The sequence below is a fragment of the Clytia hemisphaerica genome, unplaced genomic scaffold, assembly GCF_902728285.1.
Source record: "Clytia hemisphaerica strain Z4C2 unplaced genomic scaffold, Clytia hemisphaerica genome assembly, whole genome shotgun sequence".
Taxonomy (NCBI): Eukaryota; Metazoa; Cnidaria; class Hydrozoa; order Leptothecata; family Clytiidae; genus Clytia; species Clytia hemisphaerica.
This window is the reverse complement of record NW_027104529.1, coordinates 559417-630572: the sequence shown is the minus strand read 5'-3', so window position 1 is coordinate 630572 and position 71156 is coordinate 559417. Positions and strand designations below refer to the sequence as shown.

General features: G+C 36.3%; 6 protein-coding genes across 6 annotated transcripts in view; 3 read left to right on the top strand and 3 right to left on the bottom strand.

Annotated features, from left to right (window-relative positions):
- Positions 1–12212: 12212 nt before the first annotated feature.
- LOC136822203 (probable ATP-dependent RNA helicase DDX46) lies at positions 12213–28247 on the top strand. The gene is made up of 9 exons (XM_067078446.1): positions 12213–12394; positions 14886–16770; positions 17135–17318; positions 19277–19434; positions 20472–20678; positions 21111–21275; positions 21703–21901; positions 26037–26152; positions 26629–28247. Exons 1-9 carry the CDS (start codon positions 12237–12239, stop codon positions 28111–28113), a joined length of 4557 nt encoding a protein of 1518 aa, XP_066934547.1. The 5' UTR covers positions 12213–12236; the 3' UTR covers positions 28114–28247.
- Positions 28248–28718: 471 nt separating this feature from the next.
- On the top strand, positions 28719–33924 carry LOC136822246 (uncharacterized). The gene is made up of 5 exons (XM_067078490.1): positions 28719–28987; positions 29813–29998; positions 31164–31280; positions 31951–32316; positions 33683–33924. The coding sequence occupies exons 1-5, from the start codon at positions 28924–28926 to the stop codon at positions 33787–33789; spliced, it is 840 nt and encodes a 279-aa protein (XP_066934591.1). The 5' UTR covers positions 28719–28923; the 3' UTR covers positions 33790–33924.
- A 350-nt stretch (positions 33925–34274) lies between these two features.
- On the bottom strand, positions 34275–34805 carry LOC136822194 (uncharacterized). Its single transcript, XM_067078437.1, has one exon. The coding sequence runs from the start codon at positions 34803–34805 to the stop codon at positions 34275–34277; it is 531 nt and encodes a 176-aa protein (XP_066934538.1).
- A 508-nt stretch (positions 34806–35313) lies between these two features.
- Positions 35314–42258, top strand: LOC136822245 (cotranscriptional regulator ARB2A homolog). The gene is made up of 9 exons (XM_067078489.1): positions 35314–35436; positions 35753–35860; positions 36602–36702; positions 37349–37426; positions 38105–38350; positions 39659–39778; positions 40546–40644; positions 40978–41068; positions 41368–42258. The coding sequence occupies exons 1-9, from the start codon at positions 35397–35399 to the stop codon at positions 42114–42116; spliced, it is 1632 nt and encodes a 543-aa protein (XP_066934590.1). The 5' UTR covers positions 35314–35396; the 3' UTR covers positions 42117–42258.
- Positions 42259–44622: 2364 nt separating this feature from the next.
- LOC136822126 (serine/arginine repetitive matrix protein 1-like) lies at positions 44623–53641 on the bottom strand. The gene is made up of 9 exons (XM_067078358.1): positions 53467–53641; positions 51168–51293; positions 50453–50562; positions 49773–49904; positions 49208–49334; positions 48453–48628; positions 47827–47992; positions 47065–47259; positions 44623–46675 (listed from the first exon to the last, which is right to left on the bottom strand). Exons 3-9 carry the CDS (start codon positions 50456–50458, stop codon positions 45180–45182), a joined length of 2298 nt encoding a protein of 765 aa, XP_066934459.1. The 5' UTR covers positions 50459–50562; positions 51168–51293; positions 53467–53641; the 3' UTR covers positions 44623–45179.
- A 12488-nt stretch (positions 53642–66129) lies between these two features.
- LOC136822173 (uncharacterized) overlaps positions 66130–71156 on the bottom strand; it is a 15251-nt gene continuing 10224 nt past the window's right edge. The window contains exons 9-13 of the mRNA XM_067078414.1: positions 70119–70345; positions 69127–69238; positions 67881–67933; positions 67360–67590; positions 66130–66689 (exon numbers count right to left, since the gene is read on the bottom strand). Coding sequence (XP_066934515.1) covers positions 66634–66689; positions 67360–67590; positions 67881–67933; positions 69127–69238; positions 70119–70345 — 679 coding nt within the window. The 3' untranslated portion in view covers positions 66130–66633. The remainder of the gene's footprint in view (positions 66690–67359; positions 67591–67880; positions 67934–69126; positions 69239–70118; positions 70346–71156) is intronic.

The following is a 71156-nucleotide window of genomic DNA, read 5'->3' as shown; positions in this document are numbered from 1 at the left end:
TGTTAGGGTACACCGTTTTAAAACGGTATTTTTCGCAGTCCTAGCTACCAAACCGAGAAAGTTTTCGTGGCTTCAAAGCCAAACCATTCAAGGTCATTTTGATAAAATCATCGATTTGAAGATGTGATTTATATAGCAAATTTTATAGCAAATTTTCGCTTGGGATAGAAGTTTAAAGGTACGTGCACAATATAGCAAAACTGCTTCGCTCATAAATTCGCTTCGCAAAAAGGATTATTCCTCTCTGACCACTAAGCAAAAAAAAACAGTTTAAACCTTTCTATAAATTTCATTTCTTTAAGAAGTTAATATATACCTTGACAGGGGTGAAACTATACAGTTAATGGCAAATAAAAGTATTAAATGATTAGAGTCCCCTGCCCAGTTGGACGACCGGTCTAGTTGGCGACCGAACGTCTTTGAACCCAGAAAAGTCATACAAAAACAAACCTCTGGAGAATTTCTTTTAATCTGCCTTGACCTATTTCCCGTACTGTGTAAAAAAATTCTGGAAAAAAACAAGTAGAATCCGAAAGATCCAACTTTGCACGGAAGCACACGAAAAAGGACCCTGCCGACGCACCGGGCTGTCCGGTGTATTTGTCCGGTGGCAAAAAGTATCCTTTTGCTACACTGGACGCAATAAGTCCGGTGTCAGTCCAGTGTTGCATACAGGGAATTTTGGACGCCGGACATTTACTTACGAAACAAAAAATTAAGAAACACCGGACGCACCAGACTGGTCATGTCCGGTGGAAAAAAATATCCTTCTCCGACACCGGACATCCGACTTCCTTAAGTCCGGTGTAGAGATTGTCCGGTGGTAAAAAAAATTTTCTCATTTTGCACCGGACTTTCGCGTGTCCGGTGTTCGTTAAGTCCGGTGCGTCAGCAAGGTCCTCACAAAAAAGCCAGATTTTTCGAAAAAAATAAAAAATGGCTACCTGTGGACAAAAAAGCTTTGTAAGAAAAAACGCTTCAACTACCACTCCAAAAAATACTTGTCCAAAACTACGAGTATGTTAGAAAGCATTTCTGTAAAAATCAGCTCGATGGTTTCCTTTGTCTGAAATATTGATAAAAAAGTTGATGCAATCAGTTTCGAAATTAGACGTCCAGTCTGCGACCGACAAAATCGAAAGTAAGAAAAAGAAGACTCTACATTGCAATCAAAACATCAAGGGGTATGTTCGCGGTCTTTAACTTGACAACTCCAATGCGAAGTTTCTAGATCCGGATTGAAATAACAAAGGAAACCGGTATATCGAATCTCCGGGTAGACATAAAAAATTCCCGCGTTTTTATCAAATGAAGACTCTCCATAGACCGCCACTTTCAAAACAAAACAAAAACAAACTTTAGAAAAAATGGCGACTTGAAGAAAAATTCTAAAAAAAACATGCCGAAGGGAAATGTACTAGGCAGAAACCATGAGGAGTTTTACTCTCGAAACAAAGGAAGATATGACGTAGCCTAGTAAAGTATAAGCAATATCTAAAAATGACCTCTACCTCTTTGTACCTCTTTTTGGCTTCTGGTTGAACAGTGCATCCAATTTGTTGAGTCCGATGCTTCGACATTTCCTTGAGGCTGTTGGAGTCTGCTTGCCTAAGGTTGAAATAGTGGGCAAGCAAAGGTTCGTTCGGAACAGTTTTGAGGAAGGTGTCTAAGTGTTTTTTGAATACTTCTTTGGGGCAGTTTTTCAAATCTTTTATTGATCTGGGAAGGGTGTTGAATAATCTAGGGCCTTCTTGGGAAAAACTTCCCCTCCAGATATTTTTGTGTTTAATATTGACAGCTTTTAGATTACAAATTCTCCCCAATCTCTGATTTATATGGCAGGAAATGCCTCCTTTACTTTTGTCATAATCAAAATTCGGGACGTTGCCTTCAATGACGTTCCAGGTATAAATTATTTGATATCGCTCTCTCCGTCTTTCAAGGCTATACAGTTTTACTGATTTGAGTTTTTCCCAATAATTAAGATGTCTGAGGGATGGAATTCCATGTAAAAATTATTTCTGAACTTCTTCCAGTTGCTGGATAAGACCACGCTTCCAGGGAGACCAGAGTTGATGACAGTAGTCCAAATGAGGGATGGCTAGTGCTTTCCATAAAGTTAACATGGTTTCAATTTTCCTTGATTTGAATGTGCGATATATTCATGTACTTATATTTTTACTTTTTTAATTTCATGGCTTGGCAGCAGGTTTTAGGTGCCCCCTAAGAATTTAGGTAATTCAGGTAATTTAGGTAACCCCTGGTTGCCAAATATTTTAGGTGACCACTAAGCCAATGACACGTCAAATTTTTTCAAAAATCCTTTTCAAACAATCAAACAAATACAACAGTTAGTTTAGCTTAACCCTTTCCAGACGCACGGGCCACTGGGTGGCCCATGAATCGTGTTCCTATATGACGCACGGGCCACCGGGTGGCCCATAGCTTTGTAAAAGATTTTAACAGTTTTCGCGCCAAAATACAATAACATGGTTTTGAATAATGATTTTGAGATAAATTTCCCGTAACCTGCAAAAAACCTCTTTTCAATATCTTATTTACAACAAGAATTATAAATATTTAATGTTTGTTGCAAATTTACTCAGGCTAAATCTGTAAGGGAAAAATTGCTCAAAAATTTGGACAAAAAATCACTTTACTGAGATTCTTGGAAAGCTTTTGACATGAAATTTTTTTTACCCGGTCAGTAATTCAATTCTCTAAATCATATTCAAAGTTCAAGGAGTAAAGCAAATGCCTTTTACTCTATTTCTTTATTCAGATTTTAGCTAAGTACTGAAGGTTCATGCCAGATTATCAAGGTTTTGTAAGTCAGGGTGCAAATCCCTTGCCAGACAGATTTATCTAAGTAATGCAACAGGATTAAAGAATTTTTACAGACCATAGGAAACATTTTCATATTAGGGGGGGCTGAAGTTTAGTGACACCGCGAGGGCCAATCATGGTTTGGCCTAAGGGGGAAAATTTTAAAAATTTGAGCTCTAGATTGCTTGAAAATGCACTCAAAACATGCACTTATAAGACAATTATGACAAATTAAAAAAGAAAAACTTTGCATTTTGCAAAATAACCATTTTTGAAAAAATTATTGGGGGGCATAGCCCCCCTTGCCCCTCCCCAGTTGCTATGGCAGTGCAGATAATATATTAGATACCCAAATCGTCAATTTTTGAGCATTATTTAGATTAAAATATTAGATGAGAAAGTGCCAACCTATGGTCTGGTAAGCTGCTTATAATTCAATCACCAAACATAGTTCAGCCCCCAGAGTCCATCAGGTACCTATTGGTATGGTGCATATTGGTACCTGATTTTAGCCTGTGGCAACTGCTCGACCTTTTAGCCCCCCCCTCAGGCCAGGGGGGGTCCAGCAATGAATTTGTTCTTGGATATGTTTCTCATAAGTCAACTGAGTGTCTAGGGTGACTCCAAGGTCTTTAACTTCGTCCTTATTTTCGATCAACGTTGCTGTGTCAGAAAAATAGCAAGAACTTTGCGTCAGAGCGTCGTTTTTCCCGTAGACAAGGTGCTCAAATTTAAGACCATTCAGCTGCATGTTGTTGTCTTCTGTCCACTTATAGACAGTGTCTAGATCATTTTGCAGATGATAAACATCCTCCAGTTTGGATATTTCTTTCATCAAACAGGTGTCGTCAGCAAGCAATGCAAAAATAGAATGAAGGATGTTGTTATTGATATCTTGAATCATGATTAGGAACAATAGCGGTCCCAGCACAGATCCTTGTGGCACACCTGAAATAACACCTGTTTCTGAGGACAAAGTTGAGTTTACTGAAACTCTCTGTGTTCGATGAGTCAAAAAGGATCTGATCCATTCAAGGAGGTTACCGTTTATGCCATTTTTCTGAAGCTTGTGTAACAAAATGGTGTGGTCTACTCTATCAAAAGCTTTACTGAAGTCTAAATAGATAACGTCAATGTTGTTTCCAATCTCTAGGTAATGGATCAGTCTTTCGGTGTTTTGAAGCAATTGACTAAGACATGAGGGGCCTCTCCTAAAGCCATGTTGATTATTGTTATACAGATTGTTTTCTTCTAGATGATTCTGTATCTTGGCCCGTACAATCTTTTCAAAGACCCTTCCTTGTAAACTGGGGATATATTATGTCCAGTTTTTAAAAATTTTGGAGTGATTCCTTTGTTAATGTTAAGTATGTTTCTCCAGATGATTGAAAGTGGTAGAGCAATGTTATCTTTAGTTTTTAGTAGAAGAATACATGGTTTCAGCCCACTTTTCAGGTGCCCCTATTGAGCATGGCTGCTAATAAGCTTTGTTGTTATGCTATAAAGATGGCGGCTTTAAATCAAAACAACCACATTAGAAAAATATAGCAAAAGATGGCGTGATGGGAAACGAAAGAGAAATTGGATGGGAAACTAGGTGCTGGGGTAAAAAAATTCAATAATATTTTGAAATATTCGATTTGGAAAATATAACCAGCCCCAGGAGCCCCCATCAAGACAGCTAGGTACCCTTAATGAATAGGTAACCCCAAAGAATTGAAAGGCATTAGCCCCCCTCTACTAACCTGGCCTAGGTGCCCTTCAGATTTCTGGGGGGGCTGACACCATGGAATAGCTGGAAAACCATCAGGTCCAGGTGCTGAAGTTGGTGACAATATACCGATTTCTTTGACAAATTCCTCGATAGTCAGATTGATATCTTCATCAAGTGTCGTTACTTGTGACTCAAGCAGATGAAGGTTGTAGTTTTGAAGGGGTTGGGTGAAGACAGACTTGTATTGGTTTTGTAGGATACTGGCCATCAAAAGGAGATCATTAGTCAATTTGTTAGTGTCTGGATCGATTAAGGGTCCAACTTTTGGTTTAGATTTCCAGAAGCAATTAGCGTACAAGTAAAAGAATTTTGAGTTGGATTTGATTTTCTTGAGCTTCTTTCTGTTCCCTCTCTTGAGCAAAGGATTTTTGAAGTAGAACTTCAATTTCAACAAGTTTTTCTGTAGTTTTAGGATTTTGAAATCTTTTTCTCAGTCTCTTTCTTTTTCGCATTAAAATCCGCCTGTCTCTTGGCTTGCGCTTCTTCTTGGATGAAAATATTTTTGGAGGTACATTATTTGAAGATATAATGAATATGAATTGTTTGATAAAAGCATCATATTGGGCGTCAGGGTCTGAATCAAGTGGGTTCAAAATTTTGTGCCAGTCAGTGTCTTTGAAATTTTCATTGATGATAGCCCAATTAATTCGATCATATTACTGTTGTTTTCAGTCATAGAAAAGTTCAGATGGCTTGTAACATCGATGATAAAGTGATCTGAGAGAGCAGTTGGTGTGCATAGGTAGTTGAAGATTGAATCAGAGTTATTAGTCAGTAAGAAGTCTAATATATTGCCATTAGAATGAGTAGGTTTATGGATCATCTGGTTTAAGTTTAAAATTGAAGTAAAATTGTTTAAAAAATCTAGAAGTTGTTTGTTGCAACTAAGTGATGGTATGTAAGAGTCATTTTTTATGGTGTGGGGTATATTGAAATCAGCACATAGATAAATATCGGGGGTATTTCCTTCGATTGATTCGATGATGTCTTGCATTGCTGAGATAAGGTCCAAGAATTCCGGAGCTGCTGATTTGTGCAGAATGTTTGTTGGCAAATGACACCCATAATAAGGTTAAGGTTTTTTGAATGAAGTAGTAGAGCTTCATTGACACCATTTGAAAATTCAAGTATTAGCTCAAACATTGGAGATACGTCGCTTCAAAGATAAAATGCGACACTGCTATGTCTTCCATATTTGGATTTGATGCAACTTCTATCTTTACGAAAAAGCTCATATCCCTCAGTTTCAAGCTCTGCTTTCTTGTGCGAAGATGATAGCGATGTCTTGGTTAGGCCCATAAAAATGCGGTTCCCAGAATGAAGAATTGATGCCAGTAGAGGAACTGATGATTGAGTGGTCTGGGGACATAAACCCTGAATATTCATTAAAGAAAAAGCATTCATTGATGTAGTATCCTTTGTTCGTTGTGGTGAAAATTGCTTTGGTTGAGTGGATAGTTCTGAGGACAGGGGTGAAATTGGTGTGGGTATTTCTGATGTACAGTTTGAGACAGTTACTGAATATTTCATACATTCATATGGCGCGCCAAAAGGCTTTATAATACTAACTTTTTTTTATAATATCAACAACTTTTTTTAATACCAAACGTTCACTTTTATAATACCAACTTTACAATTTTAGAATACATTTTTTAATACCAAACTTTCATTTTTATAATATCAACTTTTTTTTATAATACCAACTTTCATTTTTATAATATCAGATTTTTTTTTAAATAGCAACTTTTTTTTACAATACCAACTTTTTTTTTATAACACTAACTTTCATTTTTATAATATCAATTTTTTTGGTCTCGCTTAGTCAATTTTCTTTTTTCACCATGTAGACGGACCTTTACAGTTCTTCACTGGAAAATCTAAGAATGTGGATGCACCACCACAGATATCTGTAAAGCCCGAAGGGCTAGATAGGCAACTTTAAGCTTTCTCCAGCAAAAAAAAGTGAAGCAAAAATTTGACTTTTTAAATTTCGTGCCGATGGATAGGATCTAGCCCTCCAGGCTAGGTGTAATCGCGCTAAGACTCCTTCTACATTTGATCGATTATACACGCATAGTAAGCGAGACAAAAATTGGTGTTATGAAAAAACTTCGAACTAAAAAAAAAGTTGGTACTATAAAAAAAAAGTTGGTATTATAATAAAAAAAGTTGGTATTAAAAAGCCTTTTGGCGCGCCATACATTCAGATTGGTAGTGATCATTGATATCATTTCTGTCCGAAAATTGTCTAAGATTTTCAGAAAATCCAATGATTGTTGTTTGTTTGTATGGTTTTTTAGTACTGGGTCCCTTTTAGTCCCCTTAACATCAGTAAAAGTGCAATTTGTGTTAAAACATTCACCTTTTCTGATCGATGAAGAACACATACGTGGATGTTGAAACATGTTGCATTTTGTGCCAGCATTACAGCCTTTTGGGATTTATTACCATGTCTCAGTAACTTGGTACAGATTTTTGGATGCTTGAATTGGCAATCTTTGCCTGTGATGCCATATTTACATTTGCCTTTCTTGTAAAAGTTACAAACTGGAGTTTCATCAGAGACTTTATCCTTGGTTGTAGTATTATCCGAAGATAAGGTTGCGTCGTTTTGTAAATCTCGTTGAAATTTAGATTTTAGGAAATTAGTTCTACCCAGGTATATTCCATCAACAATCTTATTCGAGGGTCTGTCGATAATAATATCTGGGGTGATTGAAATGTGAGGGAGTGTCCTTCTTGGAGTGGGTTGGGTTCCATTTAAGAAAGATTCAGTGACTTCAACATTTTCAGTGATCTGTGTAGGGGAATTCGTTATTTGAGCTTGTTGTACTTCATCTGTTTCATTTTTGTGAGTAAAATTTATGTTTTCGTCTTGAAGTATAGATAACAAAATCCAGGGATTTTAAAGATGAGATTACATAATTTCTCATGTTCATTCAAAAGATTCATGCTTATCAGAAGTTTAAGATAGCATGGCCGGTGCACGCCCACACTCACCACAGCTAATGAGTGGTTTGTCATTGAGTTTGCATGAATATGATTCTTGACAAATCTGGCATACATCTGGGAAAATTTTTTTGATCTTCAAACATAATAGGTGGATTGCATCATCCTTGTTAAGGTTGTTAGATGGCAATGATGATGAGGAGGTTGTGAGATAGTTAAGGGTTTCAATGATTGGAGATTTGCTTTGGTGTTGTCTCTGGTTATACACCCGGTTATACGTCAGTAGGAGCATTCTCCACAAGACCAGCAAGAGCTCTCTTCCAGGTTTCAATCACTTTTCTGAAACATCACTACTTGGTGCAGCGCCCAAACGTTGTTTCACTGACATGATGATGTACAAATCAGAGATTGAGAAAACTTAACTTGAGACGCTCGAATGTATCAAAGATTGGTTTCAAGTGGATCGTAAAGGAAAACAACAGGATAATAGATACCTGGTCAGCTGCACATGGGAACCCAAATTTGCTGTCATGTGCAGCTGCTCCTCAGGATTTAGCAAAATGCCTGGTTGACCAGCCACAGGACCCTTGGGATATATGGTAATGACTGAAACGTTGGCTTGATAGGGAAGTAATGAAATAATATCAAACCTCAATAGTCCAGGGCTAACCTGGTGTTTAAAAGCTTGTTGTGGTCTTCAGTCTTTGATAGCCAGAACTGAGGTTGATTTGTGTCATCCAGTAGTGAGAAGATGTTGATATCATCAGAGTTGACCAAACAAAAATTACAGCCACTAAATAAGTATTATTCTGTGGGTAGGGCTACATTAAAGCTTTCCGGGCATAGTAGCCTTTACCCGTTTTTGTATTATTTTTATTTTGTTTCCTCTTTCTTTCTGGTATTTTTTCTATTTTTACCTTGTATTATACTCAAAATCAGGAGTAATTGGTGTTTTTTTAATTTTAGATGGCATTCCAAAGAAACTAGTCGTATTGTATAAGGGTTGCGAAGCGATCCAGACTCCACCTCAATTCGTTTGCTAACAAAACATAAGAGAGAGTTAGATTTTTTAGGCTTTTAGGTTTAGCTACATGGAAAGTACCTGGACGTTTTAGGGCAAAAACCTTCTTTGTCGCCAAGCCATGGTTTGCAATATATAATATCACTGCATTAGAACTCAATTTTTCATACCAAAATGGTGATAAGGAAAAGTGTGTGCTTGGCAAGTCAAATTTTTGATTTTTCTTGACAAATAACCAGAAAAGTTTCAGAAGAGTAAAAAGCACATGTCAAACGAACCTGAATAAACACACTTCCTAGGGGAGAGGCACTTATACTAAGGGGTAATATTTAAGAAGATTTGTTAAAATCCCCTTTAACTTTAAGGAGCTTTTTTCAAGAATCATAAGTTATTTGCGTTTTTATGGTAAAAATGAAGGAATATGGGGGATTCCTTGAATTCATCATAATAATAATTAAGACCTTTTGTACTGTACCACATACCGTGAGTGGTCCTAAATCCGACAGCCCTGCCTAATTCCGACACCCCAAATAACTGTTATGAAAAAAATTTTATGTTTACAAACATTCCTTCTCCAAGTTGAACGATAAACTTTTGCAAGGACTTGAATTTTAAATGTCAAGATGTCAATTAATGTGATCAAAAAAGTGCGAGTTGTAAAAATAATTACCTCTACTATTATTCTGAATCTGTTGCTCGTGTTTAAAACGTTTAAACAATTTTGTAATAAAAAACTATGTTTTGTACAAGAAGCAATTATTTTTTTTTATTTATTTATTTATTCTTTGTTTAACGTTGGTCAAAATAAAAATAGTACAAAGACTAATTAACACCAACATGACGATCAAATATTTACTAAATAGTAAATAATCTTGTAAAAGTTAGAATTTTAAAAATCATTAAAAGATTGAACACAGTTTGCCAAGACCAATAAAATTTTTGTTTTCAAAATTTTGGTTTTGAAGCACTCAACTGAGTCTGATGTTTTGATCTCATTGGGCAATCTATTCCAAGCCTGTCCTGCCCGATAGTTGAAGGAATTCAAGCAAACTGCATTTTTTGGTAGCGGAAGTTTGATTTGAGCGACTCTTCTGGATGTTGGGGGATGTCGGGAATCCTCATCCTCAACATCACTCCCTGATTTACGCTGGATAATTTCAAACTGATCCCGCCTAGTTTTATTTCCGATTTTATTTACGCTCTTATAAAACTTCCACTAACATAAGTTGGAGATTTTGAGTGTGAATAGACGCACAATCTGCTTTGACCAGTAGCTCGTCATAATCAAGATGGACAAGATTTTCTTTTGCCCTAAGGGCCCTGCAATGAGCTTCGGTCAAAAGATTGTGAGCCATCTTACTACAGAACATCCATATTAAAGGGCAATATTTAAAATAAGATAAAATAAACTATTAAATATAAAGTCCGCTTGTTCTTGGCTCAGGTACGATCTAAACCTGAGTGTAGTTTTTGTTTTCTGTGAGGCCTTGTTACATAGATCCTGAATATGCGGATAAAAGGATAAGGCACTATCTATGGCTAAACCAAGAAGTTTAACACACTCTGAAGATTTTAGTGAAAAATTTCCTAAATCAAGAGCTATATTTGCATTCTTTGTACCTGGAAATAACATCTGAAACTTCTCCGGATTTGCTACGAGGGAATTATCTTCAAACCAGGATAGAATAATATGCATGTCTATATTCAAAGCTTCAATGACTTCCTCCAAGCAGGAAGCACATTTATGGAGAGTATTATCATCGGCAAAGTTACAGAGGTCATCTTCATTTACATAGTAAAACAAATCATTTATAATTAAACATTAAACAGAATTGGACCCAAAATGGATCCCTGAGGCACTCCAAATAGCAAAGGTAGCCAGTTACTGTAAGATGATCCCACCCTGACCCTGTGTTTCCTTTTTGAAAGATAGCTATGTATGAAGGCGAGACTTCTACAATCCAATCCATATGCATGAAGTTTGGCGATCAGAAGATCATGGGGTAAGCAATCAAAGGCCTTTGACAGATCCATTAGTATAGCTCCTATTTTACCCGAAGCAGAGAGAGTTCACTGCCATTTTCGCAACATGTTTAGTAAAGCACTTTGTGTGCTCTTTGCGAAAACCGCATAGTCTTGTGGAGAAAAAAGACTCAAAAAATATATTAAGCGGATTTGAGATAAGTTTTTCAAAGATTTTAGCTGAGGAGGAGAGCAAACTGACCGGTCTGTAATTGTCCTTGTCGTGCTTACTATTCTTTTTATGGACTGGGATTATATCAGCCTGCTTCAAGCTATCAGGAAAATTTTGAGATGTAAGGCTGTGGTTGAAACACGCTGTCAAAGTAGGAGCACATACAAACTTGGCTAACTTTATAATTTTGGTAGGAATATCACCACTGACTGATTTAGAATCGTTCAGGTTTTTTATTACCTTGAGTGTTTCGGAATTTGTTACCGGTGAAAGCTCAAATTTATCAACACCTTGCCTGTTTTCAAGAATTTTCAAAATACTCGGATGGTCAGAGAATTTTTCTATGGCCGTATTGATATCATCTGAGGTTTCACCATTAACAGCATTCCATCGAGGAACGTCTAATCGATCAGTAACAGTGTGATAGTGCTCATTGAAAGTTATTGTAATTTGGTTCAAATCAATGTGTATCAAATCTCTCAGTTTAGTTGACACTTTGGTATCTTTATTGCGTCACAGCGAAAGGTTTGTTTTTATTTTAGTTTGTATCTTTGAAAGACCCCATCGGATTTAGGCAGGGCTGTCGGATTTAGGACCACTCACGGTAAACTTTTGAGCTAGGAAAGTTGGAAATTTATTATAGTACATATATTTTGCTCAGTTTGAATAGCTCTTTATCATAGAATAGGGTTTTTTTTATTTTAAAGACCTCAGAAAAAGTTAATGGTGATTTTTTTAACATGAGAATTTTACCTGGAACCACAAAAAATTGCGAATCACGCAAAAACTGTGGGGTTTTCAATCTCGGTAAAAAAGAAACTGTCAAAGAAAGTGTGATGAAATTTGCGATATTCGCAAAATGTTAGCCCAATTCCTTATGAAATTACTTTACTTTTAATATTTTTTATTCAGATTTTTTGCTAAATTAATTTTTTTTAAATCAATCTGTTCTTATAAACTTTAATTTCTTGAAGTCGCTTGGAATAGATTTATGAAATATTTGAACAACCATTTAGGTCTTTACCAAGGCATTGTCTCTCCGTCTATCTTTATGACCTTCATGTGTACACCAAGCTAAGTACTTGCCTTTCATCGATGGAAGATAATTGGGGGTTGGGGTTTTTGTTTAAGAATGGCAAATTTAATGATACGTGGACTCCGTTACATCATTAAACTTACTACTTGATAAATTCGCTATTCTTTTGGTAACAGCATGAGAAAAATATACAATTTAATTTGCCTTCCCCTTGCTTTTTTTATGAACCCTCACCTCAATAGGGCATTGTTACTTTTGCTTTTTAAACAACAAAAAGTTAAATTTTACTAGAAAAAAAATTATATTTTGGATTGCGTTTCAAAAGCTCAATCTTGAGTATTTTTGCCGGTATACAGACATAAAAAAATGCTTAGAAAAATCTCTGAATAACCAACATGAATATTGAGAAATATTAATGGTTTTTTATTTTCAATAGATGAAATCTGAAAGTAAATCAAGACATAGAGATGATAAAAAGAAAAAGAAACGTCAGTATCGTTCAAAGAAGCATGCTCGAGATTCGAGTTCTGATCAAGACGAAGATGTAGATGTTGTAATGTCCAGTCAAAGCTCTGATGATTCCCCTGATGAGAGGTGAGTTGCAAACAATGTTTGGTTTACCTTATTGGAACTAATTTTCGCTGGAACTAATTTTCGCGGTCAAAAAAAAATATCTCAAAAATAGCATTTCGCGGGCTTTAATTTTCGCGGTTTTTTCCATTCTGGAATTTTCGCGGGTTTTAACTTTGGCGGTTTTGCCCTTTTTTGGACAAATTTCTTTCATTTTCCTAGGGATTTTTCAAATTTTCCGATAAAATTGGAAAAAATTGTATTTCGCGGGAATTAATTTTCGCGGTTTTTAACTCTCAAAATTTTTCGCGGGATCAAATTTTCGCGATTTTGACGAAAAACCGCGAAAACGCTAAAATTAAAACCCTTGAAAATTAGTTCCAATAAGGTAGGTTTTTGGTGCTTTGGAATTTTCAGCTGAGGCTTGTCCCCTCTTTTTCCCAGGTTTATTAAGTTCCACCTTTTGATCTCTAAATATATTCCAAAGGTTATAAAAAATGAAGAAGACAATAACATGAATCTGATAACATCGGAGAAGTTACTTTTTAATAGAAAAAATGGACGAAATATTTAATAATTTTTGAGAAAAAAACTTTTACAAATTACAGAATTCTCTAAGTCTCCCCTTAAATAATTCACCCCCCCCTCTTTTTGCCCAAGCCACCCATTTTATTTGAAATTTTCACAAACCCCCTCTTCTTTTAAATTCGGTAGAATTTTTCAAGGGGGCGTGCCCAATATGTCAGAAGTGTCAAATTTTGAGAATTTTCAAGCAAAATGAGGGGAACGTCAACTAAATTTGCTTTAAAGTTTCGAAAGTTAGGACTGTACCTATCATATTTTAGCCAGCTGTTCGTTAACATATTTCTGAGTGAATTTCGAAGACTTGAGTTCACCACTTTAGGCGTACAAAATTTCGCGAGTAGAAACTTATTTCGTGATATTCGAGACTTTTAGCCCTTTTTGCGAATATACAGTGATCAAAGTTCTATAGTGATTTTATTCTCTAGAATAATTCCATCAGAAAAAAATCTCATATTAAAACTGTGTTTATGGCATATCCTTGTATATACATAGTATGACGTTCATATATTTTTATTTTTCAACCTACTTTAGATAGATATGTATTTTCGCTGTATGATATGCGCTTTTTGAAGAACATTCTGAGTTGTTTTAATTAACAAACTTTAGTGCCTTTCTAGCCAATCTAGGGGGTAAAAAATCTGAAAATTTTCTGACCCTCGGCCCCAACCATGGTGGGGCCTGTGGGTGTCACTGTATACCAAAATATCTCTATCAATAAATTTTCCGTCTCACAGAAAAAAACTCCTTTTACAACTGAATAATTTACTTTGAAAATTTTTGAAAGTGTCATTTGCGAAAGCGAAAGTTGATGGTCGCAAAAATTCTTGACAAAATAGGAAATCTTTAAAACTGCTAACTTAAAATAAAATGTGATATTTATGGTACTTTTTAGCCTGTTCAAGCCTCGTTAGTCAAAAGAAAAAAGTTTCTTCAACCAAGGAATTATTATAGCCACTGGAAAAACAACTCGCTGATTTTTGCCAATTTCTCATGTACAAGCCTTGTCCGCAGTAATGACATTATTGTTCACCCTCCTTCCACCATTAAATGATTTTTCGTAGTATTTTTATTGTAGTTCCTCATCATGGAGCACTTATCTAATTCCCAAAAGAGACTTTAAGCTTTCCTCCGAGATTTAAACTCAGCTAGTTAATTGCAAATGATATGTCGTTATGACGTTTTATATCGCGATACATTCTATTTATAAGAAATTTAATATTGACACCAGAAATTTTTATGCTTCAACCTTAAAAAAACCACCGTGCCACCACGTGCCACCAAAAGATTTTCATACCACAGTGGAGCTATGAGACTCAAGTCTAACATATGTCAATCTCAGCTCTTATCGGAGAAATATTGGAAAGATATTCCCAATTCAAAATTTGTGTGTCATTATAAGCATTTTCTTTGATTTTACTCGTCTGATGATGTTTTTTACACACCAGATTTCATAAATGTATTCGCTTGGTATTTTAGCATTTATTTTCAAAATTTTAGCCAGCAAAAGTACGAATAGATAAAGTTAGAGAACATTTTAGAAAGAAGAGTATTAATCATTTTTCAAAATCAGAGTCCTTCGAGCCGCAATGACAGTTGTCCTTTGCGGACAAAGCATGTACATCGATTGTTTTTGGAAACAATGGAAAGACAATACTTCGCTCTCCACCGTTTCATTCGATGTTTATCCAGAGTCTCTATAATAAATCCATGCTTCAACCCAATTGAAGAAGAATTTGTGCCTCTAAGCCTTATTTTCGTGTGAAAATATTTTATGTCTTATATTTTTATGTCTTTAATCACGATTTTTTTATCTTGCGTAAGTCTTTGCTCGCGAGAACTTGTACGCCCAAAGTACTTTGTGATTTTTATGTCTGGTAAGTTTTTCAAAAAGGGATGGAAATCTAAATTAAATAATTTATTGTCATTACAGACCGAGATCAAAGAAGAACGGGCGTGGCCGATTGCCGGACGGTGATAGTTCACCTGAAGAGAAACAAAAGTCCTCTAGCAAGTCTAAACGGAAATCCCGTAAAGAATCTTTTTCCGAGAGCGAAGATGAAGAAGAAGATACAAGGAGAGGACGGCGTGCTGAGAAAAAGAAGAAAAAGTCACGAAAGACGAACCGTAAACGACGTCACGAATCGAGCGATAGCGAAGCGGAACAATCTGATGATTCATCCATTAGCCCGTCACCGCGCTCTAAAAAACGTGACCGCTCACCCGCTGCCCTCAAAGATAAAAAGAAGCTCAAGAGTCGAAGTCCGTCTCGTAAAAAACACATCGAGAGATCTGTCAGTCGTTCGCCTCCACGCAAATCGAAGAAATCAGCGAAAGTTCGAAGCGTATCCCCTGTTGAGAAGCGCAAGAAGAGCCGAAAAGAGAAGAGCGCGAGTCCTGTTGTCTTGCATAAGAAATCTAAACTGTTACGGGAAGAGAGTGAGAGCCCTCCACCTGTATCTAGTCGCAAAAAAAAGAAAGACGAATCACGTGACGTAAAACGAAGGAGAAGAGATTCGAACTCTCCTCCACGGAGACAACGAAAAGACAGTGAGGAGGAACGCATCGAGAAATTCCAAATCACCGAGAAGAAACTTTCAACAAAATCACCCTCCCCACCGCCTCCGCCGCCTAAAGTCAACATCAAAGTTGAACCGTTGAAACCAAAAATTAAATCACCACCCATTGAGAAAGCGCCCCTGCCGCCCAAAGATTCTGCGCCTCTTCCGACACTTCCTCCTAAACATCAAGAGCCACCTGCTCCTCCTAAACAACTACCAGCACTTTCGAAAGGTAAACCTCTCCCACCTAAAGAGACGCCCACTCTACCCATAGAGACGCCTACTCCACCCAAAGATACGCCCGAACCGCCCGCACCACAAAAAGAAGGACCGAAAGCACCAGCTCCACCTCCAGAACCAGACACAAAGCAAAGTCAAGAAGATGAGATCGAAAGATTGCTAGCCAAAGCGAAAGCGAAACGAGAAGAGCAGAGACAGAAAGAACGTGAAGTTGGCGCCCGATTAAAAGAGAGCATGAAGAAAGTGGATTCGGTTGATGAGAAAGAGAAAAAAACCTCAACAGAGATTGTTTTCAAGAAGAGCAAACGGAAAGAATCGGCGTCTTCTCTTTCCGCATCAAGCAATAAAGAGGAGAAAACTTCATCTTCGTCTAAAAGTTCTTCGTACCGTGAACATCAAAGTTCGTCTTCTTCGTCCTCGCGGAAATTCTCTTCTGATCACAGCAGCCGTGATAAAGACACGCGTGAGTCACGTGATAAAGACACGCGCGAGTCACGTGATAAAGACACGCGCGAGTCACGTGATAAAGACACGCGCGAGTTACGTGATAAAGACACGCGTGAGTCACGTGACCGTGGTAAAGACCGTGACTCTCGTGATTCTCGTGATCGGAGTCGAAAATTACACGAATCTTCTTCTTCTTCTTCTTCTTCTTCTTCCTTCTCTAAGAAACGTGACAGCGAGAAGAAAGATGATTCTAAGAGCAGATCGTCCGATACAAACTCGTCCAAGAAAGAATCAGCGTCCGCTAATATCCTTGATCCGGAAGAGGAAATGCGGAAACGGAAAGAACGCATTGAAGCTTGGCGGAACGCGCGGAAAGGTGGCGATGGAAAGAGCGCAACAACGGACGCAGCCGAACCGGAACCGCCAACGCCTAAAAAGAAAAGCTTAGGGAAATGGGATCAAAAACCGGTCGAGGAGGAGAAACCAAAACCGAAAGTGAAAGTGGTTGTAGCGACGAAGAAAAAGACGATTTGGAATTTAGAAGATGATGACGATGAACAAGCAGACAAGGTTAGTGCCAAATGGAAAGTTTTCTATACAGATGCCTCCTAATTTTGTCTGGATGAATGAGGCATGGTATGATTATGAAGATTTTCTTATTTTTGTTGGTGAAAAATGTTAATTTTGGTTTGAACGAAACTTTTCGTTAAATATTTTATGTTAGATTAGCCAGGCAGAATAGTAACGGGCTTTCGCAAGAAAAATGCCTACTGATGTAGACACATTCTAAATCTGCTGAACAGGATGATATGTTTTGAATTCTAAGTCTAATTTTAGCAAATTAGAACTATTTTTTTCTTTTTTGATGATTTTAAATAGTGATTGAAGAGTATTTATTTGAGATTGCTTTTCATCGAAAAACCTCTCTTTTCAGACCAAAACACAGAAGGGACGTAAACCACTTACATCAAGGATCACTGCCGAAAAGAAGAAATCTCCTGAAAAGCCGGCAGCCGAAGATGATGAGGAAATTGACCCTCTGGATGCCTTTATGATGACCATCGATAAAGAAGTCAACAAAAGCAAAGCTAAAGCTGTTATTAACCCTAATGCCGGGGGTAAGTTTTTTTCTCTCTCTTTCTCTCTCAGCAGATTTTGATTTTGATTTTGATTTTGACAAAATTTGGAATGTTAGGAAAATTGTTTAATCAGAATTTCATAAAGTTATATTTCAAAAATCACCATGTAAAATACTATAATTTGAATCATAATTTCATAAAGTTATATTTCAAAAATTACCATGTAAAATACTATAATTTGAATCAGAATTTCATAAAGTTATATTTCGAAAATCACCATGTAAAATACTATAATTTGAATCAGAATTTCATAAAGTTATATTTCGAAAATCACCATGTAAAATACTATAATTTGAATCAGAATTTCATAAAGTTATATTTCGAAAATCAACATGTAAAATCCTATAATTTGAATCACAATTTCAAAACATCGATGGATAGAACACCAGTCATTTAATGTTTCATGTTAAGACGATGTGCACGATTCGCTCTTCAAAGCGAAAAACGTTTACCTCACTGAGACACAGGCCTGCTTCACTTCATTAAGGGTGTTTTGCTAACGCCGATTGTAGGCTGGCTTTTTTAGTCCCCAAGCAAATTCAGACAAAATCCATGTGCCACTTCCCAAATTTTCAAAAATCTGTTAACTGTTTCAGAGTCCGATTTATATTTTGCAAAATTAGCTTTTTGGCCGATAAAATAAGAGTGCGAAAAGAGCAATTCGAAGCAATAAGACAAGGCTATAGTCGAGACCCTTACGTACGTTAAGCTACTTATTTCCTACAAAGGTTGAGCAGCCTAAAAACTGTAAAACGTGAAAACAAGTTCGATTCAAAAAAATATAAATTCAATCACAAATTTTAAGGCTTAATTTTTTTCTTGCTTGAGAAAGGTTGAAGGTTCGCCTCTAACCTTCGGCTTGAACTTGATAACTTGAACCCTTTTTCATCTCACCATCAGTGAAAACGGTGACCGTTGTATAGGTAGATATTATCCCAATTGTCATATTATCATATTACACCCATATTACTTTTTCATCATCTCTCACCATCAGTGAAAACGGTGACCGTTGTATAGGTAGATATTATCTCAATTGTCATATTATCATATTACACCCATATTACTTTTTCATCATCTCTCACCATCAGGGAAAACGGTGACCGTTGTATAGGTAAATATTATCCCAATTGTCATATTATCATATAACACCCATATTACTTTTTCACCATCATTTCACCATCAGGGAAAACGGTGACCGTTCTAAAGGTAGATATTATCCCAATTGTCATATTATCATATTACACCCATATTACTTTTTCATCATCTCTCACCATCAGGGAAAACGGTGACCGTTCTAAAGGTAGATATTATCCCAATTATCATATTATCATATTACACCCATATTACTTTTTCATCATCTCTCACCATCAGGGAAAACGGTGACCGTTGTATAGGTAAATATTATCCCAATTGTCATATTATCATATAACACCCATATTACTTTTTCACCATCATTTCACCATCAGGGAAAACGGTGACCGTTGTATAGGTAGATATTATCCCAATTGTCATATTATCATATAACACCCATATTACTTTTTCATCATCTCTCACCATCAGGGAAAACGGTGACCGTTGTATAGGTAGATATTATCCCAATTGTCATATTATCATATTACACCCATATTACTTTTTCATCATCTCTCACCATCAGGGAAAACGGTGACCGTTCTAAAGGTAGATATTATCCCAATTATCATATTATCATATTACACCCATATTACTTTTTCATCATCTCTCACCATCAGGGAAAACGGTGACCGTTGTATAGGTAGATATTATCCCAATTGTCATATTATCATATAACACCCATATTACTTTTTCACCATCATTTCACTATCAGGGAAAACGGTGACCGTTGTATAGGTAAATATTATCCCAATTGTCATATTATCATATTACACCCATATTACTTTTTCATCATCTCTCACCATCAGGGAAAACGGTGACCGTTGTAAAAACAGTTGTTAAGAAGGAGGAACCTGAGAAGTTGAACAAACCAGAAGTCATGGAACAAAATCAGGATGCATTGGAATATTCTTCCGAAGAAGAAACACCTGCTGACGTCACTGCTAGTGATTTCACTGAAGTCAAGGTAATTGCATGATATGCACCACTGCAATGACTTCACGAAATTATGCAACTTTTCTGTTCCACCCAATACGTCACTTTTTCTATTGTTTAAGTGACGTATTGAATGGAAATTTTTAAAAGTTCTCAGTAGACTCTCCAGTGGTGCATATCATGAATTTCATGATCTAATTTGATTAGACAATTTTTTTATACAGGCCTAGCCCAATTTTCTGCGCATGATTTTTGTTTCAATAACTTCCAGATCAGACGTTGTTGTTCCGTTCTGCTCCGAAACAAGTGTGAACGCCAAAATTCGAAACGTCAAAAAAGAAGACGTTACAAAGCAAAACAGATCGAAACGGTTTCGCTCCACTGTTTTCATCGGAACGGAACTGATCCGCTTTCTTGCTCCGGAGCGTTCCGAAACCAATACAGTATGAACACACCCGATCCGTAACGAAAATCATACCGGAGCGAAACGGAACAGTTTTCTGTGAATGATTTTTGTTTCAATAACTTTCAATAAAATGGCGATTGACCTTTAGCTATCTCGTCAGAATATCGACTGGAAGTGTACACCTCATACGCGTTTTTTGTTAGACTGTCTTACTCTGGGCTGAGCCTGGCTGAGGATGTGCTTTCTCACAATGTTCTTATAAACTTGGTTCTAATACAAAAACGTGTAAACGGTTTTGTTTCAATAACTCTAATGGAGGTCGACTTTTAACCATTTTGAATGAAATTGACAGTGTCATTGTCCCTTATGAGGGGTTTATCTAAAGAATCCTGCATTACTAAAAATAGACAAAAAGAACGACAAATTTCATAAAAAACGACATATTTCGCCGTACACAACCCCGACCGAAAGTGACTGTACCACTCCTACGGATTCATTCCCCTTCGTTTATCACGGGAATTAACTACACGTGGTCTAAAAGAACGACAAATTACGCATGCGTGTTACAATGCAGGATTCTTTAGAGGAACAGACTGTTATAGTGACAGCTTTTCTTCCCTTCATGTATTCTGTAAGAATTTGATTGATTGTTGTTCATTTAGCAAAAACAACGTAAAGAACTTACAGTCGATCACAGTAGAATTTATTACGCGGCTTTCCGGCGTAATTTTTACGTTGAAGTACCGGAACTGGCCCGTTTAACAGCGGACGAAGTTAAAATACACCGGGACTCCCTCGACATCCAAATCCGTGGAAAGAATGTTCCTAAACCAATCAGAACTTGGGCACAAGCGGGACTGAGCTCTAAGGTTAGTATTTAAATATTTCAACCCTTTAACTAAAATTTCTAACGCTCTATGTTTTTGTTTAACTATATTCCATTTATTTATCCGTCATGAATTTTGGGTATAAAAAGTATTAATTTGGAAATAAAGTTGACTCTCGTTAATTCGAGCTCCAACGGGAAATCTTATTTGTTTAAATAACATAGAGATTCGAATTATAGAGAATATTTTAAGTGAGTTTCTCCTTGACGAGGAACTAAGAATAAGTTCGAATTATAGAAAGATTCGAATTATAGAAAGTATTTTAAGTGAGTTTCTCTTTGACGAGGAACTAACAATAAGTTCGAATTATAGAAAGATTCGAATTATAGAAGTTCGAATAGGCGAGTCAACTGTAGTTGTGAAAAGCGACGGTTTTTAAAAAGATTTATTATTCGTCTGATGTGATTCTACTAGGTAATGACTGTTTTGAAGAAATGCAACTACGAAAAACCCACACACATTCAATCACAAGCTATTCCCGCCATTATGTCCGGTCGAGATATGATCGGGATTGCTAAAACTGGATCTGGAAAAACCTTGGCCTTCTTGCTACCAATGTTACGACACGTCCTCGATCAAGTAAGTCCTTTTCCTTTCCCTATGCTTGAAAATCTAAGATAAATCTTTTCATTTTTCTGTTAATAAAGTTCTTTTATTTCACTCTGGTGGAAAAGTTATAGGCCTCTCTAAGTGCTGAAAGAGTAAAATTGATTTTCCGTCAGAAGTGAAAATTACACTTTTAAAACTGCTTGAAATACCGTTTCCTAGATTCCCTGTTGATATCAGCTTATACCATATCGAATTTTCAAGCAAATTTTTCTTACTCATGGGCCCCGTCGAAAGGCAAGGGGTATTGTCCTGGTTGGTAAAATTATGTTCACATGTCCATAGTCCCTAATTCACCTCTATGGCATAGTCTAGCCCTTATGGTGCTTAGAAGGCGCAAAAAGTGAGAACATTTCTTCCGAAAGATTATGGCTAATGCTTACTCTCGTTGTTATTACAGCCACCTTTAGAAGAAGAAGATGGACCAATTGCTATCATAATGACACCAACACGTGAATTGGCTTTACAGATTTTCCGTGAAGGAAAGAAGTTCTGTAAACCGCTACAACTTTCGATTGCTTGTATATACGGTGGTAGTGGCATCAGTGAACAGATCGCTGAGTTGAAGAGAGGAGCAGAAATCATCGTCTGTACACCCGGTAATTATTTATACCCCCTTCTTCTTCGTCATCACCAAAGATATACGATTTTACGTCCGTTGCAAGGATAGTAATGGCTGTAAAATGCACAATCAAAAATAGAGTTTGTAATCGGTAATGTAGTTGAGACCAATAGTGAAAAAGTTGTGCAACTTAGGGTAAAAGGAGAATTTTTTTTCAGAGATCAAACTACATGATTTGGGCCCGGAACCCACTCGAATTTTTTGCCCATTTTTTTGGTCAATTTATGATGACCAAACTCGGTTAAACAAAAATTGGTCGTTCGCCAAATTTCATACTTTTAGCCAAATGTGCACAATGCCAACTAGACGATGTTATCGTCCGTTACAGTGATAATAAAGGCGGGAAAAATGGCGGTATGGCGTTATGGCGGTATACGGAAAAAAATCGGCGGGAGAGTTTCGAAGAAACGGACGATACCAATTTGGCGCATCTTCACTCAAACGATTTTGCCTGAATGACCTCTGAGAGAGGTCAGCGGGATTTCGAGATTTTCCGTTTGCGTTTTTTGTTCGAACTGAGTGCAAACAGTGCAAACAGCTAAACGTTTGAGAAAGATGGCTGATGAAATTTCACTCAGATTGTTTTTATGAGATTTATTTTCATGGTGGAGAACAATTATTTCTACTTTTATTAGTCTTTTTTATGCATGGATTTTTGTGTACAGTATATAAGTCTTTAGTGTGTCAGTAGGGATTAGATTCCTCAAGATTTGCTTTTGGAAAAATCTTTTTGAATTTGAACAACAACCTGACTGACTTTCCCCTCAAGATTCCATTTTAATCAGGTATGTTTTCCATTCTTTCCATTCCTTAAAATTTTCAGCTTGTGCTTTTATGTGGTTTATGAGCACGAGCAAGTAATTTTCACATATTCTCACTCTATTCTCAACTACTTTATACCTCAAACTACTTTTTGATTTTTGATTGAAAATACTTTCCTTCATGTATATTTTTTCATGTTTCTAATCTAGTATTTTATTTCCCCAAGTTTCTAGGAATAGAACCTTTTAGAACTGGTGTTACAAATTCTAATTCTTCTTATTTATTGAAGATTGCCACTTCAATGGACATGGACAGGCTTCTTTGAGATTTTTCTCGAAAAGTAAAAAGAAGGTGTTCTTAGGTTAGGTAGGGGCCACTGGGGTAGGGGCAATTAATTGAACCAGAACGTAGTTTATATTCAGTTAATTCCAGATGTAGGAGTACATGAAAAACAAAACGTTTAAAAGTCATCATAATTTTTTGGGAAATTCACGGTGTGAAAGGTTGAAATTTTTCATGAATTGCACCTATTCACTGCAAATTCATGATATGTGCCATTCCAAGGTCTTCTGACATTACATCACGTACCCAATAGGTGATTGGTTGTAAGTGACGTAAAATAAGTCAATACGTCACTTTCAACCAATCAGCTGTGGAAGACAATGGTGCATATCAAGAGTTAACCAAAAATGTTTTTGTGAAATCACCAAAACGGTTTTGGTAATAAGTTTCCCTACTGCTTATATACCTTTTTATAAAATTACGTGTTATTTTATGTAATTTGTGAAATTTGTGAAATTGAACCAGTAGAACGTGGTTGGAAAATTGTTCTTTACGTTATATGAAGAATAAAACCAGTCAAAACAATCAAAAATGGTACTGCCAAATGCAAGCTGTGAATACTCATGTTGCTACCCGTACATTGAACCTATTTATTTAATTTGTGAGAAATTTTTCTATATAAGTGACTAATTTGTTGTTTTCTACTTGTTGTGGTTAGGGTAAAATGTAAAAATTGTACTTACACATTCTCAAGCAATTGTTATTCCTTTACTATTCTATTACTCTCGGGTACCTAATAGCCGTCCCCCCCGCTAATTAATTTTTCGAAAATTTTCCACCCAGGACATTCTTATTCCAACCCCCCCCCCGCTTATTAATTTTTGGGAAAATGTTTTTGAAAGTTCCCTTTTTTGTCTTAATTCTGCTGTATTAGCCTCCTTTTCAAACATTTTCCACCCAGGACATTTTTATTCCCAACCCCCCCGCTTATTAGATTTTGAAATTTTTTCCAACCCCCCTGCTTATTCCAACCCCCCCCCCCCCCCCGGCTATTAGGAGTACAGGTCAAGACATTCAGCGACAAAATTTTTTAGCATAATCTTGGGTTGTGGGAATTAAAATATTTCATATATATAATTTTTTGACTTATATTTTTTTATAAATAACTTCAGATTGAATGAATATCTCAAACAAAATTTGGTGAATTGTGTGGCAAAGGAATGTCTATATCATGTAAAAAAATTCCAGAATTATGCCAATTTTAGCAATTTTTTAACAAGAAATTTGGCTGTTTGAAAAAAGAAACTTTCTGACTGTTGTCGCCCTTTGCTGAAAAAACAAGATTTTGTTTGGGGTATCTTTTGGGCATTTTTTATTTGCAAATTTCTTCCAGTCTGTACAGAGAGTTTACACACCAGATCTGAAGTCAATCTGAAGAGTGCTCTAGGATTTATGGTAATTTTAATGCTACATAACTTAATGTAAAATATGGCTTCGCAATAGCAGACAGTATAATGTTTATATAAAGAAGTTAGCAAAACAGAACTAAAACTAAAATTTTATCCTTATTTTTTAAAATTTATATAGGAAATCAGGAAAAAAACAAATTTTTAATTTAGAGATTACTTCAGGGATTTTAATTAGGGTGAGAATTTGTTCTGGCATTTTTTGGTTTAATTTCTCGAAACCCTGAAAAAGCTCAGTATTTACTCCAATCAGCCGATTAAAAGCAATTGAAAGGCCATTTGTAGAATATGTAGTATATATGATATGTCTGAGAAAATAAAATATTTTATCTTTTTTTAAATAATCATTTTTTCCAGCTAGGATTTGGATAAGACTTTCAAGTAGCATTGTATGGTAGCAATAACAGCATCTTGCTGTACCATGAACGTCTACAACTTCCACCTAAGGCCAGAATATAATTATCTTTAAATATAGAATATGGTGGAAAATATTGTAAACAAATTGTCTTCAATTGTCAAACTATCCTGTAAAGATTTTTTGTATCAGAATAAAACTCTTCTCTAGCTGCTTCAAATTGATACCATCTTCCAGACAAACAAAAATTAAAAACTTCAAAATGATTTCCTGTGGCTATAATTATACTTCTATACTACTGAACATGTCAAATATAAAAAATATAAAAGTTAAAGATTAGTAACTTGAGAATTTCTAACAAAACAAAAATAGGGAGTATTGAAAAGAAGGTAAAAAGCTGTTTTTATCAGAAGGGAAATGTGTAAAATGATACTAAATGTACAGCAAGTGTGGTGTATTTGAGTTAAATTACTGTAGTTAAAAAGAAGAAAAATGAAGGTTGGAAGTAAAAAATATTAACAACAAACCTGTTAGTCTTTGTGGTGATTATTTCTGAAGTCAAAGTATGTTAAACATGTGAAGCATGGCTCTTAAAATTTAAATACTTGTTGCAAATAAATTGCAAACTAACATTCTAAATTTGAGCTACAAAATAAACCCATAAAGAAAAGAATTTCATGCAAGAAATTCCTTCAGCCAGCAGTGTAGAACAGTAAAAGTTGATACTGCTGTGCGTTTTCGAATGTTTTGAAAATGGCCGAACCGAATCGTCAATAATACGCAAAGGCAAATCCACGGCTTTTTTCAGTTTTTTTGCTTTTGCGCCAAATTGGTATCGTCTACACTGTAAACATCTCCGCCACTGCTTACTCCACCCGAATTTATCACGCCTCTCCTAAACTATTCCCTTTTTAGTGATCTTGTGTAGACGATAGGATCGTCTAAATGCCAACTAATTTATGCACCATTGGCTCCTACTAATGGTAGTAGTTGGCGAGAAGAGTTGCTGCGTAAACTCGCTTTAAAAGAAAAACCTCTTAACGAATTTTGCTTCGGCTTGGATATTATTTCATTTCATAAATAGTGACGCAATCTTAGTCTACACAAAGTAAAACACAGAACAACAGTTCCATCTGGATAATGGCTTTTTACAAGCAATTCATTTTGAAAAATGGAAATGGACGGACTTTAAGAAAACTCGCTAGTGTTGGACGGTTAATATGATACATCATCCACTTTGTTTGCAGGGCGTATGATTGACATGTTGGCAGCGAATAACGGCAAAGTGACCAATTGTAGACGTTGCACATATCTGGTGATGGATGAAGCTGACAGAATGTTTGACATGGGTTTCGAACCACAGGTAACAATTGTTGCAACCATTCATCTGTACCAAACGTCGAATCTCAAAACAGTATTAGGAATTTTGCAAACACTAATTGCAGTGATTTTTTCTGTCATATGTCATTTCTTGATATTGGTTGATTTTACATTTTACCTTTTTTGGGTGATTTTATGGATACGACTAGTCCCTTAGGTTTTGAAATTACAAAATGTAAACTTAAACAGATATCCATAGAATTAGAAAAAATCAAACATAACACATTCTTTTATAACGATATTTCGACATGTTACTTGCCTTTTTCCATAGAATTAGAAATATGTTGAACGGTGAAAGAGAATGTGGCTATTAGAAAAATATGGAATAATAAATAGAAATTTCAAAATTGCATGTAATTGCTTGCTATTTTCCTTACTAATGCTACTTCCACTTCTTAAATTTTTAATGGGATATTATTCTTCACTCTGTTTATTTATGCTTTTCTTCCATCATGTCAGGTAATGCGCATCGTGGATAGTATACGGAAAGACCGACAAACTGTCCTCTTCTCCGCCACTTTCCCACGCCAAATGGAAGCCGTCGCTCGTAAAGTTCTTATCAAACCAGTCGAAATCCAAGTTGGAGGTCGGAGCATCGTCTGTTCGGACGTCGAACAACACGCCGTCGTTATAGACGCGGATAACCGTTTCTTTAAGTTGTTAGAGCTACTTGGTGTCTATCAAGAGCGTGGCAGTATTTTGGTTTTCGTCGAAAAGCAAGAAACGGCAGATTCCTTGTTCAAGGATTTGTTAAAGAAAGGCTATCCGTGTCTTTCCCTACACGGTGGCATGGATCAGTACGACCGTGACTCTACCATCGCCGACTTCAAGAACGGTGTTACCAAACTAATGGTATCCACGTCAGTTGCAGCTAGAGGCTTAGATGTAAAGAACTTGATTTTGGTTATTAATTACGATTGCCCGAATCACTACGAGGATTACGTGCATCGGTGCGGTCGTACGGGCCGCGCGGGTAATAAAGGGACCGCGTTTACGTTTTTGACGTACGAACAAGGCCGTAACGCGGGTGATATCATGAAAGCGTTTGAAGTGAGTAAAGTGGACGTGCCTGAAGACGTGAAAACCCTTTGGGAAGTTTTCAAAGCAGAGATGGAAGCACAGGGAAAGAAAATCAGAGCCAATTCTGGATTCTCTGGAAAAGGTTTCAAATTCAATGCTGAAGAGGACGCGCAAATCTCGGACGCTAAGAAAATGCAGAAATTCACCCTGGGTTTACAAGATTCGGATGACGAAGCCGAGGCGGCAGAAAACGCCATCGAAAAAATCGAAGCCGATCTTGATAAAGCTTTCTCTAATAAACCCAAAATCGCCCTGGCGCCCGAAGTCGCCGAACAACAGAAAGCGCAGAAGACTGCCACCGCTGATTCAAATGTTGATAAAGATAAATTGAAAGCCGCTGCGGACCGGGCGGCCATGTTGAATAAGAAACTTAACTCCGGACAGGTTATTGATCGGAACACGGCTGCTACCGCATCCATTTTACAAGGTCAAAAGATTACGAAATTACAGGGCGTTGGATTGGCGAAGCAGATGGCGGATAAGGTGAACGCCAAATTGAATTATAAACCTGTTGAGGCTGAACCGGCGGAACCGGTGGAAAGTGAGAAAAAGAAAGCGGTGCGTTATGAAGAAGAAATAGACATTAACGACTTCCCACAAACGGCAAGATGGCGTATCACATCTAAAGAAATTATCGAGCAAGTGAGGGAAGTCTCCGAAGCGGGTGTTACCGTACGTGGAATGTATATCCCGCCCAGCAAGAAGGGCGAAGACGAAAAACGCCTTCATTTGTATATTGAATCATTGAGTGAGCGAAGTATTCAAATTGCGAAAGCTGAAATTAAACGCTTACTAAAAGAGGAACTTATGAAGCACGAGTCTAGTTCGTATCGAGGAAATACTGGTCGATATAAAGTTGTCTGATTTTTATTATTTGGTTTTTTAGCAAGCATTTTGGTTGTTATGTTATTTTTATGTATAATGACTAGTCTAGGTTTTTATAATATCATTTTTAAGGTTTCATGAGTAAATAACAAATATTTTACGTTATAACGGTAGCTCTTAAGGTAAAAATTTTACTCTACGGTGAACGTACGAAACATCCACATAAGCACAGGGCCGGCGAATCAATTTTGAAAGTGGAGGGGCCAAATAGTGTCTAAGGAGGCGCCACCATGGTTGGTTGATTTTTTTTTTCTTAGCAAAGAAGTAGGGCTAGATTGGTGAACTAATCCTCGGAATGATAATTTAACTTTTGTTGTATTCTTGACCACTGTTCGTTACTAAGAAACACGCAAGTCAAAATCTGGCTTTTTTCAGGTGCTTTCGTAAATTTTTTGTCACATAGATTCACATGTGATACCAAATCTGCTTAACTTTCGATTTGTTTGCTTTTTAGATGGATCTATTTTCAAATACACCAAAAAATTATTCTTTAAGAACAATACTGAAGATGAGCCCATTGTTTCTTTTGTTCGCTAAACAAAGAAAATCTTATTGATAAAAACAAATAGTATGGAATTCAAAATGGTAGACTTGTTGCGACAACAGGAAAAGAAAGTTGTAAGGAGGTTGGAACGCTTTATCATAGTGTAAACAGCTTCTCAAATAACAAACAAACAATTTCTTACGAATGGACACTCATAAATATGATGATGCATGAAAAGATATCACTCATGGTTATATCTTTGTTGAGTGGAGAGTTTAACATATGAGAGGAAGGATCGATCAAAAATGAGATGCAAAATGAATTTTATGTTTTTGGTAACTTTCATTGTTGTTTCATTCAATAAGCATGGTAAGTCCGTTAAAGTTTTGATTATACACGTTTTTTTTAAGAACATAGGCTTCGATGGCCAAAATGTTAAGAACAAGTGAAAAACATTTTAAGGCTTTGCGGACTCTAGTGGGGTCGTTTAGCATAATTTACGGGAAAACAATAAGATCTAGCTGAAACTTTCTCCAGACCTTCTCTATAGGATGGTTATGCCTTAGGAAAAATTCCCCTAAAATCCCACTGGTGGAACATCCCTTTTTTGGGACATTTCTTTTTTCCCCAGGCAAAACCCTAAGGGCGAAATTTTTTCGCCCTTAGGATTTTGCCTAGGGAAAATAGAAATGACCCAAAATCATATAATTGGTTGTTTTTTCATTCAAAAAACATTATTAATAGCAATGCCCACCATCAAGCCATGTTTCAATTTTCAATAAAATTGATTTTTGAAGCTGGAACTACCGTATTTAAAAATCGCCGGAACAACCTATTTTCGCCGGAAAGACAGTATTTCAGTATGTCTCGAGCTGTACTTTATATATTTTTTATGAAATTCTGCACACTTTTTTTTATAAGAACATCCCAAATTTTTGAAGCCTTCGTTTGGATGTTCTTAACTTTTTGAGTTTTAAGCCTAAAAATGTTCCTAACATGTTCTTATTTTGACCATTTTGTGAGTAATTTTGTCCATTTTCCTAAGAAATTGGGTGTTTTTGAGTCCACAAAGCCTCAAAATGTCCTTAACTTGTTTTTAGCATTTTGGCCATTGAAGCCTTATGATCTTGAATAGTTTGTTCTTATAAAAAAACGTGTATTCTTATAAAAACACACATTTTCTTTACATTCTAGTTTGGTCGTTGAAAGTGAATGTCCATCCACGATTGGCATTTCCAGTCAATGGTTCATCCTTTGAAGTTTCATGTGAGGTTGACGGAAGCAAAGAACAGAAGCAACATGACATCAAATTTGTCAATACGAATAATCAAGAATACACAAATACATCTTCCAGATCCATCATTCGTGAAAAAATGCAAAGTAAATTACATGCTTTTTTTTATAAGTATAACGTTTATAAGCATATGAAGGCTAAGTTTTTGGTACCTAAACAATATTGCTCTATTTTGTCGGGGAGCAGAATCCAAAAATAGCATTTTTTTAACCCAAGAGAAGAATGGGGTTGTTATATATTGCTGGAACGGAAAGTTTTATGCTGATTATGGAAACCCAGGTCGTAAAAAGGCTTGAGTTTGCAATCCTCTGTGGTGTTTTTTCAATTTTACTTGTGTTAGAAAAATGCTGATTGTCAGCAAAGTAAAGGGTTTTAGAATTCCATTTTTTAAAGAATAGACGATATCAGCTTTCCGAATTCTCCCCGAATGATTACCCGCGATGCACTGCGCAAAAAAATTCACGGACGATATCGACTTTCCGTGAATTTTTTTGCGCAATGCATCATGGGTAATCATTCGGGGAGAATTCGGAAAGCTGATATCGTCTATTCTTTAAAAAATTTTTAACCAAATTTTAATTTATAAAGTATTCATTTGAGTTAGGCTCTACTAGGCTAAAGGATTTAAAAAATCAAAAATTGATCTCCTTCGTTAAGGTTTTTTGACCAAAACTCAGTCTTTTATTCGAAAAATATTTACAAAAGCAAAGGTTTTTATGAGTAAAATCACAAGTAAAAAAACCATTAAATGTTTTTAACTAAGAAATGTAGGTAAGAAAGTATAGCGTTTTCAGCGCTTTCAAGATTTTTTTATATTTATGTATTTAGAAATTTACCTTGGAATACAGATATTCAGTCGCAACTTACCATGATCGATCAGATTTATCCTAGTGACTGAATCAGGATCAAAATTCCATTCACTATATCAAGTGTGCACTGATTGAACAATGAGTAATTACAACATTGACAATATTTCTAAGTAGTACTAATTACTGCTATGAGGCAAATTTTGAAAATGAAAAATGAAAATGAATATTTCACATTACAACAAATATTTCAGAATCTTTAGAAACGTTAATAAATTGTTTATGTACCATTTTACTTTGAATTAAGCCCCCCGAATAAACGCCTTTCCTGAAATCCAAAAAATTCAATAAAGGTCTGGGCGTTTATATGAAGTGATCCGGGTAACACTGCAATAAATAACGATAATCAAAACTGATACTTATATACTTATGCTCTCTACTTCAGATGCTTTTGAGACGCGATCGAGGGTAGTTTGGAGTGAGATTGATACTACAAATGATGAGCATGGGAGCTGTGAAGTCGATGATACTCTCTACTCGTTCAATATTTTCGTCATCCCAAGTAAGTTCGAACTATCTTAACTTTTTTTGAAAAACAAACAGAAAAACTATGGCCAATTTTTATGTTTTTATTCTAGCTTCATGGGTTTTATATACCATTGTTTTGGTATTTTTATATAATTTCAAGTTTGCGATATCCTCTTTTCTACTTCACTGGGCTGAGCTCCATCAAAATCATCAGAAAGCAAAGTTCAGTTAGAAGTAGCTCTATCTACTTTAGGCGTACAAACTTTCGCGAGTAGAAACTTTCGTGAGGTCGAAGAATCGCGAAATCTACGACATTTACTTTCACGAATTTGACAAAAAAAAAAATTTCCGCCAGCATAAACTTTCGCGAATGAGGTAGATTTTTAGTCGAGAATTCAAGTTTTCGGTGCATAAAACCAGTGTTTTGATCACTCAAATGTATTCAAACCACAATTGATAGACTTTGGCATAATATCTATACTAAATTTTATCCTTGTTATCATCAAAGAGGAAAATTTGAGTAAATTTCCTTTTCAGATTTTTTTTCGCGAGCAGAAACTTTCGCGAATTACCCTCTCGAGAATTTTCAAAGACATTTACTCTCGCGAAAATCGCGAAAGTTTCTGCTCGCAAAAGTTTGTACGCCTGAAGTAGTCTACATTGTGTTCTACAAACTGATTTTATTTTTCAAACTTTAACAACAGAGGAAGGTAAACCTCGGATGTCAGTCAGTCCACGCAAACCAGTGCCTGGTGTTCAAGGCGGAGATATATCATTTGAATGCCATGCTGCTACTGACATATTTGAAAACATCAAAAACTTAACAATCTCCTGGAAGAAAGGAAATGCATCAAACATGGAAGACTTATCAGACAACCAAACAAAGATTGAGACACGTCAAGAGACTAGAGGCCGATCACTTCTCTTATCATCACGCTTAACCATACATGATTTACAAGTGGACAATGTTGGTTCGTATTTTTGTGTAGCTGATCTCCACGTTGCTACGAAACGAGGAAATAAAGTGAATTCAAGAAATATTTTTCATGAAGAAATAAAACTAATTAAAGGTATTATTCCTATGGCGCGTGGAAGCGCCAGTAAATACTATCTTGTTTGATTTTTTTTTTAATGAAAGTATCTCAGTTGAAGCAATGCGGAGGAGAGTGAAATTTGCCTCAGTTATCCAAAGAAACTAAAAAGGGGTGGGAGAAAGAAGCAACACAAAAATGCAGCGCAGGGTATCCTTACACAACAAATTGGCAGACCAGAAAGCAGGTCATGAGATAGACCATTTAAGATTATTAATGAAAGACAAGTTGCTGGTCATTGGTCTAAAATGGAGAGAAACTGCTAACTTTAGTCCTTGTGACCTACATTGATAGTTTTCTCGCTTTTCCGTGCAAGCATGTAACTAAACGCGTATGCGCATATGATAAAACTTGCTAGTAATCGAGACAATGTACTTTTTTCTTATAGTTGCATTTGAAATATGATAGTTTCTTTTTAAACAACATAAGCAGTTTGGTTTTAAACAAGATATCATTTATTGGCGCTTCCGCGCGCCATATATTTCAATGTTTACGCGCGCCATATATTTTAATGTTTATAAGTGAGAACCGTCTGATCCTTTGAAATTCTGCTTAACTTGCAAAAACGTTGGCTGCAGAAACCAAGAAATTCACTGACGGCCGGGGAAAATCCCAAATGAACATGTCTGTGATGAATTAACTGAAAGAATGAGTCATTTCTAGAGGAAGGTGTTTTGTCGTATCCCAAATAGGCTGGAAGGTCCGAGCAAGAAGGGAGGGGTGCAAATACTTTTTTATAAACGATAGTAATTTTATGAGACTTTTTGGCACTTTGAGCCTTAAGTTTTATTTTATCTTGTTTGTAGGGCAAGACAAGCATTTTAGGTTCAAGACCCTATTTTTGATACTTTTAATAACTATAATTTGGTTAAAATTCAGTCATTCCAGATTCAGTATTGTTCTTATTTTTAGCATTTTTTTGAGCCTCATTATTTAGATTTCTAGAGAGTTGAGATGAGAGTTCAACATTTTGAAAAAGTTAGTTGTACTTTTGTAAAATAGATTCTGTATTGGCGTTTTCTTCGTTTAGCACCTCGTATGCGAATTAATGTTTTGAAAATAAATTAGCATGTTTGGGGGTTTGATAGGAGCAAGGGTTTGGGTTTTTTTTTGTCAAATAGTTACTAGTTCGGAGCACTTATATGTCTAAATATCATTTTAAGAGTGGACCATGTAAATAAATCAGGATAAATCAAACATGTAAAAAGCAAAAGATTATGTGAACCAAAAATCACCGTTACGTTAAAGGTTTCATTTCAAAATTCTAGAAATATATCTAATCCGATGTCTCAAAATCCTTGATTTTCAACTAAATATTTCACTTCTACTTTCCTTGTTGTTACAGTTACGAGCAAGAAGAATGGAGGTGGGTCGAGCAACGCTCAAAGTAATGCACCAAGTTTCTACCTGTTTGTTTTGGTCCTCATCGTGAGGGTATTCTTACAGAGATAAATACTTATCATATTTTTTATAGACGATTTTTCATATTTTAATATATTTTTTGATTTTATAAATTTTGTAAATTTTACTTAATATACTTTTACTCTATAATATTTTACCATACAAAAATATAACTGAAAAGGACCATACGCAGCTACAGGTACAGATTATAGTTTGTAAATTCACTCACTGGTCGAGAATTTTATCTAACTTAAACTGCGCCAGGTCTGAATATTTACAGTGTTGATATTCCTTAGGAATAAAAAAAGTAAATGTTGAGCCTCTCTAAGATCTATGTTCGACGTTACTAGAAAAGGGAAGCAACGACACCCTTCCTAAGATTGCGTTTATACTAACTACGCGTTAAAAGAAAAACTCATTTTTTAAAGACTTTTTCACAGCCCCAGCATCAAAAATCGATAACTTTTAACTCAAACTTTTTCTTGAAAGGCTGTAGTATCTGATCTCTCAAATTAAAGAAATTGTTTTCAAACTATCTACACTTCTTTAACCAGGACAGCGATCGGTCGAATCATTCTGTCATTTTCTGTAACATAAACGTTTCTTCCATCATAATGAACTTTCGTTTTTGACATATCCAGTCTATTCATAAACATGGCTTTGATTCTTTTCCCATTATAATTAAATGTTTCTGCGAAACTTTCAGCTGTTTCCCAATTTGGTGATGAATAGATTCCTTCCCCATACTGTTGTCGTTCGCTACAACTGACGTCGTATCCCCCAGCAATGATCTTTTCAATCGTCTTATGATCTTTTGGACCATGGTATGAAATAGCCCATTCCCCAGGCAATGAACACTTCTCATTTACCCTTTCGCCTGGTCCAAACCAAACGTCGTTGACATATTTTCCTTTGATGTTCAGGGCGTATTTATTCCAACCATTTGGGCGGTTGAAGACATAACCACCTCTGGTGAATCCCGTTTCTTTGTCTTTGCCATATTGATGGTCGTACCTGGAGTCAGTAGCGCTTTCTGGAATGAAATCTAGACGTTCTAGATTAACCATTTTCACCTCTTCAAAATCTGTATTTTTTTTCGACCTGTGTATATAAACCTTCTTATCCAGATAAATCTCCAACAGCAAAAGGTCTTTGTGAAGCCAAATGAGGTTTAAATACCACCTAATTTTAAAGGGAATTTCTATATAGCCTGGTGATGTAATGTTACAAAGCAAGAGAAACAATTTGATTGGATTAAAATAACTTTCATAAACAAACACGAAAACAACCGTAAAAATTTGTTTGTTACAAATTACCCTCACAAGTATTGTACATTCAGTGAATACTGATTGGCTCTCACAAAACATTACGTCAGCGTAACTTCCCCTGAATTGGAAAGAGCCTTTTACATTTCTCAGAATTGTATTCATAAATATGCTGATGTTTACAATAACATTATGAAGTCCTTTTGGAAATTCCCCGAAGGGATTGAAGGGGAATTCCTTGTAGAATTCGATCGTCTTTTTTGAAAATAAAATCTACATAGTAATAAAGCTATCCAACTGTTTACGTTATTTTTCAGAGAAATTAGACTCGTGTAGAGTAAGGAAAGAGAACAGAAAGAGAAATTCAACCAAACTGCTTTTAAAAATCCAAGAATGTGGCAGAGAAGCATGGGTGTTGGTTTCAGTAGAAATGGTAAGTCTTTTCTCTTTTCTGACCCGGTGGACAATTTGTCAATTTGGGTCTTGCATACTTATCATTTCAACTCGGGAGGGGGCACTCGTATGGTCTGACCCACGGCATCTTTCGCCCTTAAGGGCAGTTTTTCGAGACCCTTGAAATGCACTGAAAGGGTGATACTTTTGATACCCCCATTCTGATTTGTTTTTCACATTGAGTCGACATCTCAAGCTCATTTTCTATCCCAATAGAAAACAAATTGGCAGATTTGAGGGCTCAAGCCACTTGGTTGCTTATAAAAAATGTGTACTGGATACTTTTATCTTTTCAGAGAGTCCAACTTCGATGTATGGAGGTAAGGGAGATTCAGGTCAAAGAAATGAAAACGAAGATTTGAGTGAAGCAAAAAGACTTCTCCGGGCAGCTGATCACCAATTTTGTAAGTTATACACCTAGTACCTATAGGTCCTCTAGCAAATGTGATGGTTTACATTTTCTACGGTATTATAGAATTTATGGCAATATCCTGTGTTGTTCATTGAGAAAAACAAATGCAACGAGTTTTCAACATTCGACGTCAATCCTTCCATGAACCTTTATGAACATATTTTACATACACGCTTTTTTTTATAAGAGTGGTGTAAATCCATTTCATCATAGATATTCTTAAATTTTTTGGGAAAATCATCCTAAAATATTTTTACAGCACACCTAGGTTAGGATCCTAATTCATACTAGATTTAACATTTAGTACATACGTCTCAAGCATAAAATGGCATTTTTGTAAAAGGAGTGAGCCTAACTTGGGGATAATTGATAATTTATAATTGAAAATGCTCTTAAAATGGCATTCTTAGCTTTAGTAGCAAAATTCCATGATGGTGATATTCTTAGCATATTCTTAGTTTTTTGGCCATTTTCATCATGGGCATTCTTATAAAGTGTATTCTTATAAAAAAAGCGTTTACGCTTTTAGTGGAGAACTCCTCTAACTTTTCTATTGAGCTGGATTTCATTGTGTATTAATTCTCATGGAGAAAACAAGTCCATATTCCAAAAATTGTATACATGAAATGGCATGGCTGGTTCAATGTACTTCAACTTAGAATTCGCTTTTATCTTCATTCTTTCAGTCGAATTCACAATAAACTGTACATAGCATTTCTCGAATTTTTTATAGGTAATGGGAAACTGTTTGACATTCATAGAAATTCAACTTTCGTTTTCAACCAATTTGCTCACCAAAGTCAAAACCAAAAACGATACGAACATTTAGGAAAGGTATATTCTTTTATCAAACCAAATTTGTTTGATTTTATCCTTTAATATGCTACACGTGTTTTTATAAGAACAAACTACATAAGAACATAAGGCTTCGATGGCTGAAATATTAAGAACAAGTTCAGAACATATTAAGGCTTTACAGACCTTAAAATACCCAATTTCTTAGGAAAGTGGACAACGAAACTCAAAAAATGGCGAAAATAAGAACATTTTAAGAACATTTTTAGGCTTAAAACTCAAAAATTTAAGAACATCCGAAGGCTTCAAAAAATTTGGATGTTCTTATAAAAAAACGTGTACCCCAAGAACGAAATAGGCCGTCAAGGTTGCTCAATCAATTTCAAACGTTCATTGATACCTTTGAGTTGTAGAAACTTCCACAAAAAAAAATTCGCGATTTTCGTGAATTTTGACAAATCCATGAAAGTTAATCTCGCGAAAATTTTTGACCAATTTTGCTCCACATCCGTGTCAATCCAATGTGAAAAAGCTTGTAAAATAAAACTGATGAGTAGGCAAACGATATCACTTATTTAAAAAAAAAACCTTTAAAGGGGCAAACATTCACCAGCTTATTTTTGTGTTATCGGGCAATGAAATCACACCGGGAACAGGTAAATATTGATTTCTGATTGTTTTTTAGATCATCGAGAAGTATGTTTATGGTTTACTGCAAGACAAATCGAACACTGGTCTGCAGTTGGTTAAAAGATATCTACCAGTATGAAGAGCTACATTGAATATTTCTTTACGGGAGGGTTTAAACTTTATTGAAAAAATTCATTATTTCCCTTCCTGGCTTTAGTTTGAAGCCAGTTAAAGCCAGCATATTATGTTATAAGTAAGTTAGCGATCGCAGTTGACGATGGCCCGAAGACATCGTAGCAAGACGGGTATATTCTATCCGATTTGTCGTTGGAGATATGGCCGGGTATAGCTGATTCTAGATTCTGAAGGCGCACCCCTGTGTTACAGACCCGCTGGGATCCAAGCTCCACTGGAAAATTTGACAAAAATTTAGTTCCCGGTAGGAGAATACCCTTTCAGCCCCAACTCGAAATTTAATGTTTACAAATTGCACTCCAAAACTATCCTACTGGATTTTTTTAACCTCGGAACAGTAGAATTTCTATCCCCATTGGGATTTCAAATTGGAATTTTTATCCCCACTGAGGAAAAAGGTTCCACCGGGGCTGTGAGACAGGGGTGTGAAAGTAGAATATCCACTGGATATAATTACCAGCTTCATTAGATTTTTATGTCTCCAGAGTAGAACTGATGTAAAAGATCTTTACCAATTTCTCGGTTTCTCCGATGGGGAAATTCAATTGTTCTAAAAATTGAATAAAATATTGTCAAACCAGACGAACCCTCAATATTTAATTCCTTTGGTTTTTAGCTTTCCAGTTCATTGGGTCTATCAAACGATTTCATTTTCCATACAAAAGACATTGAGAGATATGAAAAGATCTTGATTTTAATGCATGGTAGTGGTGTAGTCAGAGCTGGCCAATGGTCAAGAAAATTGATCATGAATGTATCTGTAGACGCAGGTTCAATGTTACCGTATGTTAGGAAAGCTCACCAATATGGTTACGGTGTTGTGGTGGTGAATATCAATCAACCATATGATCACCGTTCGTCGGTAATTACATTTTCTTTTGTATTGATTACATGAAACTTGCTCCTAAAACATCCCCTTCTCACAGACCCGATGGAACCCTTCCCATTGCAAAAATTGGCTAACGTCCCCAGTGGAAAATTAAACTCCCATTTTTGTCCCCACTGAAAATAATCTAATAAACCAATCCTCACTGCAAAATATTTTGCTATTTCTCCCGTCCCCACTGACTTTTGTGACTTGAAAGCAAAAGAATTAAAATGCCCAGCCATAAAAAATATGAAAATATCAATCCCCATCGAATTTCATTCCGTTATTCTTATCCCCACTGGCTGAAAAAATCCTACCCGGTCTGTGAGAAGTGGGTGTTCCTAAAGGTCTGGGCCACTTGAAACATATAGAGACATTTAAAAAGTATCTGGATATTAAAGATTATTATTATCAGATTATTTTCCAGCCGTTCTTCATCACGTCATCGTCAAAAATTTTACGGTGATACTATTACTTTTTCGAAAATTTCTTCCACAATCTTAGATCTGCCCCAATATTGATTAATTACTCCCTAGGAAAACCAAGCTTATACACAACGTTGTTTTAACGTCTATGTAGCGTTTCATACGTTTTATGGACGTTAAATGAACGCTGTTTGGACGTTACGTACCACCAGAGCTACAATCAAAAGCCCGGGGGGGGCACTCAAGGTAAATGACCTACCAGACGTTCGGCCCTTAAGGGTAGGTTTTTCATAGTTCAGCTAGTGCACTGTAAGGGTAGGAAATTACAAAACTGCACTGAACTGCACTGTAAGGGTAGGAAATTGTGATAAAAGGCCAATTTTTTGGTAAAATTGGCACAAAATTGGTCAATTTTGGAGAAAAAATTCCACATTTTCTTGGGAAATTGCAAAAATTTTCGCCCTTACGGGCGAGAAATTTTGAAAAAGTGCACTGTAAGGGTATGATTTTTCGTGGAAATTCACTGCACTGTAAGGGTCCGATTTTAGAAGCCAAATTTTGGGCCGAACGTATGGTCGTTTTCAGATCGAGTGCCCCCCCCCCCGGGATCAAAAGTCATAATATTTGAGAAAACAGGAAAATTCCCACGAAAGTAGTACCTTAGGATCTGAGGAATAGTCCAATAGGGCTCAGAATATAGCCTGTTAGTCTATTAAACCCCACCCGAATTGAAATATTCGATTAAATTTATCAATTTGCCCAAATGCGAATTTGCCCGAACTTTAAATTGCTGAAAACGAGGAAATCAAAAAAAGCGAGCTAAGGGACAGGGTTCGAGTCTGATTTACAATATTTTCTTTCTAATCCTTTCTTTCAGATGTTTCGTTCACCAGAAGATCACTTCAATTATATTTGGAAAAACCTGATCGAGAAAATTCCCCATGCACCGGTTGCTATAGTGACACACAGTTTTGGTGGATCTGTGGTTATGAATGCAGTATGTGTTTGCTTTATAACCAAAGATCAAATTCTTAAGATATAGTCATTTACATTTAAAGTGGCAAAAAGTGTCGTCTAAAACAGATATTCCAATAATGAAGACCATAATTCATTTTTCTTACTATAAGTTTCGCCCGGGGGGGTACTACCCTTGTCGACCGACGGGGGTGCTCCGCTGAGGTTCGAAAAATGGACCCTACGTGGGACTCGAAATTTGCGAAAAAAGTGACCCTGAATGGGGCTGAAATTCCAAAATTTTCTCAAATTTTCTACTTTTTCCCCAAATTTTCCAAAAAAAAGGCACCCTACGAGGGACTGATTTTTCTATTTTGGTGTTTTTGCGACCCTACCGGGGACTCGTGGAGGTTAGAAAAGGTACCCTGACCAGCGGAGCATCCCCGTAACCCATCTTGCCCTAGTACCCCCCCCCCCCCCCGGGAAGTTTCGAAAAAATTGAAAGTTTCGTCATTTTGTACTCGTGATGTTTTTCTCACTTTTCTTAGTGGTCCAGCCAGTAGTTATTCATCGGAGAGTAATTATCAATCAGTCTTCAAAGTGTGAGGAGACTAGGTTCGAGTTTACCAAGAAGGAATGACGTCAAAATGTGTGAAGACGTTGCATTGACATTCTTACAGACAACGAATGTTGACGTCATTTCCTTGTAAATCCATTAGCAATCCTTCAGAAGCCTACTGCGCAGCCAAGGTTTGATTAAGGGACAACATTATGTTATAAACATCACTTCTTTCTTTTTGTTGTTAACAGGCGAAGAATATTCCATCCTTCATGCGAAGAACGTTTGCAGTAGCGTTGACTGATTGTTGGGTTTCTGACTCACTTGTTCTTCGTGATTGGCTACAAACAGTACGTAGTATATTTCATACCACTTGACATGTCAGCGGCCGTAATACAATGGTAGAACATCCTGCTACGGTGCGTTATGTCGTGGGTTCAACCTCCAGCCTGGATCATACAAAATACTTCGTACTTAGTACTAAAATAGTACTTGATGCCTCTCTGCTTGATGCTCATCAATTATGCTCATCGATAGAGGGTTAGTGGAGCAATCCAGGGAGAAAGAGTGGCGTCCTCCCCTACCACAAAAAGGGATACAAGTGGCTCTTCGTGGTTAAGAGATTGCATTATTTAGGTGTGCAACGGACTTCCCGCATATTTCTATATTTCTCCTTTTTCTAGAAAGTATGCAATTGGGTGACAAGTCCTCTTCCTCTTGGTCAAAACTTTCAAAGATCACATCATGGTTCACACTGTAAAACAGTCTCCGGAGGTACGTGATAAAAAACCCTTTTTTTCCTCCAGCTCAGTTTAAATAAATGACGAGCTGTTTGAGCGAAGACCTAGATACGATCGATGGGAGTCTTTACATCTAGAAACCGTTTTGGTTTCGGTGGCTATAAAATTACCAATTATACATGTTCCCGATTTAGATTTCCGTTTTGGGTGTACCCCATATATACTCAATGATAAAAACAAGAGTCAGATACTATCAATGAGTCATTCCTGTCCTTCTTTCTTTACACGAAGGCCTATTACATAATCACCAATAAAATTGAATTTTTCTTAAAGGAACAACAGTTCATGAAGAAACACCTTGGAAAGCTTTCGAAGATGTTTGGAAGTTCATCCATCAAAAAGAGAAGGGGCCCTATCAACAGAACTCTTCCAAAGCATGGCCCAACGCGCACGACCATCGAGATGAAAGAGTTGGTAGGGTGCCCGATAGAAAGATGGCAAACAAAAGACCAGCAAGTCTTGACCGTAAGGGAGCAACGCAGAAGACAGAGCATAAACGTTCATCAAGTGTGAACAGAAGGAATGAAACTCAACGATCATCGAGTAAAGATAGAAATAAACTCAATCCAGCTCATTATTCCAATCAAGCACAGTCAGAGAAGAAACACAAAGAAGAAAGAGTAGGTAGAGCTACCAATCGCAACCAATTTAATGGAAAATCACACCTGAAGCATTCGACAAGTCTTGATAGCCTAAATATTGGTGCAGCTTACAATAGAAACCACTTAACATTTTTTGATGGGGAAAGCGCTCAACAAACAAACTCAACAAAACGATCTCCCAGCATCGAAAGAAAGACTTCTTCACAAGTGTCAACGAAGCTTAAACGATTCTCAAGTCATGAAAATCTTTCCTACTTGTCTGCAACAAACCAGACGTCGCTTCGAGCTTCAACAAAAAAGGGTTTTCCACCTACTTGGGGTCCATTGCAAATATTTAGTAGTGGAAAAAAACAAATTCAGAAAAAACAAGTAAAGCCAAAGAGACAACCTTTAAGACCACCATATGCAACAGATGTTTAAAACACTCTAGAAAAACTAGCTCGAATAAAACCTTGTAACCACGAGGATGGTTCAACCCAACCCAAGTTTAATTAGAGCCCGGAGGTTTAGGGAGGAATCTTAAACTCTTCTGAAGGAAGAAAAAAATGGAGACCTAAATTTAGCGCCGCACTCTTTGTTTTCCCATTGTAAATATAAATTGGCGTATTTTACTTTCAATCTTGCGTTTGTGTGAAAACCATGCGTTTTGGGTGAGAGAAATAAGTGGTTACTTTTCCTATCCAAGAGTTTCCACTCGAGCTCCTTCGAAGCTTTAAACTCAAGCTACAGTTATATAAACTATTGTCTTATTGTGAGCTGTTCCGTGGACAGTTGGTGAATACCTGACATAAAATGTAAATAGTTTGAAAGAAATTATATGTTACTTCTTGATTACCCAAGTAGTTCAGATTTGTGTTTTTACCGAAAGGTTTTTTGTCTTGAAATATTTTTTCAATTTTTTAAATATTTTTATCGCTTAAATTAAATAAGAAAGTAAAACAAAGATATAAATACTTGTAATGGGCTATTTCATAAAAATAACCTCCCTCTCCGTTTGAGGAGCTCATTTTTGAAATGTCAACCCCTGAGGCTGGACTTAAAATAATATTGGTGACCGTCATCCGAACGACCCTGCCTGGAAACCTGCCGACACTAAAGCTAAAGGTTTTATTGTCATTCAAAGAAGAATTTTTGTTCTTCAAATCAGAACCTTTTATGTTGTGTTCTTACCTTAAAGGAATAATCAGATGGTTTGGGATATTTAGATTACAGAAACCTTCTGTGGTCTACTTTAGGCGTACAAACTTTCGCGAGCAGAAACTTTCGGGAGGACGAAAAATCGCGAAATTCACGACATTTACTTTCGCAAATTTAACGGAAAAATATTTTTCGCGAGCATAAACTTTCGCGAAGCAAGACATAAAATTGAGAATTTTCACATGAAAAAATGGCTTAGAGAGACAAATACTTCTTGGAATTGGCTTGAAACATTTGTCCTTTGACTTATTAGTCTTTGAGCAGGCTAAAAAGTGCCATAAAAGTTACTTTTTATTATCAAAGTTTAAAGTTTTACAGATTTTCTATTTTGTCAAGAATTTTTCGCGAGTATAAACTCTCGCATATGGCCCTTCCTAGAATTTTTAAAGACATTTACTTTCGCGAAAAGGGCCAAAATTCGCGAAAATCGCGAAAGTTTCTGCTCGCAAAAGTTTGTACGCCTAACTAAATCGACATATCACAATTTTGAAATTTCTGAAAATGGGTTCTTACGTGGTTCTTACGTTGAAGTTCTATTGTTTTCATCCTAAAAGCCAAAAACTTGTAACTTAAATATCTCGACTTTGGAAAATAATTAGGCAAAAAATATTTTGAGATTTTGCTCAGGACAATAGAAAGATCCCACATGCCAAATATTCCAATGATTGGGCTTTTCCAGGAAAAATTTGGTTTTGGAGGGGTGGGAGGAACTAACAATTTTCAGTGATTAACCCCCCCGGACAACCCAAATTACCCCCGAACAGAGCAAATTTACCCCCGGACAAGGCAAATTTTGATGATTTTGTGCTACCCTCCGGACAATATATTCTCCGCCCTCCATGTACGGACATTTTCTGGAAGAGCCCATTATCGCTTTAAAAAATCGCGAGCCCTCTTCAAGCTCTTCCGTTTTCAACTCAAAATTACCCAAACTTCATAAATTACTCGGCTCATCCACCCATCTCCAAAATATAGGGTCGGTTTTAAGTCTAGCCGGTTTTAAGTCCTATCTAAATTTCATAACCTTCTTTTTGACCGGGGGGGGGGGCTAATTGCCGGGGGATTGTACTTCTGAAAACCCAAAAAATAATGTAAATATAGGCTAAAATCAGGCTTTTTGGAGCAAAATAAGGTGACTTCTTCTTGCTAACTGAAAATATTCTTAAAAATTAATAAACGTGGGGCGGGGGGGGGGGGGGGTGTGTCCTAATAAGGTCCGGGGGTTGGAAAATTTTCGAAAAATTAACAAGCGGGGGGCCCGTTTATTTGGCACATAAGAGTAAGCTTTCAAAAGAAGCTCCCGTTTCGAAAATATTGAAGAGAAAATATTACAACACTGGATTTGGATTCTTCTGAAATGATTTTTTGAAACCTTTTGCCCAGGATTAACGAAGGCCCAATTAGAATCTATTTTTATCAAAGTCATACGAGAATTTGACGAATTTGCCGAAATTTTACGTACTTTTAAAGAACTGCTCGAAAAAGAAAAAACAAAAAGTAGAGTCCTGAAAATTTCAAAAAATTTCGTATTTCAAATTAGTGTAGCAATTAAGAGTGTGTCCAAAAAATGTTCGAACAGTAATTTGCATTAGAGTGGAAATTTAACGAGGATTGGAGAATGTAAATATTTTCATTATTCACGAAAACTCAATTAGACTTGTATGTTTTCTTCTTATGCAAATTTCGCCCCGATTTTCTGGACACGCCCTGCATTTCGAAACAAAAGTAATACATTAGAAGATATCTACTAAATATTTCTACCAATTAAAAATTTTACATGACTATAATTACTAGATGTAACATCTTTAAGACCAAAAAATATAATACATTAAACATCTAATACTATGACGTGATAAAAATTTTCTCTAAAAAGCGTTTATTATTATAATACAGGTCTTGGATGTCTTGGACGAAAGTGTCTAGGTCCGTTATTAAAATTTCCGCCGCGTGGGCGAAAGTTTCTCCTCGGAGAGTTATTTTGAAACCTCGGTCTAAACGGAGGTCTGTTATCGTTAAATGGAGGTCTATTTTGATTTTGGTTAAATTGCTGAGGAGGCGCAAAATCATTTTCTGGCATGTTATCAAAGTTTTGCGGAGGTCTAAAGTTCATTCCATTGCCGGGTCCGTCCAGGCGAATAGGTGGAAAACTTTCCGGATTCATCCCGGGTGGCGGTGGCCGGAATTCCGGCCTCTGTGGAAAGCCACGAGGATTAAAATCTTGTGGCTGTTGCATAAACTGTGGCGGTACGGGCGGCGGGCCTGGAAATGAGGGCGCTTGATGGTCCTCTATGTTATTTGGAGGATTAAAAAATGTTTTTGTTGAGGATTGAAAGGAAGGTTGTTTTGTTCATTCGTAGGTAAGTTCATATCTGGTTGCATGGGCGGGACTGGTAACTGCTGTGGCGGCGCAAAGAAGGGTGGTGGAACAAAGGGTGGTGGTTGTGGCATGTTTTCTGTATCCTGCTGGAGAAGTTGTAATGGGTTTTGGACACGCACCAGGTTCATTGCCGCCTGTTGCATTGGCGTTGGCGGGAAATTCATTGGCGGCGGTTGCATGATAGGATTGAGTGTTGGAACCATATTTTCGAATGGATTAGGGAAGGGAAAGGGTTGAGTTGGTGCAAGTTGTATGGTTGGTGTTGGAGTTTGAGAATCGTCGTCCGATTGTTCCATGTTGTCGTCTGTTGATTGTTGTTGTTGGTTTGTAGCGTGAAATGTTGGCGCAACAGGAGTGTTGTTGGAAGGAACTAAGTTCTGCTGAGGAGGTTCTTCAACTTGTTGTAAGCGTTGTTGAATGGAAGGCGCTGGTTGTTGAGCAACATTTGGATCAACAGGTTGAAAAGACGAAATCATCATGGGCTTGGCGTTCGGTTGTGACTGTGGCTGATCATTCGGTATAGGCTGTTGTGGGGTCTGGTTTTGGTTTTGTTGTAGAAACTGTGGCGAAGTTGTTGCTGCAACAGGGTTGTTTGTTGCACTTGTCGTGTTAGATGTTGCATCCATTTCAGGGGTTGGCGAACGACGATTGTTATTATAGTAAGGTTTCTCTCGTTCCTCGGCTGACGAGTGTTTTCGTTTCTCGCCACGTTCACGACTTGAAGAACGACGACGACTTCCCTTACTACTTCGACGACGAGGGCTCGGGCTTCGCCGCGACGAGCGCCGTCTATCACCACGGTCCCTGTCCTTATCGCGCCTGTCGTCTCTTGAAGAGCGATGAGAAGAGCGACGCTGTGGGCTACGACTTGACGAACGACGGTGTCTGTTATCGTCACTGCGGTGCGAACGATGTCGATGTCGGCCGCTGGACGTCGATTTGCGATCGTCACGTTTACGTTCGACGTCCTCTTCATGTTTTTCCTTTTTCTCCATTTTCTCTTCGTCCACACTTTGCGCCCTCGATAAAGGCTGACAATTCGCGTCGAGTTCAGTAACACCTGCTGCAATATTTATCAATTCCGTTTGATGGTCCGATAACCCGTTCGGATTAGTGAGAGAAACCGGGGAAATGGCTTTACTAGGGTCGGCCATCGCTTCGTCTTGCTGTACCATATTGACGACATCGCCCAATGCGAAGGCCATGGCAGCGTTCACTGACGGTTTTTCATCGCCGACGTTTGTCTTTTCTTTGATGGTTTGCAAGCTTTTACTAAGTACAGGGAAAAGCGAGTCGATGAGTGTCTTAACTGCTGTGTTTTGTTGATCTTCGGAATCTTGTTGTTGTTGTTGTTGGAAAACATCAGGTTGGACAGCTTGTTGTTGGGTAGCAATCGCAGCAATATCTGCGAATGAAAAGGCAACATCGTAAAGAACATGACGATTAAGATACAGTCACTGTACAACGCAACAACGAAATCAAACCAATATAGGCTAATTTCTGAGCTATTTGGAACAAAGTTATCAAATTAACAAAACAAAAGACCTGACATATCAAATGATTGGTGACATTGTGTGTTTTCGCTTTAAAATGGATCACAAAAAGATTATTTTCACTAGGCAATTCCCTCGTTACAAATAAGCGAGGATTGCGTCATTTTCATGATATACGCTACTGCAATCGCTTCAAGCGATTATGATTTCTCTAGTCCTTAACTAAACATTTGTTGTAAATGTCATGCAATATAAACTGATATAAAAAGAAATTGACGTGAAAATAATCACCAATCCTTACCTGTTGACATCATCATGGGTTGTTGCTGGAGAAGAAGTTGCGCAGATGCGGACGAATCGAGAAAGCTGGTCATACCACCGTTAGTAGGGAGAAATGAAGGTGTGCTTCCTTGCTGTGCGAGGTCTTCGTGACTAGGAGCTGTTGAAGGGTTGTATGCTTGTGATGAAGGTACATCCTCCTCCTCAGATTCACTGTCTAAAAAAGATGGATAGAAAAACAGAACTTTATAAGGTAATTTCTATAGTAAGCGTTCTACCGTTGCTTCACAACTCCTCTAATTCACTGTTTGAAAAGTGGAAATAATGCACAGTGATGGTCAAAGCAAAAATTCACGCTTCAGAGGGGGAATAGACTTTCTACAACAAGCACTAAGTCTAGGTCCGAAAAGAATTTTGATTTGAGAATGACGTCAAATATTTAAAGCAACCCCTAACATGATAGCTAAACACCGTCTAATTGGAAGCCAACATCATTTAATTAGAAGCCGGCCTAGTAAAAAGAGGTTTGCGAGGAGTACAAAGAAGTAATTGAATAGTTAACTAAGATTCTTTCTGGTCAATTTACAAGTTAAAGCTCAATGAATATCGACTCAATGTAAAAAGGCCATTTCACGGTTGAAAAGAACTATGGGGAAAGGGACCACCGCGCTCTGATAACGACTTTCTAATGGTCTAAAATGTTGGTTTATTTCTGCTATGGGGACACAATCAGTCCTGATTACCAATGATTTGTTCCGACTGTGAAATGGCTTAAGTAACTTACCTAAGTCCATATCCTGAATACTTCCGCCGCTTGAAGATCTCATTTTGTGACCACGAGAATCCGTCTGTTCTTCAGGTGTTCGACTGGCGTCATCTTCTAGCTTTGAGATTTTGACATCAAGTTTTCTTTTCATCGAATTTAAACGATTGCCAAATGTTTTGTAAGCCTGAATAGAGAAATGGAGACATGAAATAACCGTGAATTGAACTCTCAAAGAATAGCGGGATCACTCACCCAACCTCAACCTGAAAAAGGTCACCACACACACACACAAAGGGTTATCCCATCTTGAACTTATGTGTCAAGAAAATACAAGGGATCTTGATCGAGCAATGCCAATACTATCCGTCTAGCTGAAATCAACTGGATGATTTGGTTGCAAATGAAACCAGCACTTTTGAAAGATCATCACTTCAAAAATACAACTACACACCACTATCAGGAAAACAAAGGAATGGTTCTAATGCTGACGAAAATGAAAGCAATCATGTGAATGGTAAAGACAATAGAGCTTTTTCATAATCTTTGATAAACAAGGGCAAGGGTTGGCTAGTTAAAGAGATCGGGATGATATGAAAACTTTTCCGTCTTGAATAAAAAATCTCAGACAATCAGTAGAATCTTACATTGACGATGACTTTGGCTTCATCTTGAGCTAGAGCATAAAATGCTTCACTGCTGTTCAGCAAAGGTAAGATCTTTTGTTTCTCTTGGACATTGTGACGTAATGTGTTGATGTAATCTTCAAGCATGATCTTCGAATCATCAAACTCTTTATGGAAATGCCCGACACTTGAACGATCTAAACACCAAATTAAAGTTAAAGCCAGATTGACATTATGTTTTCCGAGGTCTGAATCGCTGCTTCAAAAACGCTGAGCTTCATAGAGATTGCAGTTATTCAACCAATCATCAAACAAAAGATAGCGCGTGACGTAACTTAATTGTTCGATTCAACACTGCAATGTCTTCACTTTAATATAACATTTTAATAACCAGAGAGTTTACAATGTTTTGACTGCAAAGTGTCAAATAAGAATTGGAATGAATTGTCTGCGTTTTTAATGGAGCTGTGGAATATTTTTGCAGAATAAGCAAAATACTCATGAATAGATATACTGGCTTTAATTGAAACAATGATCTCCTCTCTCATGCAAGAACAAGAAAGTTGTTTCGAAAATTTATTGCCTCATATCAAAGGAGAAGTGCATTCATCAAATCGAGGTCAAAAACTGGCAAAATGGGACTGAAGATATTCGAACAGGTTTAAGCTGCTTTATGGATACCATTTCTATTTAATTTTTTTGTTGTTGTGAATTTTATATTAAATGAGAGGGACTTGAGATCAAAGCTATTACAGTTTTTTTCCAGTTTGGCTCACCTTTAACATTCTTAATGGAATCTACACTGGTGGCGTCTATTCTCATCCCTTCCAATTTCTTGGACTTTCTTTCTGCATCACTGTCAAGACTGACCGACTTCTTTATGGACATCAGTAGAGTTGATACCTAAAACAAACAAATTGTTCCAAAAATTAAGACCATGATCAAATGCTACGGTTCCCTTTCAAAAGAAGCCATTCAATTGGTAAAATTCACTTACGTCCCTTATAACAATATAGGCTTCATTTAGTTTCGGAGAGAATAGGAACATGAGCACGGAACATACGAGCATTGACATCAAAAGGCTAGTTTGAAAGTGTTGGCAATTGAACAAAAAATATATTTGAAAAAAGCAGATCTATTGAGATAGATTTGAGATTCGTTGATGTTTGCTAAATTTTGAAACGGAATTGTAACTGAGCTTAGAGAGAAAAAAATATTGAAGGATTACAGAGGAACATATTTTTCTTAAATTTCGCTTTTGAATAAATTTATTCTTTGGATAAAGCTTTAACTAAAATCACAAAATCATACAAGATCACACAAAATAAAATTGTCAGTTACCTTGAAATTAGGAGGAACACCTTTCTTTGTGCTACTTTGCACTACATTTGAATTAGATGAGACAGAACTTCTCTTTTGTTGCACTTTCAATGGAGATGTTTTGACAGGTGAGGTAGGTAGGTTGTGGTGCCACTATCAAAATAAAAAATAGTAAGTCAAATTCAAGTGGTATGTCGATTTCAGTAATTCCAATATCAATTGATAATACAGTAGTTGTTAAATACAATAGCTGTTTAGAAGAACAAAGGAAATTTTCGTTTTTTGCTCACTTTGGGCATGATGAGTGACGCCATCAAAAAGATTTTTTGTCAAAAGTTACCTTACATATTAGGGAACTTGTGTGTCAAATTTCATCCAAAAAGACCAACTAGATCAAAAGTTAAGGAAGGGTTGGTACAGGGAAAGCCCCCATCCCCTAGTTCTGAACCACCCCTAAAACCATAATAAGAATAAGGTTAAACACTGAAAATAACGTCGTTGTAACTCTAAGGGTACACTGATTGGGTATTTTTGAAGTGTAGCCACCTTCAAAAAAAGCCTGCAATTCCCAAACCAAAATGCTTCATGATGAACAAATTCCAATCAGAAATTGCAAGCGCTTTCGACCCTTAATCAGTTTGAACGTAAACTTAATTTGCAATTATCTTATTGCATTACATGTCATGTTATTTAAATTTTACCTCCATTGTTGAGTAGTTCTTTGAGCTTGTTCACGTAACCAGCTTCGTACACATTACGCTCAACCCAGATGCTAAGCACTCTTTCAACTTGACTCTTGTTTTTACTTTCCCTATAGAAACAATGAAGAACAATGAAAAATAGTAAAACAGTTGAGTCAGATTGATCAGATTGTAGGTTTTACATTTCAATTTAATTTTATAGCAAGTAAAAGCACTCTTATGATGTTTGTGAACTGAACATGGGATCACAGAAAGATGGGGGGAATCAACTTTTTCTCTGGAGGGGAAAGTGAATATTTTCACCTTGATGGGAGGACTAATCCAAATGGGGGATATTCACAAAATTTTATGGGAAGTGGGGGTAGAAAGTGCAAAGATTAGGTATAATATTTCAAATAGATAATTAAATGTGTCTATGTTTCCAGCATTTGAGCTTTCACTGCAGAAAATCGTTATTTTGTTAAGTTATTATGCAAAATATAGCGAATCGGTTGGTCACAAAATTATTCTTTCGATTGAAACCTTGGACAAAGGGTTGGTGGGGGGGGAGACCAAATGGGGGTTTTAGCCTACAGATGGGGGTCCTGAAAACCTGGAGGACACCATGCTGAACAATCATGAAGTGGCAGGGATACTAGCCAGGAAGAAGGGGTTTCTGATCCAAGATAATGAACTACCCTGGCAAGGTATGTAAATCATAAATTTGAAAACAAACCTGTAAAGATGTATGACATCCAGAAAAGCTTTACCAAATGCAGTGACCAAATCTTTGCTTTCTTGCGTCCATTTTGAATAACGTCATTTGCCAAATAGAACAAACTGATCCGCTTTTCAACCTTAGCTGGAAAAAAGAAATATAGTGCAAATACTTAACTCTCTACATCATCATAATATTTTAGAATTAACCTACTTCAGACAGATTTTGACAAAAGTAATACCTATGTAAAAAACAGTAAAAAGAGTATTTTTGGTATATCAAAAAGCTATGTCAATCGATGGTTTTAAAGATGTCGACAATTGAACTTTAAGACTTTTTAAGACTACTTCTACTGCCTTCATAATTTCTGATCAAAGTGTTTCAGATGGAAGATGTTTCTATGTATGCTAAAGCGTTCCGGTTTTTACTAAATGAAAGCCTGTGATCTTAGCTTTCCGCGATATATAACACTGTGGACATGGGCTAGACGGTAAATTGGTAAAATGCCGAACGTTTTGCAACATTTTGAAAATTGTTTGCCGACGGGAGAAAAAAAAATTGCAACTATCAATGAACAAATGTGTCTGGAAACGGAGGAAAATGTATTTGAAGGCTGAAACTTTGTATGTTTATCAGAAAAAGGGTGAGGAATTCAAAAATCACATTCGCTAATTTTAGTTCGTTCATTTTCATGTAGTTTTTTCACTTTTTTGCTTCTTTTGCATGGGAATGTCCCAAAAAAATGTTTTTATTTCTGCCGAAATGGATTTTCTTTTCATTTGGGGTTTCTACTTTCAGAAAAACTTATTCTTTACTCATAAGTTTTTTTGTTCTCCATTTCCATTTTCAAAAAAAATAAATATCTTTCGTTATTTTGATAAATAACTAAATATTTACAATATTTTTATATAATAATATTCTAACACCATCAAAGAATTCTCCCTCCAAATTTCAGGTCTCTAGCTACACTAGAAAAAAGAGATATGCAAAATTGAAGAAGCATGACTGGAAGATTTCTTTTTTTCTTTTTTGACAAATTTTTGGAATTTTTGACACTTGTTGACACATTTTTGGATTTTCACAGTTAGTCACACTAGGAATCTAGCTTTCAGAAAAAACAGTCATCTACATGATACATTCAACAAAAACTGAGTAGTTACCTGAATCAAGTTCGCAAAACAATTAAAAAAACTTGAAATGGAAACAAAATAAAACGCGCCAGCAGCCAAAAATCAACCAACCAAAATTTGTCATTAAATTCCCGAGACAGCGCTTCGATTTTTAAGGCCTTGTTTTATACGCTAAAGTAAAAACAATTACGCCACATGTAAATGGTCATTGTTTGAGATCCGGCAAAATTTCCGGGAGATAGCCTATCCGGCAGTGCGCGGATCTAGGTGGGTTCCGCCTCCTCCGTAGATCTTTTTCTTGGTAAGTTGATCTTCAAATTAGTTTTCAAGGTTGGCTTGGCTAAAAATTTTTCATCTATGGCTCAAATTTTAGGCAATTTCTCAAAGTTTTTGAAAATGTTAATTTCATTAAAAAGCGCCGGGTTATTTTTTCATGAATCCCTTTAGAAGTTTTGCGTTGCATTTTTTTGCTTGAGAGTCAAGTAAACGATATAGCGCTTTCGCAGCATTAATCTTTGATACGCATTTTGGCGGGACGCTAGTGTGGCTAACTGACTAGCATTTGAATATCCTTACAACCACTTATCCTCTGGAGGCCTATGACCCCTCATTTTCTTTCTTTTTCAAAGCTCTACAAGATAGGATAGGTTTTGAAAAATCTTCTGGAGTTGCTAGCAGTGGTTGGATTTAGTTGGAAAGTAAGCAAAACATATGCAAGTTTACACAAAGATTAAAAAGACAACAAAGCATCTCATAAATAAATATTAAAATCATTAGAATAATAAAAGATGGAATTTTTTAATCCAAAAAGAAATATTTATAGAATAACAAAAGCCTTTTAGAAATCAGTTCTTAAAGACATAGCACATTTGTTTTCATGATAAAATACAATCTAATCTAATCTAATCTAATCTAAAATACCCAATCTCACGGTACGTCGCGGACGACGCGGTGGGTAGAAAAACAATCACAATCTGATTTCAGGTTAATCTCATGTAAAACATGATAATTTGACTTTTGAATTAAAAATAGTATAGGTAGTTTGTAGTTAAACTGATTTACCTATATCAACCTCAGGAATTTTAGAGTTTTGTGATCCAAAATTATATATCAGATGACAGATGATAGATTGAATACCAATAGTGCGCTAAGCTTCTTGATCATTTAAAACAAGAATAAAGATATACCTTTTTTAACACGATCTACCCAAGCATTAGTTATTATCCCACTGTGATGTCTATGATGAATAATCCACAACGACAGCGTCTGAATTCCTGTCTGGCTTGGCTCCAAACTTTTGAGCTTTGTCTCCAGCGATTCTGCAAACGTCGCCATTTTGAATTTTAGCTTCCATCTGCACGTGCTGCGCAGGCGCAAAGATTTTGATTTACCCGGTTGGTTGTGTTTTTCTTTGTCGGTCACGTAAAAATTACCAATCCTCTGACCGATTCAAGATGGCTGACGCAAGGGGAGCTTTTTTCTGAACTCGGGAAGCAAACCTTTCACTTTGTAAGTATCGGGATGCGTGTAATCTGTAAGACAGCAAGATTGTACGTCGAGTAAACGTTTTTGTTAATTTGTTAGAATATCTTGAATCGTACCTTAAGGCTTTTTATTTAAGAAAAAGTTGATATTTATTTTAAAAAGGGAGGCTGGGGAATAGCCAGACGGTGTCAATCGAGCAACTTCGAACAAAAATTGCAATCGAACCAATCGAACCAATCGAACGTAATCAAACGCGATCGAATAATTGCGATTCGATTGTCGAACGTAATCGAATCTCAATCGAACGGCCGATTCCTGGGTAATATTCGATTGTGTTCGATTGCGTTTGAGTAAGGTTTAGATTGGTTCGATTGATAGTTGAACTATATTCGATTGTTGAATAATCTTCGATTTCGTGCGATTAGGTTTATGTTTGATGAGTTTGATTAAATTAAATTGGATCACTCCGTTAGGGCTTTTTAGCGGGCGGCCGAGTGCTTAAGTACCGTAACCAAAGCGAATAAAATCTAATATAATTGAATCAATCGAACGTAATCGAATACAATCGAACGTAATCGAATACAATCGAACGTAATCGAAGCAATCAAACAGCAAATCCTAGGTAATATTCGATTGCGATTCGATTGCGTTCGACAATCGAATTGAAATTATTTGATTGCGTTCAATAGACCCCTTTCATGTGATGTCATATCTTTTGGATTACCTTGCTTAGCCTAAATAAAATATATTACAAATTTGGATGATAGAGGCTATATGCCTCCAACTTTGCCTCCGAATTCTGTCTCTTTTATTCCAGATTTTGTTAAAAAAGACCATACAGAAAAGAAGACTAATCGAGACAATCAAAACATGCTGAAAAAATTATGAAAGGGGTCTATTGCGTTCAATTGATTCGGCGTTCGATTCGTTCGATTCGTTCGATTGACACCGTCTGGGAATAGTTTTGAATTTTTTTTATTAGTAGATACCGTGAGAGGTCCTAAAGCCGACAGCCCAGCCTAATTCCGACCCCCCAAATAACTGTTATGAAAAAAAATTCTATGTTTACAAACATTCCCTCTCCAAGTTGAACGATAAACTATTGCTAGAACTCTCGAAACAAAACATCTAACAAGATAGCTGTAATGTCAAGATGTCAATTAATGTAATTAAAAAGTTCGAGTTGTAAAAATAATTACCTTTTATTCTGGATCAGTTGCTCATGTTTAAAACGATAACAGTTTTGTAATAAAAGTGACTTGTGCGGGAAAAATACGAAACAACTTGGACTGGTTTCCATCAAGAAACAAACAGACTAAATTGTAAAAATGGCGCGAAGTTGAAAAAAGGGCGGATGCGGTAGCACTAATTTGAATAACAAACATCGAATCAATGAGGCGGCAACTATCAACGCCCTCTTTACCACTTATAAGTCAGGATGTTTATTTACGGAAGGCCCGCAATCGGACAGCTCTTCATTTAAGTGTACTCTTTGACGACATATATTATCTTTACTAGAATAGGAGCAAGGTGTCATGTAATACATAATAATTGTAATATACGTCATCTATTTGTATTCTTATCATGTAATATATAATATAATGTAATATACGTCGTCTATATGTATCCTTACACAAAGTCCTGGCCCCGCAATCAAGCCAAGTGCCCGTGTAAAGTAATAGAAACCAGGCTTGATTACGTAACGTTTCAAAATGAGCACGCTCGTACTTAGACCTCTTTTATATTCTCGTGTGCTTTGGAAAATCAAAACATCTCGTTACTTTTTATGATGCTTTTACTACTGTTGTCATTTATGAAGTTGTGCATATTGGAATAAAAAAATATGTTTTGTTATAAGAAGCAATCATTGTTATTTGGTTCAATTGGTTCAATGTATCAAATCTCTCAGTTTAGTTGACACTTTGGTATCTTCGTTGCGTCACAGCGAAAGGTTTGTTTTTATTTTAGTTTGTATCTTTGAAAGAACCCATCGGCTTTAGGCTGGGCTGTCGGCTTTAGGACCTCTCACGGTACTCCAGCCAGTTCTCTGCCTGGTCCAGTCTGGTGGGAATTTCAAAAAAAAATAATTCCATTTTGCTCTCTCATAAGCAGTGAGGCTGGAACTTCGATTTTTGAGGATTACGATTTTACCAGTTTTTTAGCGATTTTTGCCTGGCTAACCCAAATCTCGCAACCTCTTGATGGAAATTAGAGTTTTTCAGCGTTCCGAAAAAAACGCAGAGCAGAAATCTTTTCATCTTCACAGGATCGATTCTCAACAACAAAACACATCTTTTGGTCTTTGGGTTTGTCTCTGATGTTTTTCCTTCAAAGAATATTGATCACTTTCCTTTTATTAGTTTTCCCCTCTAGCGCGCAAGAAAAAAATGATTAGCTCGCGTTTTCGCGCAGGCGAATGAAGATGAGGCGGCAATCTTGCACTGAGGGTGCTACTTAGTTTGCGCCCACGATAGAATGGTCTAAACACGGGGGTATTTCAAATGATAAATTATGTCGTTCTGTAAGTGTTTATTTCCTAAGAGATATCACAAAAGCAAGTGACATTTACATGGTTGATCCTTATAAAGTTGATCTGACGGTTTGTTGTGAAAAAAATTGACCCCCGTGTTGGTTTTATAGCCTATCTTTTTGGATTTGTGAGAAGACAAATGTTATTGTAAAAAAAAGTCATTTGGAAGTAATCATACCCTTTCCAGGGACCAACATTTTTTAAGTCAGAATTCATTGCCAGTAATGCCGCAGCGTGGTTTGAAACCTTGCTGGTGGTTGTTGTAGGTCTGGTGGAAAATGTGATTTATTTCTGAATATAAACATTACTGCAGCTATAATATTTTCTTTATTTTGACAAACAAAAGGTTCAAGGTTTGTTTACTTTTTATTTTACTGCATTTCTCTGTCTTATTCTGCTGTAGTAGGCAATTGAAAACTCCTGATTTTTTGTTTTTGTCAGTGCTCGCTCGGCAGCCATTTTGAATTTTTTTTTTCAACGTCTGTACTCGGCAATTTCGTGACCTCTACAGAATCAACGATTTTGCCTGAGGGGAACAGCAGTGCCCAAGGCGTCGAGTATGCCCTTGGCACAGTGACAAGCTGTTACTAGCAACCCTGACCCTACCTAACTGTTAGTTAATCAATTCCAAACAACAAAACCCCCGGAAACACAGAATCCGCTAGGGCAGGATTTAGTCGCTTCTCGTTTTTCCTCCAAAGAATATCAATCACTTTCCTTTTCCCCTTGAGCGCGCGAGAAAAAAATGATTAGCTCGCGTTTTCGCGCGGGCGAGCATACATAAATTTAAATATATGGTTAAATAAAAAACAGATGATAACAGTTCTGTTTATTCCTTAAACCCCCAGGAAAAGTTTTTTGCTGACTTAGCTATTTTACAAATCTTGGAAAAAAACTCCCATAGGAATTCCGATACCTAACCCGATTGGTTAATTTCAGAACAGCTTCAAGAAAGTCATAATGGCAGATAATTTTAAAAGTTTCTGAAGAAATGTGTGTAATTTATCAATGTTGATTGATGGCTTGTTGATTCTTTAAAGAAAAAAGACAACAGGTATAGCTTTTTCTAATCCTGGAATATCGAGGTTCCAGCTACACTTAGTTTGCGACCAAATGTTTTTGAACCCAGAAAAGTCGTACAAAAAGAAACCTCTGGAGACTTTCTTTTAATAGTTATCTTCCTTGACCTATTTGCCAAAAAGAATCTGAACGATTTAAGCTTGCAGTCGTGCAGAAGCTCAAAAACAACCCCATTTTTTACTGAAAAAGTCGCTAAAAAGACAAGACATTGACCTTAAATCTTTTTGCAGTGATAGTATTTTGAGAAAAAGTTATTTATGATGTCAGATTAAATCCATTGCTCGCTTATTTTGATTCTCTTCTCCTGTAATCTTCCTCCCTACTTGATTTGAATTGAATATGCTACAACGTACACACCAGGAAATCAAGGTATTAGAAAAAACAACAGTCATCAAAATGTAGGGAGTAGATGCTGCAAATTAATTTGTACCTTTCACTAATTTATACTTTATAAAATTTCTTTTTTTAAAGATCAATCAAATTATTCAATATTTCATTTTTAATTAACTAAAAAATTATGTGAAAAAAAACTGCTTCTGTTAGTTTTTTGGATAATAGTGAGAAATTTAACATTTGTAGAACACAGTCATTTCATTTTATTTCCTAACCTTACCAAGGTAATCTAAAAATTCAGGTCTTTGGTTGTATTTGGATTTTATCTTAACTAGGATGTTGATCGCTATTTTATTTTTTTGCTACTTACTTTGTATCCTTCTCAGGATTTGGCGTTTTAGGGGAGGTTACCATAACGTATCCTTATTTTAAAATAATCCCTCGGACTGGCAGTCAATAAACCTTTTGTTTTTAAGGAATGCTTTATTACAAGAGTTGTTCTCTTTCATTCATTCCTTTTCAAGTCTTATCTTCTCCTAGTTTCTTATCTTTATCAACCCAAGACTCCTTAGGGTTTCGATCAGTTTGCAACTTTTGTTGTTTTTCTATTAATTTGCTACAGTCTCTAGAAAACGATTTAGATTTTCAACCTTCTATCTTATCTGTAACACCTTAATTTTCTTGAAGTGCAAAAATCTAAAAATGTACTATGTATCCTGGTTCGAATTCCAGCACTATCCATAATCCACCAATGGGTTATAACACTCGCCCTTCTGAATACGATGACCAGATATTTGAAGAGCACTCAAGATATCAGGTTCAATCTTCGAGAACAAACCCTACAAATAATGTCAATACTGGACCTCATCAATCATATTATGATCACTTATACCCAACCACAAATCCCATGAGGCGGACTGTTAGTGAATATGATCATTTTTCGTCATATAATCATCATTCACAACAACAACAACAACAACAACAACTTCAATCATCTTTATCGTATGATTCTTATGTTGCTGAGCAACTTTACAAACAACAGAACTGTATCAAATATTTAAACCAAGCTATAAAATCCTCAAAGGAATACTTAGCAGAAATTGAGCATCAAATGCTTATTAAGGAAGATGAACTTTCACAGTTGAATCGAATTCAAAAGAATCCATCAGAACAGGATATTGTGGATATAAAAGCTGAAATAAAAAACCTTAGGTACTCCGTCCAAAATCTTTTTTGTGATGAGATGGGTGGACCAGAACCACAGCCAACAACACCAACAAGTCCTACAAACCAAAGGCTACCGTCATCTTCCGCCCAATACAGTACAGCAAGGACATATGATAATTATGGAAATTTTACTGGTGCGAGATTCCAATCAATACCTTTGGAAAGCCCTACCTCAAGACTATTGAGGAATCCTATCGATGATTCTCTTGTTTCTTCACATCAGCAATAAGTTTGTTTTTCATTGTTCGGTTATGTTTATGATAATTTTTGGTTTTGGTGGTCAATTTTGAATTACCTTAAGTGAAGAAATTTTTGCGGAATTTAATTTCGCAGTTTTTTGACAAACCCACAAAATTAAATTCTGTGAAACATAAATTTTTTCAAGATTTGAAAAAGCATCTTTAAAATTGGTCATTTTAGGCCAAAATAGGCCATATTATGAACAAAAAATTCTCTCAACTTCAATATTGAATTCTGTGAAACTTCCAAATTTTGAGCTGTGAACTGCAAGATTAAATTCCGCGGAAAATTTCTTCCCTTAAGGTATTATTTAAGTTTTGGTGAATGTTTTATGATGAGGTCTGAATAAGACAAAGCTCAAATTTCTTTTGTGGGATCATTTATTTATTGCAGAACCAGAAATATGCCAACATTAAAGTCTCAACCTGAATTTACCGTTTCACACTTAAAATTTTGGGATGAATATTTTCCATAGGATCATTTTGATTGGTATAAGGTATAATTTTAGAGTAGTTTTTACTTTGTAGATTATTCGCACTTTCATACTTATACTTATAATCTGTTATAATTAACATTTTAGAATTGCTTCAATGAAGCTGTTATTAAAAGAATTGGCATTGCTTACATTTTAACAATGCTCACTCATGTGAATATACTTTATAAATTTAAATTGAATATATTTTATACCTTATTTTTAGATTAACATTTTTTATTTCGTAAAACTTTTGTTTATTTAGTGTCGTGATTTTTTATTATTTTCATTTTCTTTTATTCAAATACATTGTAGATTTTGTTTTGTTTTTCTTTGCCTTTTCTTCGCCTTCTTATCCTGGTTTTGTTGCCATTTTTGATTTTCTAAGATTTACAGTATTTATTTTACAGTATTTTCTCAAATAACTTTCTTTACATATTCGTTTATTTATTTACAGATGAAATAATAAGAAGTACGAAAGAATAATAACAACAAAGTCTAAACAATGGCTGATGCTGAGTATGACCAGGCAAGGATGCATGGGAATCGTTCTCCAACAAGACAACACGTGTATGAGAATGTACACAGTTTTCAACGCCCACTTCCGCCAACAATACCAAACAGGACAGGTTCACGAGTTGATAACATTTCATCTCCAGAACATACTTCTTATTTCACAAACATTCAACAACAACAACTTAATCAATCACACGATGGGCTTCGTACACGTCATGATGGCTGGTCTGAGCAACCACCTTCCTATCAAGAAGTAGTCCCGTCACCTAACCAACGTAAATCGTTAGATGAAAGTTTGAATCGTCATGTACAAGCTAACGTCAATAATACTACTAGTAATGCTTCAAATTTTGTACGCCAACACAGGCGTGGACGTAGTGACGAGGTAGCACGTTGTTTTGAAGGAACACCTAGTGTTCCACGGACTTCTCGATTTGGCTCACCACCATTAATGCGAGCTAACCATATGATGCATTCACAAAGCACTACGTCTTTGGATCAACAACACCCACACCACCACGCGCACTCATTACACCATAGTGCATCCATTGATAATGCAGCTGTACAATCGATACTAAATGAAAAACTTTACCAACAGAATACTGTTTATGTTAACTTAACAACTGGGATTACTTTATCCCAACGAAAATTGAAAGAACTAGAAAATGAAGTAGAGCAACGTGAAAAAGAGCTCAATAAATTGTTATCAGTCCAAATGAACCCCACTGAGAAAGATTATAGACATTTGAAAGGAGAGGTCGCCATTTTACACCAAGAAATTGCGCAAATGTATAATGAATGTGATAAAATGAACATTTCAATTGATCCAACAAATAGTCATTTCGCTCCACCACAACGCCAGTATCCGCAAATGCCGCCTCAACCACCTGTACCCAACATTCACACACCATCTCCGCGCAACAATATGTCTGGCAATGTGTTATTTCCAAATTCACAATTAACAGGCAACCATACGTTACCAACGAATTACCATAAAACCATCAGCGACCCATCACCAGACCATTCAGGGTCTTTTCAACAAACACCTGAACTTTTTCGAAGTCAATCAACAATACCAAGGCGGCCACCGCCCTCTTCACCTAATCCACGCCCTGTGACGTTGATTCAATCGCCTACGCCAATTTCTCATCCGTTGGGAAGTCCAACCAAAACTTCTGCTCAGGAAGAAGTTAATGAAAATGAACATTGGCTTTGCCCAACATGTACTTTTAAAAATTTGTTAGTTCCTGAATGTGAAGTGTGTTGCACTCGTAGGCCACCTGTGGTAGGATTAAATGACTCTTTGACTGGTGGTAGTCAAGGTGCTATGCCAATGCAAAGACTATGAATGAAGTATTTTTTATCCAATTTGAAAAAAAGGAGACATATGAATTTTGTTTTTGAAACACTCCACTTTTAAAAGGATTTGTTATTTAAAACTGAAAAATGAGATACTGTGAGTTCTAATTGATTGATTCCTGGCACATTTTTATAAGCAAAATGTTAAAGAATGGTGTTTCTTTAGTCCTATTAAATTCCAATGTTGATTTTTTGCTCGAGTAATGCTTATAAAGATTGTGTCCAGTTATCAATATACTTTTTCTTCAAATACATCAACTTTTGCTGTACAAAAAGGGCTTTTTTCTAAACTTTCCCATTGTCATATGACGTCAAATGTCATTACATACACAATCCTAAGAGAATCAAACATTTTGACGTCATTCAACTCGAACCCAAACCCCTAGATGATGCTAGGGTCGATAGGTGTTTAGCCTGAGGAGTATTTTCATTTTGGAGCTTCAAAATAGGTTCAAGGTTGCACCACCAACAGATTCCCATAAATATACAATTTTTTGAAGAAATTAAATTTTTCGACTTTTCATTTCATGCAGTCTAGGTTCATTAAGTCTTTTTAAAAGATTTTTGATAAAGCTTCAATATCAATGCTTCTGTGTCTAAAATTTTAAGTCTTGATCAAAAGCAAATAGAATTTATTAATCACAATCAAACTGAGGAGACGCTTGTTGGTAGTGCATACCTCAATAAAGTTTTTCTCATGAAATGAAACCCAAATTCTAATGGTTATGTATTTTTAGCAGTATTCGAACAATCTGCATTGAAAGCAAGAGACTGTTTTAATAGAATTTTGAATTAGATTGCTATTTCTGCTCTTTGAAAAAATCTAAGAACCATTAACTTTTTCAGATTAGATCAAAATTATCATCCAGTCAAACACAAAAATCAGCAAAACAACTCTGATATGATACTTTCATTTCCAATTGTTGTTATCTTTTAATTTGATAACAATCCACTTATAAATATATTTTCAACAAGCACAAGAAATCAATCTAATTCGAATTCAACTAATACAGTCTTTTTGTTTCCACTACAGATTAGTTTGAGAGAGAATTAAGTTTAAATATTCTAGCGGTCATTTTAATATTTTTCTGAGGATACATAGAAGTGTTTTTCAAAAATTATTTACATTTTGAAGACATTTTAATATTTTTATATATACCTCAAAATGTTATAAGGAAAACCTTTTTTTCGAGCTTGACCTCTAGTTTTTATTAAAATTTATCAAACTTCTGAGCCGAATATATATCTCTGATACCGGTAATACACATACTAAAGTCTGTTTTCAAAAGTATGTGGGCACTTCACTTTTTAAAAGATTCTTCCAGTGTCCATCTAGATGATATATTAAAAAGTCGTACACCGTTGAAAAGATATTTCTGAGGAAAATAATGCTAAAGATTAAAGAAAACTTGAAAATTTGAGGAATGAATATAAAAAAAGAAGGTTGTTCTTCTTCGTTGGAAAATTATGATATGACACTTCAGAATGTCTGTTCCTTGCTTATTTCAAATCTATGTACAGATTTTTCAGCCCAGTGCAGTAGGATTTAAACAGCCAAAAAACTTACCTCGAAAGGCTTTTATCCGAGAAATCTCGATGCAAGGTTAAGTGTCGTCTCATGAATTTTCTAACCAGTATGAAAAATCTTCATTTTTCTATTTTTTCAAAAATCTTTGATAGAAGAAAAATATCTTTTCAACTGTACACAATTTTTTTAATATAGCATAGGGGCGTCCAGAAATTATTCAAAAAGCAAAGTATCCACAACCTTTTGAGACAGACTTTTTAGAAAATATTCTACTTTTTTGGTGAGATAATGGCTCTTTGCAACATTTTTGAAGAAAAACAATTTTGCTATTTTAGCCTCTTGTAAATATAATCTAATAACAATCTCTCGTGCGCTATCTTTTCAAAATTTCCGATCGTAGTTTCGATGTTCACAAAATTTGCTGCCAAACCTTTATACTCACAACCTTTAATGATACAGAGTTAACGTAGTCGTTGTGGTTATAAATAAGGAGCCAGGAATATCTCCATAAATAAGAGCTAATTCCTGGACAAGTTTAGCTTTGCTTCTATAAACAGCGAAAGGGTTATGTTGTTATTCGGCTGGGAAGATTTTCAGAGCGGAAATTGACTTTCTGAAGACAAATTTTGGATGAAAAATTGAAAGTCAAACATCAGATTCATTATATTTCTTATCTTTGAACTGGGCAAGGATCATAATTTTAGCCCGGGTTTTTCAAATGAAATTTGTGTTCTGAAAACATGAGAATTTAGGAATAAAAATAAAGTGTTCTTCTTTATTCCTTTGTGTATAAATTGATATTTTGAATTACTTTTCTAAATAAACCATTGTCCTGTACAATTTATATTATATCTTGGTGCAAACAAATCACTTCACCCCTCCCCGCCACCCCCCCCCCCACCTTTCATACAAAGTCGACGCTAAAGCATTTCCTTCGATACACCTTTTCGACCGTAGTCGCGCGTTCAGGCGCCTGCCACTTTATTATTTAATTATCCCCCTAAACTCGATCCAATCCTTTTTTGACACATTTTTCTAATGTCTATAGGTGCGAAAAAAGGACTGGGACGGTTTTAGTGGGATAAAGTCGATGATTTCGGGTGTTCATAACAGATCTTATGCGTAAAAATGTTATTTTCTGTGTTTGTCTTTTTTTACACGAAATAGTTTAAGAACATGTTGAGGCTTTAAACCCAAAAAGTTAAGGTCATTTCAAAACGTTTGACTTGTTTATAGAAAGTGATGTGTAAATACTTTTCGAAACAGAAATACCCCTATTTTCGTGAATTATCCCAGTCTAACTTCAAAATTAAAAAACAAGATTTTCTTGTTGTCATCATCTTACGGAGGTCCCAAATTACGAAAAAGTTTCTTCTTTTCTATTGGTGGGTCTTGTATATGTAAAAGGGTGCGGTGCTGATTCTCCCGTGAAACCCCTATTCAAATTACAAAATTAATTATATAATATGATAAAGATATATAATAAATGTCTAGGACAATTGCTCCACGGACAAAAACCCTCTAGCACAATCACCCCCCTCCTCCCTCCAGAAAAAGAAATTAAGAATTAAATAAGCCCAACCCTAACTTCAGAAAAAAATTCGGTCCTTCGTTCTTCGCTTTTCTCGGGATTAAAACATTAGTTTCTTCTGTTTTTTTTTTTTTTGCGATATTAAAGGTACCCAAACAGTGACGGAGTTAGATTTTCGAGAAAAGAAACTATTTTGGACAAATTTGGGTCAAAAAGTGCCTAAAATGGTGTTTTATCGACCTTGTTTGAACTTTTTAGTATTTTAATTTTCTTACTTTTGCTGTCATTTTTTTCTGCTTTCTTACATCCATTCTTAAAGGTATTTCCATTCAGTATGTAGCTTGTTGATTTTATTAAACCCTGTATAATCAAATTCTTTGATAAAATACAAAACTCAAATTTTCTCTTGGTAGAAAATTAAAAAATTTACCCCCCCCCCCCCGGATATTCATAAATAATCCCTAATCAGAGCAAGTTTGCCCCTAAATCAAGGTAAATTTTGCAGATTTTTCATTCACTACCCCCCCCCCCAGAAAAAATATCCAATATATCATCCACCCCCATGTGCAAAAAACTTTCTGGAGGAGCCCATTATTTGGTAGGTTGAATCGGTTGCCCTAGGGGGGGGGTGATTCTCCAAGTGGAAATTGTCCAGGGGTAATTGTCCTGTTACGATCATTTATGTCCAAAGCATCACCGAATTCTCCAACATTCTTTTATAACTTATTATAAGGAGAAAATTCCCAATAAAGAGAAATTAGTTTTTCATAATAAGGTGTACCAGCCCTCAGCTAGATATTATTGGGCTCGAGGATTTCTTGTTGCCGTTATAAAGACGTTGATATTTTTTTAAAGACGCTCTCAACCTTGTTTTTCAGGCCCGGCGGAACAACGGTAAAAGTGGGGAGACTGAAGGCTCAAAATGAGATAAGATTCACTAGGAGTTCAAGAAATAGTCCAGGGAAAGTGTGCATCAATTGTGCGTTTTTGACTAGAAAGCATGAAATTTGGTACAGTGGTACTTTAGGGGGGAAGAAACATTTTAAGCCTCTGACCCACTTCCGGAACACCTGTTTGTGTATTTTACAGACCAGAACGGCACCCGGGCATACGAAAAATATTTTTATCTCCAAAACATAGCATATCATATACCGTTGGAAAGGTATTTTTACACTGATTCTAAAAAACATCACAACATGCATCTGAAAATGGACTGGGTCCGAGTTATAGGCCATGGGAGTATTTTACAGACCAGAATGGCTCCTGGCCCATAACTCGGACCCAGTCCATTTTCAGATATATGTTGTGATGTTTTTTAGAATCAGTGTGAAAAAACCTTTCCAACGATATATCATATGACATGTTTTCTGAACAAAACTTTTTTTCTTGGGTGGGAGGCATTCTGGTCTGTAAAATACACAAACAGGTGTTTCGGAAGTGGGTCAGAGGCTTTAAATGTTTCTTACCCCCTAAGGTACCACTGTACCAAATTTTATGCTTTCTAGTCAAAAATGCACAATTGTATTCATTTTTAGCACACTTTCCCTGGACTAAAAAAGGCTTAATTTGCTCAAAAGTTGGGAGGCTGAATTATCCCCAGTCTCCCCGTTTTCGCCGGTCCTGCTTTTCTGATTTTACCAAAATCTATCCTATCTTGTTTTCTTGTTCTTTGATAAGTTGAACTGGAGAGCATCTCGTCTTATCTCGTCTTCCTTTATGCAATCTTTCCAATTTCAATGCGAACCCACTTAATATCCGACACTGAGTTTGACATCTACCATGAAGAAGATGGCCGAGCTCGAACCTAGTCCCTTAGAAAACTTTTTCTATGATTCTAATAACGCTCACGATTGTGTTACGTCCATTAAAATCAAAAAGTGGTGCAAGGGGTTCTGGGTACGAGATTGTATGCTGGGTACATAAAAAAATTCAACTTCGTATCAAACAGACTGGACATCTTCATTCGCCATTGACCAATGGTAGCCCGAGTACATGTCCCTCCTCTTGCTTTGCTAGACAACGTTTTTTCACATTCTGGAAATCTTCTTCTGTTTCATTTCCATAGGAAAGCAAAAAGGCTGGCCGTGTTATTGACGACGTTGTTCGAAACTGTGAAAAGGAAAATGAAGATGAAGAGGTAGAGAAGAGAATTGAAATCAAACAGGGTTGAAATCATCCGGTACAGTGTGTTCCGCAATAAAGTATACTAAAAAGTAAAAGTAATTCGATGAAAAAAGTGACGAAGTTAAAACTTTAATTTCTAATATAGCTAAAAGCATAGCTACTCAGCTCTCTATGCTTAAAAATTTAAGAAGGTTTTATAGTTCTAGAGATATCAAGTCTTATAAGTAAATGAATATGAAATTTTTAAGAACGTGCTTTTCAGGTTCTTGTCTTCTTATCTATTTAATAGCATTCGTGTTTTTAGTACATAATTTTTTCTCCGTCCAAGCAATAATCGTCTTATGGTTAAGCAATCTCTTGCAAATTAAAATACAGGTAGAACTTTTACAAAGATAATAGCGAGTTCTTGAATTCCCTATTGAATGATAACGGAAAACAAATACCATGTAACAGATACACCAATCCTTTGAAATAGACTAAAAGTGCGCGTTTTTTCCAATGAAATAAAAGCCCGAAGAAGACTAAATAAAAGCGAACCTTTAACTTTTCCCAGGCAAGAAAAAGTGAAGCCTTAAATACACGCCGTTATTTTTTACGACGGATTGAATTTAGCAGTTTCTTTGTATTCAAATGGTAAGCCTTTAAGGACACTTACATTCAAAGTTATCAATGGTTGGGAATTCCTGGAAGTTGAATCTTTTCATCTTTTCAATATTTGGTAGTTGCTTTGCTGTGATAAATTCTGACTGTGCTATGAATTCCTTATGAGGTGTTGATAGAGAGCGAAGATCCTTTTTAAAGAAAACATTTCCTCGATGACATCTCCCGTAAATATAATCGGTATCTTTGTCGTAAAAAAGAACACCTGTGATTTGACTGTCCAATGCTGAAAAAAAATTTGTAGGTGTTGGGAAAGATAAGGGCTAGAAATCTTGACGAATTGAACAATCATTGGTATGAAATTTCTTGATTTTCAAATAGATTTATTATGGTTTTTTACCGTCAGTATATTCTTATTTCTTAATCGCAGATGAACATTGTATTGAGACAGGTTCTGTTGAAAACGGTGTACCGTAAGTTGATCTAATGTCGACATCCCTCTTTTAATTTAAAAGGGTGTCGGTATTAGAAGAGGAATGTCGACGTTAGACCAACTTACAGTGTCGAGTATCTTACCTTTCCATGATTGAGTGAAATCAAAGGAATAGAAACAACTGGTGGTGATTGGCCTGAAGAAAAACGGTAAAAGAAAAAAAAATTGAAAACTTTTCTTTTACCCATCAGTAGCGGCCTGGCTTAATTTTCTTGGTGGTGCAAACTATGAAATTGGCGCCCCTAGTATTTTTGTCCTTATTTGCGCCCTATACCATTAAGTGAAACTATTAAACTGGTAAGAGCAGTGACTGGTTGAAAGTAACGCCCGGAATCTCTGAGTTAACAAAGTTTTATTTATACGAAGGTGGTCGTAATGATAATTTGATATGTATTTCCTTGTTATTTCAATGATACCAATAATACCAATGCACCAACACTTAACATTTTCCAACTTTTAATTGCACTATTCAAAAAAGATAACAGAACCCCCGTTTTTAGTAATAAGTTGGAGATTTGATATTTCACAGAAAAGTGCTACCAAGGGGTATTTTTGGTCCCATATCTTCCGAAGGACTTTTCTGTTTGCCTTGAAATTTAACAAACTTCTTAACCTAAGGTTGAACTACCACTGGTGTAAAAATGAACGTTATAGCATAAGTAGAAAAAAAGCTCAATTTTTACAATCGCAAATTAAACCGCTAAAAATCGCGAGTTTTTCAACCAAAAATACATTCAAATATAGCGCTTTTGATTTTCTAAAACAAGCAAAAAAAATTTCCATAATTATATTTGACTATCAAAAGTTACAGGCATTCTTGTTTCCACTGCCAATTATATCTGGACAGACTTTAGTAAGTATATCTTATACTCGACTTTCTTGTACTTTAACCTAGACCTTTGTATATAGTTTGTTTAAACTTGTGTTCTATATTTGCTTTATAGCCGTTATTCACAGAATACACGCGTATGAAAACCCAACCACTTGACTCCCTTACTGTTGCCTAATCTAAGGACTGGACAACAGTAACACTTAGTCTGATCGTAGTGCAGTGGTAGAGCATTCGGCTACAGTGTTTAAGATCGTAGGTTCAATTCTCAGATGAGTCATACTAAAGACTCTGTACTTTATGAAAGACGATATTTGATGCCTCGCAACTTGATGTTCAGCAATTAAGAAAAGGATCAAGGGTAAGTTGAGCGGCCTCCCATATCCTCGGGTAGATAGCTATCGAAAGAGGAGTCTTCGGGTCGCCTCCGACTGCGGTCGCAGACTTATTTAATTACTTAGTGCACCCCTGGGAAGAAATCAAAAAAAAGTTGAGCTTACTTGTAAAGATTTCGGACATTGTCCGAACAGAGAATAAACAATTCTTCTGTAAATAAATTGCTCTGTATCTTCAATAAACCTTTTCTTCGGTTCTCTTCAAAGTCTTCCATACCTAATGAATAAAGACATCGACTTTCGATAGTTCGAAGTTGAGCGGGGAATCTAGCTTGTTCGAATTATAGAGTAGACTGTGCTACACCGTCGTTTTGTATAAGATTCCCATTCCCGCAATAAGATTCCTTTGCCACTTTTCTAGCAAAAAAAGACCAGAACTTTGGGTAGTTGAAAAATAACTTTCGGAAAGTTAGGCAGTTCCGTGACTAAACTCAAGATTTTCCGTACCTTTAGAATCAAACCCTTTCAAATCTCATGCTGGTTATCCCAGGAAAAATAACGGAAAGATTCCGGAAAATTATGTATGTTAGTGTGGATATGGGAATCTTATACAAAAGACAAATCATTATCTAATAAATAAGCCTAAAGCCGAAGAAAATTAGCAAATGGGTTTTTTGCCGAAAAGAGTTTACAGACATTAGAGTTTGACGGTCGTTTCTTCAAAACTCTACCACCGATTTATTCTGTAGAGATATTGTATACCGCAACCTTTGCTATCACTGAAACGGACGATAACATCTTCAATAATAGAGATATTCAAATTAAAAATCAAATATTTCTAACAACAAGTTGAAAATTTACTATTTAAGCAGGGGCGGCCGCCATTTCGCCATCGGAATATGGGACCAATAATTGGCACGTGCTAGTCTACTTAATGGTATGACAGGGGTACTGTTCGTTGGGTGCTTCCTTCATACACAAAGAAAAGCAGACAGAGTAATTAGCACCTTATTTTTTCCGATATAGATTGCGCAATACATAAACACGGGAAATTCGAAATGAAAGTGAGGCTGGGTTTGGTAGATTTCAAACCTTGGCGCACAGTGAAATTAGCTGTAAAATTGAGATTATTACTGCCATAAGGTATAAAAGGATACCTGGTAAAACACGAATGACATTGTTTGCGTAGTTGATATTGCCTGTGATTCTAAGTGAGCCATCGGTATTTTCCAAGAAATAGTTTTGGTTATTGTTAGAAACCATTCTCCAGGAGCCACGTATCAAATACATAAAAGTGTGATGCTCGTATTGACTCATTGGAACAATCTTTTGGCTGGCAATATTGACATCATAACTTTGGTGATTGGGAAAACTGAAAAGTTTGCTGAAAAAGTGGACAATATTTTGAGAACAGGTAGTGTTCAGTTCACCATAACTCTTCCCAGCTGGCAAACAACGTTGTTTCAACGTTTATCTAATGTTCATAACGTCCATATAACGTTAGATGAACGTTGAAATAACGTTGTTTGCCAAGTGGGTTTGTAATGAAAAACATCAAATGAAAGAAGTTTTTTACGACTTTAACGAGCTACCTTCAAATAACCTGAGATCAGATTGTGAATGTTTTCTGCCCACCACGCTGAAGCTCTAAAGGGATGTGTGAAAACATAACAATCTGACCATGGAGGTAATAAAGATAGATGGAGAGTCAATGCCTTTTGTTCTATTCTGATTTATCATCGGAAGCAAACAGCTGTTTGGTTGCTTTGGGAATAAGATGATTAATTTTGGGTATACTCGTGGGAATATTTAAGATGAATGAAAAGACATTACATAGTCTTGTCATGAAAAATTGAAAAAAACTTCACAATACTCCAAACTTCTAGGGGAAGCTGCCCATAAAGCCATCGATAGATTTAAAAAAGAATTACGTGTTACGATTAGGAGCCTTGTATCGATCATTTTGTCAGAGTATGAAAACCGCTGCCCACTTAGACGTGAAGATTTTAAGATAAGAAACTTTCAATGATGATGTGATGTAACTCTCAATGTTAACAAAATGCCAGCCCAAAAATGTGTCCTTATGAAATTAATATACTCTTTTAATCTTACATCAGTTGAAACTATTTCGAATCGCATTTTAACAAGGATTTTCGGCAAAATTAAGTGTTTCAAAATCATCCAAACAGTCTCTT

Excerpts from the sequence above, each read along its gene's own strand:
- LOC136822203 (XM_067078446.1), top strand. The coding sequence starts at position 12,237 with ATGAAATCTGAAAGTAAATCAAGACATAGAGATGATAAAAAGAAAAAG. Across the intron at positions 12,395-14,885 it reads GATGATTCCCCTGATGAGAG|ACCGAGATCAAAGAAGAACG; the intron begins GTGAGTTGCAAA and ends TTGTCATTACAG. Across the intron at positions 26,153-26,628 it reads ACATGGGTTTCGAACCACAG|GTAATGCGCATCGTGGATAG; the intron begins GTAACAATTGTT and ends CCATCATGTCAG.
- LOC136822246 (XM_067078490.1), top strand. The coding sequence starts at position 28,924 with ATGAGATGCAAAATGAATTTTATGTTTTTGGTAACTTTCATTGTTGTT. Across the intron at positions 28,988-29,812 it reads TGTTTCATTCAATAAGCATG|TTTGGTCGTTGAAAGTGAAT; the intron begins GTAAGTCCGTTA and ends TTTACATTCTAG. Across the intron at positions 31,281-31,950 it reads CAATATTTTCGTCATCCCAA|AGGAAGGTAAACCTCGGATG; the intron begins GTAAGTTCGAAC and ends CTTTAACAACAG.
- LOC136822194 (XM_067078437.1), bottom strand. The coding sequence starts at position 34,805 with ATGGTTAATCTAGAACGTCTAGATTTCATTCCAGAAAGCGCTACTGAC.
- LOC136822245 (XM_067078489.1), top strand. The coding sequence starts at position 35,397 with ATGTGGCAGAGAAGCATGGGTGTTGGTTTCAGTAGAAATG. Across the intron at positions 36,703-37,348 it reads GATACGAACATTTAGGAAAG|ATCATCGAGAAGTATGTTTA; the intron begins GTATATTCTTTT and ends ATTGTTTTTTAG. Across the intron at positions 37,427-38,104 it reads TGGTTAAAAGATATCTACCA|CTTTCCAGTTCATTGGGTCT; the intron begins GTATGAAGAGCT and ends TTTGGTTTTTAG.
- LOC136822126 (XM_067078358.1), bottom strand. Across the intron at positions 49,335-49,772 it reads GTGTTCCTCCTAATTTCAAG|GTATCAACTCTACTGATGTC; the intron begins GTAACTGACAAT and ends TGTTTGTTTTAG. Across the intron at positions 47,260-47,826 it reads TATTCAGGATATGGACTTAG|ACAGTGAATCTGAGGAGGAG; the intron begins GTAAGTTACTTA and ends CATCTTTTTTAG.